Genomic DNA, 71,442 nt, shown 5'->3' with positions numbered 1-71,442 from the left:
GAGAATTACCTCCTAGGAATAAAACCCACCTATGCCAATACATGAAATGACCAGAGAAGGCAACAGTGCTCCTAGGAGTGACACAAGTGCAGAGGACAGAAAGCCACGCTCACGGGGTGCCAGAAGCTGCAGGGTGGGACTGCCCTGGAAGTGAGCATCGGCAAGGGATTTCCCATTAACTCAGACACATCAGCGCCCCGCCAGGGACTAGTCACCTCGAATTCTCTCTCAGTGCTGTGATAACAGCACCAGATAAATGTTCGTGGTGTTGCACAACTTCTCCCAAGACAAAGTGCATAGCTGGGGAATTACCATGCAGGCAGAGCTGTGAGACAGCATCCTTGCTGCCGGTGGGTGCAAGGAGGCATTGCAGCTCCCACGCTTCCCCTGCTCGCATTTTGTGCACCACCAGAATTGCCTTGGGGGCTGCCTGATGCCAAATATCGGGCTATTAGGGGAATACACAAGGGAAAGTTTGAAAAGCAGAAACATATTTCATATATTATTTTTTTAATGTGCTTTTCAAGTGCAAGATGTGCCAAAATGTCTCCACTGGAAACTTTATATAAAATGATTAATGTAAAGGGGTTCTGCAATTCTGGCATCTCTCTCCCCTCTCCAGAGAGCCGTCATGGCTCATGCGTGGCAGCTCTGTTCTGTGTACTGGAAGCATTGGCAGCTGGAAATTATCATTTACTGATCTTCATCTTTCTGTAGCTCATTTGAGAGACCCTACCAGTACTGAGAGATCTCTCCTTTCTACCTGCAGGATGGGCTGGAATTCCTCTGGTAGAGCTAGAAATCAGTCCAACTATGAATTTATAACAAGCAGAAAAAAAAATAAGCATTGTGTATGGTATTCAGGCCAACCCTGGGCATTCCTCAAATTTCTTCAAAGGGCAACCAAAGGGACAGACATGTCATAGCCCTGGGCTCTTTTCCCCACTGCTCTGCTATTGCATGACGCCCTTCTTAAAACCTCCTCCTTGCTTTTTGTCTCTTTTTTTTTGCCTTTATGAAGACTTTAGCTGAGAGTTTTCAGGCTATCTGCTGCCGTTTCCAAGAGGTGGCCTCCTGCTTCGGTGGCCCTGGTGGGACACGTGGAGGAGGGCAGCTTCCTCCAGGGGTGGGGAGATTGGGCATCTGCCATTTCGGACACGTGGTGTCCCCTGGGGATCCTGGTAGTGTGGGTTCTGGGATATTTATTGTGCTTACTCCTTACTGCAGCATCAAGATGTACTGGAAGGATGGTTTTCCCTTAGCTATTTGCCTTCCCAGAAAGGGGAGAAGAGTGCAATTGTTCTGCTTGCCTGGCTCACGTGAACTATTTCCATGAAAATGTTGACGTGCATCCACACATAGTAACCAGAAAGACTGCAGCGATGGTGTCAGCCCCAGTCTGCCAGGTTTCTCTGTATGTCAGAGGACTTCTCGGAATCAAGAGTGTGAAAGAGAAAAGAGCTGTCAGCTCTGGCAGTGACAGACAGGAAGGCAGCCTGTCCTGCCCTGTGCTCCCTGGAGCATCGTGTTGGCTCCCCTCCTGATGGCCATGATGCAGCCATGTAGCCCATCCCGTTGTCCTCATCGCCAGGTGTTCAGACCCAGGTCCTAGCGTGGCTCGTGCCCGTTTGTACCCACATCCCCTTCCAGAGAAGCCTTGTCCTGACCTTCGTGCCTCGTCCTCACCATCTGCAGGGCCATGGCACCACCACCGTGGCCAAGGGCCCCCAGCCAAGCACCCCCTGCTCCATCTGTCTGCTTAAGGAGCAAATGAATCTGCCACAAGAATCTCCTGCACAGGGATTACATGTGCTATTAATAAAAACTGCCTTCAACTTCTAAATTGAGGCGCTTAAAAGCCGCAATGAATGCATTTTTTATTAATGAAAAAAACCACGATCTTTGCTGTTGAAATTTAAATAGACCCATGAACTTTTTTATCATGTGTGCTATTTTAAAACTGTAAATCTATTCGGCTTTTTCCATTGTGGTTATTTTCATATTTCATTATGTTCTCACACAGGCGAGCCTTTGGTCTTTAAACATAAAGGATTCTGCATTTCCAGGCACAGGTTTTCATGCCCAACTCAACAGGCTTGGTAAGAAACTAGTTTTCAGACACTTTTTATGGTGCAAGGTTAAAGAAAGGAATTAAAGGAAGTGTTAAGGCACCAAGGCAGCAAGAAATTAATGCTAACTTCTGGAATTTTAGCCTAAGATGTTCTAAGCATTTTTTAAAAATGCAAAAATGAGGAAACTTAAATATGGGGAAGTTAATTATGTTCTCTGATTTCTGTTTTGGGGAAACCAAGTGGGACTCAGACTAAGTGACTGTCTTAGGCCAAATGGTCTAGATCATGAGCATGGCCTCAGACAGGATGGTAACTCTATGGGCAGCACAAAGCCATGCAAAAAGCTGTGGGGCTATGTAGCAAGGAAATACACTCGACCATGTTCCAAATAAAATCCTGTTCTTTTCTGCAGTAATGAAGGAGAATTGGAAGCCGTTTCCACTCCTCCATACTCTTTCCTGTGCTGCCCCTTGGGCCTAGAAGATCCCAAAGGACCCCAGAGCTATTTCCTTCTCCGTTAAATTCTGCATAAAGGTCTTATTTGCTTATTCTGCAAATGCTTTGATGTCTGTTGTGATGCTGACTTGCCCTGGCCAATGCCTGTCCTGTCAAGCAGGGCTCTTTGTTTCCTTCCATTTTCCATGTCTTGAGTTTAATAACAAGGCTGACAGCTGCCTGGCACGAGGGCAATATTTTTGATGTACGTTAGTATAATGCTTGGCATGGTGGAGCCTTGTCTCTGACTGTGTATGTCAAATAATAATGATGTTGCTCCCAGTTCTTTCAATCTCCAACTTGGTAAGCACTTCAGAACTTCTCTTTTAAATAGTTAGAAACAAATTGGTATTTCTGGATATTTTCCACATCACTTATGATTTCTTCTAACTGTCTCAGTGCTTTTTCTGACATTCCTCACAAGAACTGTGTTATGCACATATCATTTTACGGATGTAAAGCCTAAGACCTGAGGACACTGGAGATCTGCTTTGGATGTCTAAACAAAACCTGCGCAGCATGACCTCCAAAAAACAGGTGCCAGTGATGTGGGGAGGCAGGAGGAGGAGCACAGCACGTGCCTGGCATGTGCCCTCAGTGTCAGCAATAATTTAATCTTTCGTGTTATTCCCATGGAGTGTTTACTCATCTCAGAATACCTAAGGGATGCCCTTGTCCCAGCATAGGAAATGACATAAACTTCACGGGCATCAGGCTGCTGTCATCGATAAGCATCCATCCCTATTTAGCAAAACCCACTACTCACAGGTTCGTCATTGTGTCTGGGCCCTGCTATTACCATCAAGTTAATCTCTTTCTATTTCCTAAGTGGTCTATCGGGATCTACTTCTGTGTTAAGCTGGTCTCTAATCCTTGTACCCAGCTAAACATAACCACAGCCTATTTATATATTGGGCTATCCCTAATTAAACTAAAAAATACTATAACCTACTTCAGCAATTGGGTAACACTAAGTATTAATGGTGCCTATTTATATCGTTAAGATGTTCAGACCTGCTGTGTTAAATAAAAGCTTTGGCTAAGCTTTTTAATGCTTGCTGTCACTTACGGCCACGCGGGCTTGAGTATGTAACAATACCTTGACCCCAAATTTCCACGTCTGGGGTGGTGGCTCAAGTCACTGGCATTCCCGAGCCCTGCAGGACCCAGCTTTTGTGGCGGCTGTGAATGTGTCAGTGCAGCGTGGATCGTGGCAGCTCCTTCTCTCCGCTGCTCTTGGCACAGAAACAGCAAGCAGGAGGTTTCTGTTACTCCATGGATGTTGGTGGTTAATAAATCTGTTTTCCCCCAGATGCAGGAGGCAGTGTTTGTGCATTTGAGCAGGTGGGTTTCAGGAACTGGCACTCTGTTTGCAAGGAAGTACACGCTCCACAAGTGCATCATGGAAAGACAATAACTAAAACAGTGACGCAGACTTCACAGCGTGCCCCTGCAAGAGCTATAAACAAAAAGGTTACTACCAGGTGATTTGTGCAGCTCTAATGAAATTAACCGTTAATACTAGAGACAGTGTGTTGCTTTTGACTCTGCAAGATACTATATCTCACCTGCTCACATCCGAACTTGGCATTATTCTGCCTTTTCCTTTGACACAGAGCACAGAGAGCTGCTGAGGCTGCCAGGCTTTGTCCATAGCCGTGTTTGCTACTGTTATGTTTGTTTGTTTGTTTAAGGTTAAATACATGTGTTTGCTACTTCCATTGCTTCTAGACCAAGGCAGGGCCAGGCAGCTGAGTTTCTCCCAGTGCTGTGTGCTAAGCTGGTGAAGGCAGAGCAGCATCAGCATCAGGGAACAGTGCTGCAGGCAGCCACCAGGGAGAAACCACTGGCATGGTCTGAAGGTAAAATTAGAATTGTGGGGCCAACAGCAGGGTGCCACCAAGTATGTTGCAGGTGTGGAACAACACCATGAAGTTGGTCACTAACCACATATCATGACTTCAAAATTTAAGTCACTTTCATGAATTTTTATTGCATTTTCCTAAAATTTAGGAACTTTCCCCCTCACTGTGAAGTCTTTCCTGGTTAGAAATGGAAGATAAAATGATCTGAAAACCAGCTGCTTGCAAGCCACGTATGTCCTCCAGAGAAAGTCACATTTCATGTCTGATCCCTCTGGAACTCGGAGAAACCCGTTTCCTCACAAAGCTGGAGAAAGGCTGCCCCTGCCTGCATGTTAACTAAAAATCCATGGTGAGCACCGTAATGTTAGTGATGGTTGAGGAGCACTTGGAAAGCCAAAGTGGTGGAGCTCTCAGGTGGTAGGGACGGTCCTAGGCATTTGGGGCTGAAGAGGCCTAGCTCCTCAATGTAGCCACGTTGCTGCAAGCAATATGAGACTGAGATGCTGGCAGCTGGAAGTCTAAGGGTTTCCACAGAGAGCACTTTCCTGGGATGCCAGCAATAGAATAACTGGGAATTACACTCCACAGGTGATGCAGCATCCCAAACAAGGGATGGTGCTTGAATCGGCACGATCTCCATAAGGCTGCTCTGAGGGCAGGGCCTCTCTCCTCTCCCTCTTGACCTTGCTTCCTTTCCTTCTCACTTTTTCTCTGCTTTCCTTTTTATTCAGCTAGAAGGTTAACACGTTGCATATAAGCAACATATAGAGACAATATTAACCATGTGCTTAATCAGAAGACAACCCAAAGGTGCAGTTGAAGGTCTCCTGCAATGTGAGGGCTGACAGCAAGGGACTTCATCCCTTGTGCAGGCAGGACATGGGGTAGCTGAGGCAGTGGAGATGGTGTGTCCTTTGTGTGAAGTGTGAGAAGCATCCAGGCACAGGTTTTGTACAGGTTTTTCTGGACTAGATATGTGCAGTGTATGGGGTACAAGGTGTTCATCCTCCACAGAACGCATGGACCTTCCCTGCTGTTTTCCCTTCAGGTACTTTGGACATGTTTTTTAACCTCAATTATGTTTGGTTTTAGTTTATTTTAACGGTGACTTTGATATATACCAGTGTACAAGGAGAAGGAGGTATTTCAAAAGTGCAGATATTTGAAAGTATTTAGGTAAGCTGTCAGGTTTTGCCACGTGATCCTATAATTAAAGAATATTTTTCAATTTATGGTGCTGCTCGTTTTAGCTTCATCTTTTGCTAAAGCTGCAAACGAGGAAGAGAACGGCAGGCAGCGCAGCCCAGAAGCCTGTCCTGGCTGCTCTGCCCTTGCTGCTGGAGGGCCCATTTCCCTGCCCTGACTCACCCAGCCAAAGCTGCCCCTCTGAGCACCCTGCTGATGAGGCAAAGAGCTCTTGGCAGCAGCGTTATGCTGCCCAGCTGCGGGGATGTAATTGCTGGCAGCGTAGTCTTAGGTCAGAAGTCAAAGAGAAGTGGGCTGGTAACTAGGAGATCAAAATATTTTCTCTGCCTTTAGTAATGGGATGTGTCCGTATTGTTCCCCCGCATGTCTCTGTTTGCTGTGATATGTTTTATCATCTTCATTCATGTTTGTGGTATGTTGGGTCTTACTTTACAACATGACAGAATTGTTTAAAATTCATCAAAGCACAGTTCAAAAGCATGCAGGGCAATAAGGGGGAGGAGGATGTGATTCAAGGGGTCAGACCCACTGCTCAAATGACCAAATTGTGGGCTACACGTGGGAGATTTGTAAAACACCAAAAATCAGACCTAGTTTATGAGTCACGACAGAATCACACTCCTTGAGCTTGTGACTTTGAATTATCTATTTTTCTCTTAGCTTCTAAATCTGCCTGCCTGGCCACTGATTAAACTTCCAGCAGCACAGAGGATTTATGAAAACTGTGACTGTAGCTACTTCCTCAGGCTCAAGGAGTCCCAGCTTTTTGTCTCATTTTCTGATTTCTCTGATTTTCTGATTCACAGGAACAATGCACATCAGGTACCCCCCTTCAGAGCAGCTCACCTGACAAATATGCTGCTAGACCAATGGGTAGATATTGCCTTTTCATCTGCCTGGACTTGTGCAAAGCACTTGACACTGTCCCCCATGATATCCTTGTCTCTACATTGAAGAGATGGATGGACCGCTTGGTGGTAAGGAACTGGCTGGACGGTTGCACTCAGAGCTGTGGTCAATGGCTCAGTGTCCAGGTGGAGATCAGTAATGAGTGGTGTTCTTCAGGGGTTCGTACTGGGACTGGCACTATCTAACATTTTTGTTGGTGACATGAACAGTGAAATTGAGTGCACCCTCCGAAAGTTTCCTGATGACACCAAGATGACACCAAGCTGTGTGGCGCAGTCGACATGCAGGAGGGAAGAGATGCCATCCAGAGGGGCCTGGACAGGCCTGAGATGTGGGCCTGTGCAAACCTCATGAGGTTCAACAAGGCCAAGTATGAGGTCCTGCATCTGGGTTGGGGCAATCCTAAGCACAAATACAGGCTGGGTGGAGAATGGGTTGAGAGCAGCCCTGAGGAGAAGCACCTGGGGGTGGTGGTTGATGAGAAACTCGACATGAGATGGCAACTTGTGCTTGCAGCCCATAAAGCCAACCGTATCGTGGGCTGCACCAAAAGCAGCATGGCCAGCAGGGCAGGGGAGGAAATTCTTCACTCAGAGGGTGGTGAGGCCCTGGCACAGGCTGCCCAGAGAAGCTGTGGTTGCCCCATCCCTGGAGGTGCTCAAGGCCAGGCTGGATGGGGCTTTGGGCAACCTAGTGTGGTAGGAGGTGTCCCTGCCCATGGCAGGGGGTTGGAATTACGTGGTCTTCAATGTCCTTTCCAACACAAACCTTCTGTGGTTCTGTGATTCTAGATACCCACACCTTAGAGTTAGTAATACTACTGGCTTAGCATTGGCTTCATGAGAACAGAACCTCCCCTAGTACTATGAAACTTTAGTACCTTTCATTCTAGAAAATGCTAAAAAGACATTAAAGGATGTGATAATTACCATAAAGAAGGAAAAATGTGTGTGACAGACTGCAGTTCACCTCTTCTAAAAGGTGGCGTTGTCCCACACCTTATCACACAGAGGCACATTTTACAAATGCAAGGAATGCACTGGAGGAAAATGCAGTGAAAGTATTAAAAGTTCTGCTACCCATCAAAACAATTTTTTTATTAATTAATGTTGTTTTTTTTTTTTTTTTTTTTAATTATGCCCAGCTCCTGCATTTACTGCCTGCTATCAAAATGAATATATTTTGTGAAAACAACAGAGAAGGCAAAAGAAAAGCAATAGGCAGCTGTAGGAGGGCTCCCAGCAGCCTGGGCATGGCCAAGCGTGTGTATCCCAGCTAGGGGACTTGAGAAGATCCTGCTGCAGCTGCACCATCCCTTTCTGGCTCCTGCAGGAACGCAAGAGCCTTCAGTGCCAAGGAACTGGTGTTGGTAAGCAGTATTGAAGGTGACAGCCCTGTAACTGCTGGTATTGTACTGAGCACGTTCCCTGCAAAACGCGCTGGCTGGGATCCTCCTTTCCTCCAGGGACAGGGATTTACGCCAGGTACTCTGTGCACAGCTCTTGTTCTCATATTTCAGCTTGGGCTTCTTGCGGTGCTTCATCTGCTGAGTGCCTTCTGTTGCTGCTGGGCACCAGCAAGGGCTTGGTGCGGTGGGATGTGGTGGCACACAGTGACAGCACGTGCTGGCCTGCAGAAGCAGGGCAGAAAGCTCGCAGACACCGAGCCGTGCTGCCGTATGTCAGAGGGTGTAAAGAACATCAGCTAGTGATCATGCCATGTGGGTGGCATCAGAAGTGATGCAGAAGCATCCCAGTGGCTACTGGGACAGGACCCCTGTTGCCATCCATGCTGACCATGACACACGTAGCAGTTTCCCCAGCTTTGTGGCCAGGTTGCTTGTGCATATATACTTTGGTGCAGATACTTTTATTGAGTGTTGCATATGGAATGATTGTATCGTAAGTCCTGTCTCACCTACTGCATATCTGAAAAGGCAACAATCAGCCTGCAAGCTGTTAGATATTGGTTTGTTTCACTTGACTTTTGGATCTCCTGGCAGGGAAGGTCAAGGCTGGTGTTCATGCAGGGAGACTCATCTCCCCAGTGATCATCTCATCGGGGACAGACGCATCTCCAGGGGTGATTCATGCCGCCTCTGAGGGATGGCCACCCTGGAGGTGCCTGTCTGACCTCGCTCGGTTCTCTTTGGGGACCAAGGCAACTAGTGTAAAGGAGGTGAAATGGATACTGCCCAAGGGCCCGGCACTCGGTTGTCCTGGCATGATAACGGTGTAACAGAGACAATGAATTCAATCTTCAAAGAGAAAACAACAGACATGTTTTCACTTCTGTGATCATTTTAATTTCTTTCCTTTTGCACAAATGCAAAGTGCATGCTGAAAAACAGCAGAGTAAAGCCGTGTAAATAAAAGATTTGCTGTCATTCAATTAAGCAGATATTAATGACGCCTGACCATATACAGCATCTTCCTAAAAGGCATTCTGCACGGCTCCAACCCGCTTACATTCTGACGCTGGGGAGCGTGTGTGTTTTGCTGCTCAGCACAAGCCCGGGAGCCAGAAAATCCAAACAAGGCGGTGAATCACCGAGCCATCACACGGAGCATCGCTTCGCTAGGTGCTGGTGCAGCCAGCAGTGAGAGCCCGGCTGCGCTGAACCGGTGGCACTGGTGAGACGATACTGTAAACGGGGAGAGAAGAGAGCCACGCATCCCTCACAGCAGACCATATTTAGCTGTGGTTTGGTTGCTGCTGATCTTCTGTACAGTAAAAAGAGTACAGGGGAGGGGTAAGATAGCCAGACACTGTATTACAGCTACGGCTTGATCTTGCTTTGCGTGATGAGGATAGCTGGTTTAGCCATCACGATCCAACACGTGTTGAGCATTTTTACACATCACCTTCCTCTTGGTGCAGATATCAATAACAGTCTAGGAATGATTTTGATTGAAACAGAATCCCAGAGTGGCTGAGGCTGGCAGGGACCTCAGGATACCACCTGGTCCCACCCCAAATCTAGGCAGCTTCTGAAGGGCTCCAAGGAGGAGACCCCACAGCCTCTGGGCAGCCTGTGCCAGGGCTCCGTCACCTGCACAGCAGAGAAGTGCTCCTGGTGCTCAGGGGGAGCCTCCTGGGGGCCAGGTTGTGCCCTGTGTCTCTCATCCAGACAGGCTGACTTCAGCTGTGCCTCAGCTAAACCCGAACCAAGGGCCACCACCTTTCCTCAAGTCAAAACTCCTGTGAGTGCAGGATGGACCCAAGCCCATAGGCAGCATCTTAGGATGCCATGGGCTTGCAGTGGCAGAGGATGTGACCCAGCCTCCCTCTTGCTGACTGCTGAAAATATATCTCCTATGCAAAAACTACAGAGGATTTCATCAAGTGTGTGTCAGACCCTGATGGTACTACAGCCTTGCCCGTCCCTTCCCACCCCCAGGTCCAGGACCCCCTTGCAGCCCCCTGGGACCACCAGTGACCCTGCCCAGGCATTATCACGCCATCCGCCTGCTCCCAGCCCACATGGCAGGGACTCCTCCATGCAGATAAGAGGCCCCAGCTGATGTGAAACCAGGAGGAGTTTCACAATCCGATGTTTACGTGGGCTGCAGAGCGAAGCGGCGTGCACGGGAAATGAGGCGCTCTCTTCCCACCCTCAACAGGTTTATCACAGAGATAAACGCAATCAAACTGGTGGGTGCTAGTTGGCGAATGTGTGTCCATGCATGGAGAACTGGAGAAAATGGCAATAAAAACTGACAGGCAGTGATGATAGCTGGAGCAAACCTCCCTGGAGACTGTGGGATGATTTGCCGGGAAGCCTCTCATGATATATCTCTGCTTTCTCTCAAATGTTGGGAAGTTTTTGAAGGATAGGCAGGTTTTTGTGACCCAGCCCCCCCAAATCCTGGCAGTGATTGTTGGTTGCCCTTTTTGTGACAGCTTTGGGTATCACAGGGAGGAAGGAGAATTTGTAGCTGGATCAAAAGACCTTTTTCTGGATTTCTCTTTAGTACTTCTGAAGATCAGAGACGCAGGATATTCTGCTGAAGTTCCCAACCTATGTTTTGCTGATGCAGAGGTTGCTTATCATTAAATACCACCACGGCTTTCTACTATAAAAGCAAGTGGGATTTGTTTTGGAAAGTCACGACCCCAAGTTGAAAAGGAGACTGTGACTCACGAGCCAGACTCCACCGAGGACTGTGACGTGCTGCAAAGATCCCAGCTGCAGAAAATGGTCTACGCTGCTACCATTTCTCTAAAGGCTTTTTTAGCTCTGTATTCAAAGAACACTTGTGGCTAACTCACATCCTACTATTATTAGAATATTTTGATATTTTTTTTTTAAAAAAAAAATAATACATTGATTCTACTTGAAAAGTACATTTATTTATGTCATGCATGACTTAATCCTGTTCTCTGTGCAACTATCAGTGGAATTCTTTAATGTTATTCAATGCAAGGGTGGGAAATAGGCCCTCCTTTTTCTAACTCTTACTGAAATAATTCAATTCTGCCATTTGCTTTTTGTTATTGTTACCTTTTTCCCACATCTGATAGCTGTTTTATTTTTTTTTCAAGTTACATAAACTAAAAAGTAACTTGTAATTTTGTAATTTATTATGAACCTGACTGCATTGCTTCCTTTGGCTGCTCATTTTTCACCCTCTACTTAATATTCGTTTTTGACACCTTACTGTATTAATGGGGAAAATACTTTTTGGGCACTCATCACAATTACAAAAGCTCTGCAAAGCTCAAATGTGGAGCACACCTTCCTTTTGGTACATCAGAATCCAGATTATCTGCCAGTAATAGACTAATGAGGGGTTCCCTAATGAGGCAGCTGATTAAAGGCAATCCTATTCCCTCAGAGCTCTAATGCCAGCTTTTCCTGCTGTCTTGCACAGAGGAAGACCAGATCAATGCTTCTCCCCTGTCCTTGTGCTCCACCACCAGAAGATCATGTTCTGCTTTTACTGTTCAAGTCAAAAATTGTAAAATGCTGCTGTGGTGTGGCAGAAAAGGAGGTGGTGGAACAATGTCAGTACCTTTGCAAGCAATTGCTGGGAGCAGAGGCAACCAAATCTGCCCCTCTGAGGGAAGCACTGGCTCATTTATTAAACATTTTTAGATAGGAAAGCAATTTCAGGAGCATTTTTTGACTCTTTTCCCAGTAAAATAGATCAAAATTTCATTATTCCCTAGTTTCTGTGTCTCCTTCTCTCCCTACCCCCACTTAAGGCCCTCAGTAGTTCTCCCCAGGCACATGATCCTTCATTTACCTGCCCCGTACCAGTGGGTCTGCACTGTCCTGTCCAGCATCATGCCTGTCCCCCAGACACATTTCTGTTCATTGGCAATCTGATTATCTGATGCTACAGGGGCACTGAGAGTTTCCACGCGGCCATCCAACGGTGGTGGATGTGGGAAGTGGAGAAAAACATAAAATGCTGGTATGGCGTGGAGGGAAGAAGGGTGGTGGACTGGATTCACTGCCTTTGCAGGCAACCAACTATAGGGAACGCGGTCTGCTAAAGTAGGTCATTTACAGGGAAAACCAAAGATATACTCTTCTGCTGAGTGTACAGGGAGTAAGTGTACTTTCAGACAGCATTCAATTTTGAGGAAAATAAATCTGAGTTTTACTCTCCTTGGTTTTATCGTTGTTGTTGTTGTTGTTTTTCCCTTGAATTTCCCTCCCCCTCCAAGCTGATTCAGACTCTCTTGCATGACCTTCGTGCTAGACGGCGATTTGAGGAACTACTTTTGCCTTCATGTACATAAATACAAAACAGCTAATAAAGTGCCAGCCTAAAACGCACTCCTGTTTTATATCCAATGGAAAATTTCTACCTAATTGCTCTGGGCATCACCTGGTGTAACTGTAACTGGCCAGAGAGGGATTGCAGAGCTGTTGCTCTGCAGTGTTTATTTCATCCTGGCTGCAGGGAACATTCCTCTAAGATGCGATTATTGAAGCACACAATGGATAAGATGGGCAAAAAGCAATCACTCTAAGTTTAGTATTGCACCAGCCAGCAGCATCCAAGCCCTTGCGTATTTTACGACAGCACTTGGCCTTATGTTTTTTCTCTTCTTGTACCTTTGTTTCAGGCAGTTTTTGTTCCAGAAGTGCTGACCAGCAATGAGTGTGAGAGGACAGAGCAGTCCAGGACCACAGAACCACCCATCAGTCTACGGAGCTGTATTTGGAAGTCCCAGCCGATAGCCAGCCCCCTTGGGAAAGGCTCAGTTCATGATTCATTAATCAATCTGCTCTTATCCCTCATAAGCAAGTAGCAGAAGGCTGAAAATGTTGCAATTCTCCTTCTTCTTCTTCTGTTTTTTTTTTTTTTTTTTTTATTTTTTTTTTTTTTTAAAAAAAAAATGGGGGGGGGGGCGGGGGGGACAGAATGTTTTCCCCGCAGTTATAATGATGGATTCATGAGCTCTGATGGCATTACCTGAGGAACAAGAGCTCCCTGTCACGTGCAGACCCTATCCGGAATGGGGGCTGCAGAGTTAATTGTCAAGTTGGCAAAGCCAGAATAGACTCAGAAGGGAAAGTGCAAAGGCGAATGTGTGTGCAGGTTTCCCCAGTATGAGTGCTCTGTGCCACAGCCGGGACAGTCCAAACGGACAGCTTTATCACAGAGGTACATTGAGGGATCACTGGAGAGCTGTGTTTTCTGCGTCTGCCTTGCATTCCTTGAGGACAGTACACAAGATGATGTCCAGTGATTCCTGATCTAACACTAACCATGGTTAAACACGAAGGCTTTTCTGACTGTGCTTTATATCCACTGCCTGCGCTTTCTGCTATGATATAAGTTAAACATTTGGACGAGATGCTAGAGCCCACAGTTCTGCTGGCATCGATCTGGCCATAAATATCTCCAGCCCTGTGGCGGACAGGTTTTGCTTTTGTCACATGTGGTGACAAATGAAGGCAACTTAAAGAGAGCTCAGTCAACCCTGGGTGCAGCACACACTTCTCCAGCCACCTGCTTACCTACATCACTTCCAATGTTTCATTAAAAAAAAAAAAAAAAAAAAAAAAAAAAAGAGCAACTGCAGAGCTGAATGTACCAGCAGCACAAGAGCAAAGTGCTCCGTGTTGAATTCCACTGGCCATGCCACAATCTTTCCCCAGTGGAGGTTTTGCTGTGTTTTCCATGCTGCACAGTGAGCACAAACAGCAAAGGGATGCACCTCTCCACATGGGGATGCAGGACCTGGGGCTGGGGCAGCTGCTGGCGAGCAGGGTGATGCAAAATCAGGGCTTGTTTGCATTCAAGTCTCCCCTCAGTACCTCTGAGCAATTTCCACGTGCATCGATGAATGTGTGTGACTTTGGGAAATGTTCTTGGCTCTTTGAGGGTGGGCTCAGGAGGTCCCTGAAAATCCTCATGAAAGATGCAAGAGGACAACAAAGCCAAAGGGGGAAGAGGAGGGAAAAAAGGAGGGGGCAGTAGAATAGGAATTTGTTAAAATAAGGGAAAAATGTTTTCCATAATTTTCTGTGTAACCAGTGCTATGCCTACTAAGTAGTTTGTGGATGTTTATTATTCTTTCTCTCTTAATCAAGAAGTAATTTCCACATTTGTTAGAAGTGTCACCCAGGGGCATACATTATGGCTTTGGATTTACTCTTTTTTTCTTCTGCCAAGGAGTTATGAGATGATAAAAATTTAAGGAGCAGGCACTTGTTTTATGGCACATATGCTGTATACTCATCTCTCCTAATAAACTATGGGCAGAATCAGCACTACGCTGCCCAGACTTTGTGCCCGCTAGTGCTCATACATCTTTTCCAGTGCCAGCATCCTGCTGCAGCAACACTCCGTGTGTGGCCAGGTGTTCTGTCAAGCCCTTGCTAGTGAAGGGGTACAGTTCAGAAAACTGAGTGCAGTGATTTGGAAGTCGACAGAGAAAAATAAGATTGTGTATATTAGATTTAAAAAACAACAACAGGGAAATGTTCTTACTTGTGATGCAATTGTAAAATAGCATTCAGATATCTTATTCCAAAGAATCGTTTTGTCCAGCAGGGAGTCAGCTGCATTTTGCAGACAGAGACCATCATACATTTACAGCATTTTATGCATTAATGAGACGTGTCATTTTCTAAAACATCATAAATTCTAATAGCATTTGCTTGAAAAACTGAGGTGGAAGGGCACGTATTATTGTGTGTTTTTCCACTTTCCTGTTTTCATCGTGCAAGACCCGAATGTGTTTGTTTTACTGGCAGTGCTAAGCCAATCATATGATTTCAAGTAAGTCTTTTGAGCCTGTTTGTAAGTTTTTGCTCTTCTGCATGTCTGCTTCCTCCCAGCTGGGGGCTGGCTGTTGTATGGCAAGGCCGACCACGTCACGGAAAAGCCCTGTCTCTGATCAGATGGGCTTAATATAAACCAGGTTTGCCGAGAGGGAATTAAAGAGGCAGCCCGTAAGCGGGAGAGGATTTACTTGGGCAGAGCAGCGCGCTGTAGCACGGTCTACTGGGAGAGGAGGGCAGCGCGAGCCGCGGACCCGACTGCGAGCAGGAGCCGGGCACAAGTAAGACACTGCTGGACGAGGTGCCCTGGGTCGCGTGCAGTGTGTCGTGGCTGCTTTGCTAGACCCCAACAGCTACATGCAGCCTGTGGCACCACAACCAGCCTGCACTCGGACCGCGATGTGCAGCCGTGCCTTATAAGCCTTGGTCTCGCTAGGATTTGCTTAGCAAGGGATGATAGTTTGCTGGAGAAGAAATCATTAGATGTTCGTGAGTGAGGCTGTTCGGGGATTGTTTATTGAAGGTTATCTTTAGGCGCTGTTTGAATTGGAGCTGGCTTTTCTCATCTGGTCTTTTACATGGGGAAACTCCAAGAAAAAAAAATATTAAAATTAAATTGTGGTTAATATTTAACTTCATTTGTGAAGCAGTCTTTGCTTGCTGCCTGGTCTCCAGTTAGATCTAATTTTGCCTCTAAGCACTGTGCACCGCAGAGAAATATTGCATGTGTTGTAATAAGTTCAGACGGTGTGCTTTCTGTTGGTTTGTTCTCTGACCTGCCGTGTTTTTTCTAAGAAGTTTTCAGATAGCGTTGTGTGAAGTGGACTAGCGACTTGTACATGTCATTTTGATGTGTTGCTGTACTTTTTTGTTTTCATTCACCATTAATTATGCAAGTGCGAAAGTGATCCAGCGAATTTTACGGGCAGTTATCCTGTCTGCTAATATGGAGAAGAGAGATGAGAAACTTCAGATATATAAAAAATAAAAATAAGAAATAAAAAAAAAAATAGCAAAATGTCTAAATAACTGTCACTTTGGGAACTGGGATGCATCAAAGTAACTTTCCTAAAAATGGTAGCTGTTGGCCAGTGAGAATGACATCACCGTCCTCTGACTCCAACCAAGGCAAAATAGAGTTTGCTAAATAAAATGTAATTAAGAGCCATGCTTAGACAGGAAGAGCTAACCTATTTAGCCAATTGTGCAGTAAATGAAGTTGTTGATTTAATATCTTTAAATTTATGAGCTTTTTCTCCCAGTGCTACCTCCTGTAGTAGCTCAAACCTGTACTTCCTTGAAAAGCCATTGGGCTTGGCTGTGTCCCTCCTTTTAGCAACCAGAAAGCCACCACCTGAAGCAGTCCTTGTCCTGCCATAGGGGAGACCCAAATACACCCCATCACAGCAAGGCTTGCTTGCTTGGTTTTCTTCTCTTATGAGGGTTTTCTAAGTTTGTGGGCTGGAGGCAGCTGGGACCGGTCCCTCTGTTTGCCCCCAGGCAACCACGAGGGGTAGGGACCAGTGCCTGCAGTGCTGTCCTGGTAGGGATACAGCAGTGTGTGTGCTCTGGCCCTCCCCATGCCTCCCCCAGGCTGGGCTGCACCTAGCACTGCAGTGAGCTCGTAAAGGATAGGATTTAGCATGTGAAGGTGGCATCATCCCTAGGAAAAAGCCTCTGACTCACTAACTAGAAATATTTCTTTGCGTACTAGCAGCTACGAAAGTGCAAAGCCTCATTTTTATTCTGTTGTATACTGGATACAAGAGCAAGACGCGCTGCCTTGGGATATCACGAGGGTGTTAGCCCATTTGCAACTGTTTTGTGGGTAACAAGAGTGATTTCCATATTTCTCACCAGGGGTAAAAAATGACCCTCAACAACGTTACCATGCGTCGCACCCACACCAGCAGCCTGCAGCAGCAGCAGCAGCGGTGGAGCATCCCCGCTGACGGCAAGAACCTGCTGGTCCAGAAGGACTCCAACGAGTACAACGCACAGAAGCGATACACCATCAGCCCCGACGAGTACTACAGAAGGAGCTGGTCCTCGGAGTCGTCCGACTCCGTCATCTCCTCTGAGTCCGGCAGCAATTGCTACCGTGTGGTGCTGATCGGGGAGCATGGCGTAGGCAAGTCGTCGCTGGCCAACATCTTCGCGGGGGTACACGACAGCATCGACAGCGACTGCGAGGTGCTGGGAGGTAGGTCATTGTGTTCTGGGGTGTTTGGGTTTGCTTGCAATTGGCCCTGTCAGCAGAAATTGGCACAGAAAATGAGAGAGGCTGTTCAAACTAAAATTGATGCAGCAAATGTTTGAATCTTATTGTCAAAATGAGATCAAGCTACATAGAGTAACATGCTCTCCAACAACAATCTAAAGCTTCTGAAGGAGAACAATACAGATTCTCATGCTATTTCATTTCAAAATGCTTTCTATAAGGTAGGGAAAACCATTGGAAGTCCTCACGGTCTATGAGTGCAGTGCTTAGAAATAAAATATAATGAAAAATAAAAATACAAAACCTGCCCAGTCTTTCAATTACCTTGAAAACATTTGCCATAGAAGTCATCTCAGTCTTATGTATAAATGCGTTGCCTCAGTGTAGTTTGTATGGAGTTTGAGTAAATATGCCTACCCCTCCTTCATTCTCCTTGCCCAGGTTGGGTTCCCCCAGGAAAAAAAAAAAAAAAAAAAAAAAAAAGATGCTTCAGAACTGTAGGGAAATTCCTGTTGCCCAAACTGGGGGAAAAGTCAGAAGCTGTCTTTAATGCGTTCCCCTTGCTATTTTCGTCTCCATTGGTGAGGATTGTGAAACCTTCCTTAGTCCCAAGAGCAGAAAGAGGTCATGGCACCCAGCTGTAAGGCATACCGTGCAGGGGATGTGGTGGGAGAAGGGTTGTGCCATGACAGAAGTCTGCTGTGGCCCAAAGGACACAGGTGCTGTCTCCTTGTCTCCTTGGGAGGACAGGCAAGTTGCTGGATGGTTTTGCTAGTCAACACATAGGAGTTTTCTCTTCTCTCCCATATCCCTTCCTGGTGTGTCAGTGCCTGTGCTAGCACAGAGGCCTTCTGGACTTCTCTTCCAGTCTTCAGCTGAGCAAAAACAGATAGCTTTTTTTTTGGTCTTTATGCCAGGACTTAACAGAGTTGGGATTTAATATAGCCTGGGGCTAGGATGGTAGGAGCCACCTTCTTGCTTGTTCCCACAGACTGGAGGTACAGATCTTTGTGCCTTTGGGGAATCTGAAGTTCCCCACAGTACAGTGACCCTGGGTCAGTAATTCAGGCAGGCTTTGCCTTCACCTTTCAGTGGCTTTTCCTGAAACTCCATCAGCTTCTCCACCTGGAATATCTCTAATAAAACTTTTCCTTTTAGGAAAATCTTTTCACTGCTCCAGTGGCCTGGTTAGGACCCTTGGGCAATCATTCAGAAAATACAGCTGATTTATTTTGCACACGTCAGATGGTTTTCTTCTCCTCCATGCAAAACAGTGTGGTTTCCTCCTTCACTTGCACTCCCAGAACTATTGCTTGGAGTGTAGCCATGACAGATTGTCAAGGTCAGCTTGTTGGAGGTATCAGAAAATTGGTGTCGTATTTCTCTTCTTCTTCTTTTTTTTTTTTTTTTTTTTTTTGTGTGTGTGTGTGTGTATCAGCTTCAAAATAAGCAGGAGATGAAGTAATTGATCACTTTCAGTGTGTTTTATACCCCATAGAAGTTCGTTAGGATTGTCCGAGGTGCAAATCATTGCTGAGTATGACCATTTGGGACACAACATTTTCAAGGAGTGTGGTTATGTATTTGTAGCCCCTTCCTGTGTCACAGAGAAGAACAAAGTATTCCTCTAAATGTTGTCCTCCAGTGCATATGGAGCTTGTTCCCATGCAGATGCTTGATCAGTTGAAGAAACTCCAAACTTTAGCTTGCAAAGTGGAAATATTATTTCAAGAGTTGATGGTTTCAGGACAGCCGATTCACAGAGGGAATACAGCTGCTTTTGTGGATTCGTTTTGCTACTGGCAGCAAGATTAATCAAACTCACAAACAGAAATGTCATGCTCTTGGGCCTACAATGGAAAGGGTTCCTCTTGATTAGCTTTGTATTTTGAACCCCTTCACTTTAAGCTATGCCAAACCTGTGCTCTTGTTTACAAAGTTTGATTTTATTTTAAATGTGGAATATTTTTGGCTGATTATTCTGCATGGATGTAGATTCCTGGCTTTGAGGAAAGCCTGTGATTATAATTTAGGGGAAAGTTCACTCCGCTAATACCCAGCAGAAGTTTTATGAGGCAAGAGTTAAGACATGGTTCTATCTACAAGCGTGGTTGGGACAGATCCCTGACACAGTGCCATGAAAGGTGTGGTATGCTCAGAAACCTAAGCCCAACATTTTTCACTGATCAGCAACACAGGACTCAGGAGAGGTCCAAACCCCATGCTTTCATTGAAATGTTCCTGGATTTGGGGGAGAAGAAGGAAGATTAGTATTTGAAGCGGAAGCTAGACTGAGATTTATTGATTTATTGATGGATTGATTGTGATTGAGTGGGAACAGCCACACACACAAACACTGATCTAAGCAGAACTTAGTCATGTAGTGTTTATAATCTAGATATGAGGTTTTGTGGTTTCGGCACAAAATAATTATCTTCTGTGGTTTGTTGACTCCTTTGCTTTTTGACATGTAAGGTAATGTGGGAAACTGTGAAATGGGAAAGAAATGGGACGCAGCAGTCATTTCAGTCTCCCTAAAATTCAACAGCTCCTGTCTCACAACCCCCTGTCCTCTTTGCTTGGTAGGCTGTTAACTGTATTGCTCTCAGCAGCAGTGACTGTTCACCCGTAAACTGTCCCTGCTAAAGAGAAAGCAAATATTTTCCATTACTCAGCCTCGCTGGACTCCGCTGCTCCCATGGGGCAAATGTTCAGCCTTTGGTTATTTCTTCCACTGGTTCTATTTTCTCTCTCCCACATAAGATAAAGAGAATATCGACCTAAATAATGAACATTTCGTTTCCTGATCTTTCTGTCTCCTTCATATATCATGGAAAGTTAGACAACCAGTAATGAGCAGAGGGCAGGTTTAGTGCTGATGGAAATGAGGAAAGAACTGAATGTGAGCCAGCACAAAACTTGGCTCAATAACTTGAACTGTGAACAAATTATACATAGTCAACTATTTGTTTTTTATAATGTACATGATGCCACAAAATAATGTATTACCAACATTTCTGATTTTCTTTCCAGAAGACACGTATGAAAGAACCCTGATGGTGGATGGGGAGAGCGCGACCATTATACTGCTGGACATGTGGGATAATAAGGTACTTTTATTTACATACACCAATCACATGCCAAAAGAAAAGTGCATATGAACGAGTGTAAATAGAAAATGTAGCTATCTTTTCATAAAGAAAGTAGGTGTTTTCCATAATTCAGCATCAGGGAAAATACAGGATCAATCCCCTCCCTGAACCAAGCCAAGCATGCCTAATAGCTCTGTAGTGTGAGCCTGAGAAGAGCAAATCTTTATTTTTTTAATGATAAAACAAAACATTCAAGCCATTTTCCAGACCATGTTCATTCCAGCCTAAATCCAGCACAATGAATTATCCGGGGCAATTTTTACCCTCCTTTGTGATGAAGTATTCATATGGTCACCACTTTGGAATGGCTTTTAGTACAACTGTGATTCAAACCATACCCAGTGCAGCTACAGCAGGAATGTGTTTGGATTTGCTAATGTTATATTTTCTGAGTAAGACCTGTTTGGGGCATAACATTGTCTGATCATTTCGTTTGAACAGCGTGAAGGAGAATGGATTCGAGACCACTGCATGAAAGTGGGAGATGCATACTTGATTGTCTACTCCATCACAGACCGAGCAAGCTTTGAGAAGGCCTCTGAACTCAGAATAGAGCTCCGCAGAGCTCGCCAGAAAGAAGATATTCCCATCATTTTGGTTGGCAACAAAAGCGACCTTGTCAGGTGCCGCGAAGTTTCAGTGGCAGGTAAGGAGAACGATGAGGATAAAAACTACATAAAATTTAAGAGTCGTATAATGGCTTTTGAACAACATAGGGAGCTCTGGCTGAGTACACTGTGATCAGGACCAGGCAGTAAGAGAGCAATAAAACAACAGAAGGCTGGAACAGTGGACAGAAGACTGGGAAGGGTCTACCATTTTTTTAAGCCTCCATTCGTCAATGGTGTTATATGTCAGATAATCCATTTCCTAAATTTAGGTTCCATCATAAAAGCAACTGAATTTTTTTCCCTTCCAGCTCCTAGCATTAGACCACTGCAAAATGAGATTGCTCTGGAAGCTGGGAACCCTTTGGGTTTCCAATACATTTATGGAAAACCCCTTTTTTTCTGATGCAAAAGATTCTCTCTTTGTTAAATGAGTTCCTTCTCCTCTCAGACATTTTACTACTTGATGAGTTAAAATTCCCTCTCACTTTTCATTTCACTAACCTGGGCAGGTATTGCACAACCTTCCAGGAGAGCTCCTCTTGGTGCCTTGCTCTGGGATGCTACAGCAGCCCTCCCTCTGCTGCAGGTAGAGGGATAAATAAACAGCCTGTGCCCTGTACCCAAAGCATGGGGAGTCCTAAGCCCATAAAAAGGAACAGAGAGACCACCTGGAAAGCTGCTGCCAACCCTCAAGCTCTTCAGTCAGTAAAATCTCTTCTTAGGCAGTCCTCCCTGAGGTTTAGGTGGCTTAACACAACACACAGCAGTGCATTAGATAATCTCATCTTGGCCAGAGCCGACAAGAAACATGGGTTCCTCAGCTCAGCATTCTTCTCTCTGCAGCTGTTCCTATTTTTTATTTCCCAGTTGAACTAGGCTTTTGTTTCACTGGGGATATGCACGGTACCTCTAGCCCCTGTCACAATCGCTCTAAGTGAAGAATTTGAACTGAAGTAGGTCTTTGGGAGACCAGAGATGACTATTTTCTTTCTCATGCCTCTCTGGCCCACTTGAAAAATCCTTTGAAAAATGGCAGATGGATTCATGTCGTTTTAGTCATCCTGGTGATGAGCTCACAGCAAGTCAGATGACAGTGTAAATTGGCTTGCGTGTGAAAGACAGCTGCTAGGGTTAGCTTATTTTCAGGTATTTAAGGATAAGGACTGTGATTTCATATGTACCTCTGAATTTATGGGCATAGTTCTGCCTTTATTTAAGGACTTTTGTACATGCTCACACCAAAACTGATACCTTCTGAAGACCCTGGTTTATACACACAAGCTGTGGAGGGGATAGGGTCCTGCCTCCTGTGGTAACAAGAGATGCGCTATACACACGAACAGCACTGCCACCGTCCTTTAAGGTGACTTGGGGAGTCTGCACACGAGGTGACCAGGTGATTTTGAGTCATGGCTGAGCTCCCTCCCTTCACAGCCGATGACAAAGACCGGGCTTCTCCAGGGGGAGACTGACCCCCTCGCTGCAAAGGGAGTGTGACACAGACCAGATGAATCATGACCTACCAGGCAGCATTAGATGATTAAAGACTTATCCCCGGCTATATTAGGCTCGAGGAATTCCCCCAGTGGTGCTGGTTTCCCGCACGTGGCAGCCCGCAGCTGTGCTGTCTCCCTCCCAGGCTCGTGACATCTCATGACATGTCCCCGTTGCGATTTTGCAGAGGGCCGAGCATGCGCCGTTGTGTTTGACTGCAAGTTCATCGAGACCTCAGCGGCTGTGCAGCACAACGTGAAGGAGCTCTTTGAAGGCATCGTGAGGCAAGTCCGGCTCCGGAGGGACAGCAAGGAAAAGAACGAGAAGCGGCTGGCTTACCAGAAGCGGAGGGAGAGCATCCCGAAGAAAGCCAGGCGTTTCTGGGGCAAAATAGTTGCCAAGAACAACAAGAATATGGCCTTCAAACTCAAGTCCAAGTCTTGCCATGACCTATCGGTACTTTAAGAATGTTGGACTCTGCCAGAGCTTGTGGCATTTTGTGGACATTACCTAACAATGTTGTGGGAAATAATCAATCTATATTAGATTGGACTATGAAAATGACTTAGATTCACAGTTGTGATTGTGATGATACGTGCTGGCATAAGAACAGCACAGTGCATGGAAATATCTCTTTCTTTTTATGTTGGTAGTTTTAAAAGCATAGACCAGAACAACCCAAAGTTATGCTGGGAAGTGTTCTGGAATATACCTATTGCTTCTCCTCTCAGCTTTGGATAATAGCTTAAGAACCTCAAAACATCATCACTTGGGAAGTCAATACTGCTTTCTTTACTCTTTCTCACTGTCATAATTTTCTTTCTCTCTCTCTCTCTTTTTTCTCTCTCTTTTTTTTTTTTTTTTTTAATTGTGTAAAGAGTTGAGGAACTGACCAGGGATTGGTCCTCTGCCAACTGGCTGGTCAGGTTTGAGCACCCACAGCTAAAAAAATTGCATTTCTGTAGAGTAGCCACCAAGACACTTCTTTTGTTATTTCAAGGATTGGTTTCAATGAGTTTACACCTCTTTTACTTTGAAAATATTTAAAGGCAAAATCCTGTAACCAAACAAATTTTCCTCTCATATTTCCATATTATGGGACTGTTTAAAAATCACAGTAAAGATAAAATTAAAGCACAAGTTGTATCTAAGTACATCAAGTGCAAGATGCCAAACCTTTATAAATCACCTGAGCTTTTTTTAAGAAACCACATGGATTTCTCGTATCTAGTCTTGGCTTTTCTCTATGCTAGAGCTCTGCTGTATTTATTGTCGTGCAAAATAACAAGCATTTTAATGTTGAGGGGAAATGTATTTATTACCAAGTTTCTTAAAACTATAATGTTAATTTTATTACTGTTTTCTATCTGATATCTTTTTTTTTTCAGATATGCAAGTTTTTACTTACATGCCTTGTAATAAAATAAATAAAATATATGACTGCCTTTGAGCCTCAGCAGGAAATCCCTAAGAATTTTTTCAACTTGAGAAAATATTTTGGATGCTTGTGAAGACTGCTGCACCACAACTACCGGGATGACTCTTTGTGTCTCTGAACACAGAGGCTACTTAGTAACCTAAATCACAAAGCAAGAATCACCCACAGCCTGAAAGCTATTTGTGTACGGTGTCCCTTATGAGCAAATGGAGTTGTGATGTCAGAGATAAAAATAAGTCATTCTTAAAAAAGGTATCTGGCCCTGAGTCTGAAAACACATCAGAAATGTAGATAAGTACCATTGCCCCAATTTTGGAGACAAAATTAAGAGAAATGCTACTTTCAAGGACAGAAATCAGTCAGCTGGCATGGCATGCCTTAATCCTCAATTTATGTTGGAAATAATGATGTTAGCATAGATTTTCCTGCTGACTATACTGGTTTATGTGGGCACATCTCAGAGTTCCAGGTAGATGTGGAGTCATTTCATTTTGCCAACAGATAGCTCAGATAAAGCAAACCTCCAGCCTGGCAGCTTGTCTTCCTTGCTGATGAATGTGAGAACAGGAGACACTTGAAGATGAGAACTGTCTTCCACATCTCTCACTGTGCAGCTTTTATCCACCAATCATTCTGGAAAGGAATGAGCTTGTTGAGTGTCTGCCGAGGGGATGATTAAAGGGGCAGGAAAAGAGTTTTAGGGGTAGAAAAAGAGTTTTAGGGGTTCTTCAGGGGTAACATATGACATTGCAGGGTGGCTCTATGCATGCGCAGTATTCAGATCTCTCTGGAAGGGAAATCCTGATCTAGAATAAATAACAGAAAATAATATTTTGAATACTGCATAGACAAGTTTCCTGTTATTGGATGTTGACTGAGCATTTCTGAGTTGTCAGCATGCAACTCCAGGTCAATCCAGAGCAATCTAGAGATTACAGGGGTCTCCAGTACAAGATTTCAGAACTTTTTAGCTATCAGAACTTGTTACCTCTTCATGAACAGAAATAAAATGGCACAAATTAAACAGAGGTTTATTTTCAAGAACTGAAAGTGTAGCTGAACACAAGGAAGGCAATTCCTTAACCTGTTGGGTATCCATCAACCTATGGACCCTACCATTCTAAACCAAGCAGGTTTTGAAGAAATATAAAGTGTCCACGTTGATCATATAGCCATTCATGTTCACAGCATTGCTCCATGCATAGCAGGTATCCATAAAATTTGGAGTTACCTAGTAAGGTTTCATGGCCTTTACTTGTCTCTGACCCAGAATAACGAAATTTCTTTTTAAAACCTGTAGGCTCCTGGCTTGTCCTAAATTTTCAGGAAGAGTTTCTGAGCATGGGGGAAGCTGTGGGGTGAAGAACCACCCGCAGCAGCATTCCCTCCAGGGAGCTCTTGCTTCAGCTTGGTCAGGAACCATCAAGGTGTGTTAGTGCCTGACCTTGGGATGTGGAGTGAGAGGGATGGTGCTGAGCATCCACACTCTGCGCACTTCAGAGCTTTTCTTTTTCTAGGATCAGGCCTAGTCTGGTCCTCTGGACCAAATGCCCACCTGGGACTGCGATGCCTTGGTTGCACTCCTGAAAGGCACCGTGTGTTTCACCTGAAAGGGACCCCAGTCACCTGTGAGCTAGGCATGGGGGAAGGGTCAGGGCTTTCTTTTGCAGCATAGGGGAAGAATTTGATTTACAGTTTTAGCTGATAATCACCAGATTATCGCATACAGAAATACTCACTGTATATAATAGCCAGTGTATGTGGAATGGCTAATTAATACTAATTTAATCTGTAATGCTGCCATTTCAAACCCTAAATATCCACAGACCACCTGTTCATCTCAGATGTGAGTGTCCAAAACTATGGAATGGATCAATCAGTGATTCTAATCACTGCTCTATTTATTGAGTCGGAGCTGCAATGACAGGTCCTAACGCGATAATTACGTCGGCCTCAGAGATCTGGCAGTAGCTGTGGAATACGTGAGTCACAGCAGTGAGTGCACCAAGGCCAAAATGGCAAAACTCAGAGAGTCCAAACAGCATAAAACAAATAGAGAGGAAAAAAAAATGTCTAAGAACACACGAAATACCAATTATAGAGTAATAGCTCTAATAAAAAGCTCTTTTTAGGAAGACAGACCTGACCAGCAAGAGGAAGCAAAGTGCATGTCCAGCTTTAATTAATTTAATCATGACAGATTTACTGCAAGAAGAAAGGTTTGCTTGTGCTTTGGTACAAAACTACACTAAGGAACTATTACTATTATTACAACCCTATATGTATTTGCAGGGTGCTATGTGCATTCAGATTTGGGAGAATTATTGACAAAATTTAGTCAAGTAAAAGAATGATATTTTCAATAAAATCAACAGATACAGTGTGAATTTAATCTTCACATATACAAATTTCTCAGCATTGGTTCCTTGGAGAGCATTAACCAGAGTTAGCCCACTTGGGCTGCTTTGGTGCCTAAATATAATTTGGAGAAAGGGCTCCTGACAGCAGCAGTCCTGGTGATGATGATGGGATCTACAGAGGGCTGCAGCAAAGGAAGGAAGAGGGTTATTTCTATGCACCATTGCCTCTAGGATCAGCTACAGCCCTTCTTTCTCTCTGGAAGGACTTATTGGAGAAAGCACCCAGGGTGAAATGGTAAGGAGGGCAAGTGATGGGTGCTGCGCTTGGGCCATGACAGCCCCATGCAGTGGTGTAGGCTTGGGGAAGTGTCTGGAAATTGCCTGGCAGAAAAGGACCTGGGAGTGCTGGTTGATGGCCAGCTGGACATGAACCAGCAGCATGCCCAGATGGCCAAGGAGGCCAACAGCTTCCTGGCTTATATCAGAAAGAGTATGGCCAGCAGGACCAGGGAAGGGGTTGTCACTTTTTGTGTGGCACTGGTGAGACTGTACCTTGAGCACTGTGTTCAGTTTTGGGTCCCTCGCTACAAAAAAAAAAAAAAAAAAAGGATATTGAATTGCTTGAGCGTGTCCAGAGGGGAGCAACAAAGCTGGGGAAGGAACTAGAAACAAGACATATGAGGAGTGGCTGAGGGAACTGGAACTGTTCACTTTGGAGAAGAGGAGCCTGAGGGGAGACCTCATTGCTCTCTGCAACCACCTGAGCTGTGAGGAAGCTGTCAGTCTCTTTTCTCAGGTGACAATTGGTAGGATATGAGGAAAAGGTATCAAGGTTTCAAGTTGTGCCAGGGGAGGTTTATATTGGATATCACGAATAATTTATTTACAGAGAGGGTGGTCAAGCACTGAAATGGGCTGCCCAGGGAAGTGGTGGAGTCCCCATCCCTGGAGATAATTTAAGAAACATGTGGATGTGGTACTGAGGGACATGGTTTAGTGATGGGACTCAGGTTGGTGATTGGCCTCTTCCAACATAAATGATTCTGTGATTCTGTGAGAACTAATATTGTTTTAATGGCAAAATCCCCAGACTAATAAATTCTTGGATCTCCAAAAGTGCACCCTGCACTCATTCCTTGCAACATCTCTGAAGACTGCATAGCTGAACATATGACATAAACTATTCCCACATCTGACCCACAAATGTTTTCACTTACACAGGAGATAAGAGTCAGTGAGAGCTGCACAGCTGCTCCTCCTCTGGCTCTCTTTTCTGGACTCACCAGAGATCATTGCTCAGTTAGGAGCTGCAGGTTGGGTGGTGTTCAGCACACTGCTGGAGCTCAACAGGTAGGCCTTCCACATGCACAAAATAATGTTTAATAAGACTAGTCCACCTTGCCTGCAGTCCCCCTCTGCTCTAGTTCAGTGGGATAGCACATGACAGGTCATAACATGGTTTCTTTGGTGGTTGTCTACTCATTGGACCCATGCAGTACTAAGTGTGTGGTAGCACCTAAGGTACATGTGGCATCCTGTTGTCAACGTTATGCTAAATATCACAGTGCTGGCCATAGTGCAGTAGCACTTTTAAATGTGGCAGACTCTGTGGGATATTTATACACTGACCCACAGGCAGTTAATGTGGCCTCCTCCAGCTAAACCAGGCTACACAGCCATATTATGTTCTTCACTATGTTCCAGAAAGGCTGTGGGGAAGCCTTGCTCCTGTTGTTGCTTTGAGAAAGGACAACAGGCTGGTGACTTGCAGCTGTAGGGAGCCAATGTTGGGGGGCTGCAAGAGATAGTTTGAGTCCCAGTGCCTACCACAAACAGTGAATACGTGATGTGTTAGTGCACAGCCTGACAGGAAACCCTCCCACGTGCCCGTCCTCCTGTTGCTCACTCCAGAAATCTCCTACAGACATCAAGGCTGACAGGACCTCCTCTATCAGTGACCACCCCACCTAGGGGCTGCAAATATCTCTGCATTTATCCTCTGTGATTATTAAGATTATTAAGGTTACCGAAACAATGGGTTTCTTGCCTAGAGAATTTGAAATTCAGTGTATTAATTGTGATTTTGGCTGTCAGACAGCTGAAGGAAAATGCACCCACATGACAGCACGCCAGTCCTGTGTAGCTTGCTGTGCTGTGCCAGCACTGTCTCGTCACCTGGTTAATAATTTGCTGAGAAAATGGTTAGTGTAGCACACTTCCTCTAAGTTTTGAAAATTATGCCTGAGTAATTTTACAATCAAATGATTTTCTCATTTCTGCTATGCTCCAATGCAGGGTGAGGGGAGCTCAGCGGCTGCAGCTGAGTAGGACCTCCAGCTACACTGAGCTTTGCACTCGTTCCCCTCTGACACCGTATGATTTTTGCTGAATTACTTAAAAGTTTAACTTCCACTGAAGTCATAAATGACCTCCCAATAGTTTTCACATGGCCAGGATGACATTTCTGTGTCTAAATTCTTCATGTCCGATGTGACTTTCAAGGTAGTGTGCGCATTTGTCTGATGCACAGTTTTTCTCTGAAGGTGCTCAGGATATATTCCACCTCTAAACACTATTGCATCACTGAGTGATGCCTAGTTGGATGTTTGCAAGCCTTGCCACCATAATATAATTTTAGCCACTTTTTAGTTATATTTTTGGTCTTCTGTGCTATCAGATTTTCTTCCTCCCCTTGATGCGATCTTGTAGCATGAATAACTCCGTCTGCTTCTTCCCACTTCCTCCATTCAGAAGTGAGCTACTGGGGTTGGGATGCTTCCTTAGCACTCATGGCCGCATTTTTGCCACCACTGGTGCTAGTGTCCCAAACTTTTAATGTCTTCCTTAGGGCAGCTGCTCCAACTCCTTAACCATGTTTGTTACCTTTCTCTGGCCTTTCTCTGTTCCTTCTTTAACAGTATCCCACCTTAGAGGCAAAGACCAAAGCAGTATGTACTACTCAAGATGCTAGGTTTTAGATAGTGACAAAACATCTTTTTATTTCCTGCTTTCAGTACCCTTTCTGATTAGATCCCAAGGTGGTTTTTTGTTTGTTTGTTTGTTTGTTTGTTTTTTGTTTTTTTGTTTGTTTTGTTTTTGTTTTGTTTGTTTGTTTGTTTGTTTGTCATTTTTGGCTGTCATTTTATACAGAGACAATTATTTCAGTCAATGATGATGTGTCACCTAACATCTTTTTGCCCACTCACTTAGATTTTACAAAATCCTTCATCACCAAAAATAGTTTAAATGTAAATTATACTCTATTTAAATGTACTATGCAGTTCTTTCATGCATTACTTTGAAAACAACTAGGCAATTTTTACTGTACTGTTCTTGTCTTAAATAGAGGCTTAAATATATATGTTTGGTTGCAGGATACAACTCCTATATTCTAGGTAAAATAAAACTTGTGTTCATAAGGATTATTGGATCAAATCCTTCTTGCAGATAAAATATTGTATGGAAACATGAAAAGAAGTGTCAAGTTGGTAAAAGGCAGGTCTTTCAATCCTACTAGTGTCCAGCATTATGTCATACACAGAGCATAAAGAGGGATGCCTGCAGCTAGTGTTTGCAATGTTTGCTTAAGCAAGTAGTCCAGCTGATGTAAGTCACACTAGAGGTATCCAGAGAACTAGACTGTGTCCTTTCAGGGACAGGATCTGTTGTTTCACATGTGTGAGTGAAACGTTATGTCATTCTCCCACAGGAATAGGAAATATGTCATGGTTTCTCATGGTTCATCAGATACTTTAATTACATGTGCTCTTATCTCTGTTGGGTGGGACCTGGAAATGCTCTGCACTTTGGCGCACACTGAAACATGATATTGCATTGAAATGAAATACAGACTTCTCTCTAAATGGCTCATAGCTGGAAACATGTTGGATGGGGAAAAAATTACATGTGCGAGTATAATTTTCCACTCAGATTGTATGGGCAATGTCTTCCATAGCTTGCTGTCCAGATTACCAAAAGCTATTTAAAATGCCTAGAAGCCATGAAATATCATGCAGATACACTAGTTGACCCACATTTACTTTGGAAGAGTAATTTCAGGCACAGAGCTGCGTTGTAAAGAGGCCTCTCTGAGGCTACAGTGACCTCAGGGTTAATGATGACATCTTAATTTTATTCCTGATTTTATTTCCTTCAGATCCAATTATAGCCAGGCCACAGAAACATGTATTTAAGTTTGCTCTCTGCATCCTCAGAGAAGTATTGCTTCAATTTCTAACCTATATGGTTGAAAGATGTCATTTTGAATGTCTTTGCAGGACTCAGTGCTATCTGCTACCTTTTGGTAGAAGCAGTACGTGGCCTCCGGCCCTGCCAGCCCCCCTATGCAGCACAGTACACTTGCTCCCCAGGAACTGAAGGATGATAAAAAACATGGTTTCTGCAACAGGGAGGCTGAGGACTTCTGTGTCTGCCAGGTGGGAGAGATCCAAGCAAAGCTTGCCCGTGGTCCAGCTCCACATCCGAAGGGCACTACTTTAATAGTTCCTACCTGCAGTATTTCATCAGCATGGTGATTGAGCACTTCTATTTAAGTAGAAGAGAAAAATGACCAGAGTGCTTCAGATGCATAAAGGGATTCTTGCTGGGTTTAAACACTTGGCTCTGAAAGGTGGGATTTTCTGGGAGTGCAATACAGACTGTGTGGAACATCTGTATCCCTGGTAGATGGCACCTGCTGCAGGACTGCTAAGGTACAAGCTACTAATGACATGGTTTTGGTTTCTAGAGTGGTAACCTGAGAGTAAAGATGCAAGTTCCAAGCCCTGCTGTGGGAATCAGAAGATTTTTGTTACTGCAGTCTGGAAACACTTTGGCAGAACAGCAGTATCAGATACAGTTCAGGCTCCATCATTGTGCATTTACCAGTGATTTTGGCTATGTTTGGCAAACTCTTTGCCAAAGTTTACTGAAATACAAGTAAACTAACAAACAATCTCTTCCTTCTTTAATTAAAAAAAAGTTTGCATGACTGCAGGCCATTGTATTTAAGATACATACATATATAGAATTGAGAATTTTGACCCCTGAAATTGCATGTCTACAGAAGCCACATCATTAACTGCATGCAATGTGTATTTAAAGCAGTTACAAAAATATTAACCACATTTACAGAAGTAGAATACTATAGTCAGCTATTGACGCATGAGCTAATGTCAATCATAAAAAACAGTTCATCTATAGAAAGTGAAACAACTTCATATCTAAATAAGAAAAAGATACAGTGTTTTAACAGGACTGTTCATAGATCTGCAAGGATTTCAACATAGCAGCAAGCAGCAGAAGCACAGCACCTTTGACAACCCCTGAGGACACAACCCACAGCCACCACCCAGCTCTGCCTGCTGAGCTCTTGCCACCCTGAGGTGTGTAAGTAACACAAATGCCTCTCCCTTCCTATTGCTTCTTCCTCCGTTGTGGTCTTTGCTATTTTGCAACAGGACTTTGTATCAAGTTATCAGCAGAGAACATTCAGCCAAAGGTGATGGAAGATGATCCCTGCTGGTCCCTGCCTGCTCAGTGAGCAGGGCATATAAGTAAATGACTACAGGCTCATTGTCAAACTGGAAAGCAAGCAAGGATCTTGAGAGCATACAAGAAGTACTGCTGTGTTTGGAAAGAAAAATAAAGGAGTGAGCCAGCGACCTATTGGCTTTGAATTCTCCCAAGCCAGTATAATTAAAGCCCTTGAGAACATTGTATTTTCTTTTCTTTCTTTTGTTTTTGCCTTTTCTTGCCTTCCTCTTGTGAGTCTTCCCTTTCTGAGTGCATGTAAATGAGAATTAGATGTGTCGTGGAACCCTAACGTAGCCGGTCAGAAATTTTCCTTTATGCCTATAACAATAGTAACACAATGATAGAAGTGATATAAATTATTTGAACTAGTAGCAACACACGGGGACAACATCTGGCTCAGAAATGATGTGGCAGCAACAGCAGATGAAGGGGACAGCCGACTTGCTCCATGCCAGAAACCCGCTTAGTTCAGCCATTCTGGGTGACAGCAGTGCCCAGGATGTCACCCGTATGGCTGGTCCTCATGTTCCTCCTCAAAGCTCTCTTGTCCTCAAAGGTAAATTCTCTTTCTCATAAAATAATGTATCAGTCATGTATACAGAAAGTTTGTTCCTCCTCTTAGATGCCTCTATTATTCAAAAAAAACTGACTTGTTTTTGATTGTACCAACCAAGAGAACATCCCCAGTGATCTACTAAATTCCAGCTTTCAACAATCAGAAGAAACCACCATGGGTCTTGATAGCAGTTGTAATCTGCTTGGGTAGAATGGTAAATCATGCTTTTGCGTAGATCCTCACATAATAGTCACTGTTGTCTAAATACATAAGCAAAAGTCAGATGAAATTCCCAATGCCATGAAATTATATTTCTGAGGGACTTATGATAAAAGCTTTGCTGTGCTCTTTCTTAGATTGGGTAAAAATTAACAACAAAAATTTAGAACATTACTCTACATGTATTGAATTTTGCTAAAGATAAGAAGTGTTGATATTAGCCATATGGAGAACTAACACTTACAAATATATGAAGATCCCTTGCACTTACACATTATACAAAGACCTTGAATATTTATAACAAAGACAATAAAGGTATGCTATTTAAATAGAAGTTATTTAACATTTCTCTAGCACTCCCTCTCATGTGTCAGTCACAGCATTTCTATTATGTCAAATAGTTGTGATTGCTCAACAAACTCCTTTCTATTCTGCAAATAACCTGGAGAATGTCTGCATAAAAATATACACACATAACTTCCATAGTAGATAAATATTAAAAGCAAAGAAAAACAAACCTAAAAGCATCAATGTTGACCTTCATTCTTGAAGTACGGCAGAAAGTCTGCAAATGTGGCATATTTCAAATTGGATTACATTATCAGCCAAAAAAATAAAGAACAAAAACCAAGTAAGGAAAATAAATTTGCTTGTCTCATCCTCATTAAATTTAATTTAGTAAAAAAATGCAGTGACATGAGGTAAGAATAAATAGTACTTTGCAGGAATTAACTACAAAAATTCAGTTATAGTCAAACTCATATATATAACTCACAAGTCTAGCTTTTATATTCACCTAAAATTCTATGGCATTGTCAAAAAATGCTTCTTCTGGTATGCCTGTTTTCAATACATAGCCAGAATATAAAATACTATAAATGTCTCATGTTTTCATATTGTTTTTCAAGTTGTTTCTGGAAGCAAAAGGGCTCTTACTTAATGGGGATTTTAAATAATATAATTTGCATTTTTAAAGTAAAGGTAATTCCATTCTTATTTATAAAATAAAAAAATGAAGTTATAAACCTAGGTAGAATTAATAAAAGTGTCAGCATCTGACAAAGGTGGTCTAGCAGTTGACGCTGTTGCTGTTTCAGAAAGAATTCCTCCTCAACTGCCCACTCCACTGGTAATTGCTGTCTTCACAGCAGAGTACAGGGAACATGTCCAAATGTTTCAGACTGGCACAAAATGCTGCATAGTGCTGTAAATGAAGTTGACATGAACATAAAATGACAGTGTTTGCCCTTAAAGCAGCTGAGGCTTAAAGGGAACACCCTGCCTTCAGCACAGATAGCTGAGATGAGGGTGCACACCAACACTCACCTGGGAGTGTCACCCTAAAACACTACCCAGACGTGATGGGGCATTCCTCCTAGTCAGCTTTTCTCAATTTCTAAATATGGGAAGTAAAATATTCGTTAGACACATTTGCACAAGTAATGAACAAACAAATAAAATGTTTCCAAAATAAATAGAAATATAGTTAAACATAGTTTGGGCAACAAAGAACAACCACTCCCAACTTTTTTGGGAAAAAAAGAAAAAGAAACAACCAGCTACCAAAAAGAGGAATGTCTTGTACTCCTTCCACCTCTCCTCTCTGTGATCTTGTCACAGTAGATTGCACAAGCATCAGAGCTGGATGTGCATTGCTTCTCTTTCTACATAAGAAGTTCACTCTGCTCTTTAATTTAGCAGCAAAAGCGATTCATAAAAATTTACTACCAGTACTACTGTTTCATGAATGCAACTCAAAGTCCTCAAACTGATAACAATTTTTTTATCCTTTAGGTTAGCTAAAGATAGCAGCTAAATATCTCTGTAGTTCCAAACAACACGTTAATTCTTTTGAAGAATACATAGACAGTTCAGACAAAGCTGTATTTCTTTCTTTCAGCACATTGTGTTGAAACAATCTTACTTTTTGTTTTATAGCTCCTACAATTCTATGAATATGTGAAGTTTCCTTTTGTTCAGAAAAGGTTAAACTTCAAAACTATGACACCTTATGAGTCACACAGCAAAAGGAGAATACAAAGACACTAATTCGTAATGTTCTTATTAAGACCTTTTTCAACCTATCATTGTATTTTGGACCTGAATTATGTTTTTTGAATTCATGGAATTTATGAAAGGGAGATAACTTTTCTTAAAGATGGATTAATCCAAGTCTGCAACATGCTTGGAACTCCTAAAATGCATAATCAAAATGTGAATGTACTACTAACCATTAACTGATATTATTTCACCAATTATCCAAGAACTGTTGCATCCACTCAGCATTTACAGGAGATATGTAGAAAAGAAGAAGTTCAAAGTGGCAAACTATTCCTCTCAGGCAAACTATTCCTCAGCAAGTTTTTTGTTTTATCTAAGTGCTGCTGAAGTGTACTGTTCTCCCTTTGGACTGGGAGGAGTCTACATGCCACGGCAGTGAGCTTGCTAGGCGCCGGGCACTTGTTTATTCAGCCCTGCCCTTCTGTACCTGTACTGTGGGAAGTAGCTGTATAGAAAGGAAATGCAAATCTGAAGCAGAGAAGAGATGATGCTGTGACCTGAGCTGATTGCAACACTTTTCTGGAGCCTTTGGGTTAAAGGAAACAGCTTTGCACTTTTGTTTCTTCATTAAAACCTTTAACCCTGTGGTTGGGCTCCTTTGAAAGAAGTCTGAGTTGCCTTTATGTTCTCTTTGACCACAGAATTAACCCCTGAATGCAGAACATTTCATTCTTTGCAGCTTTGGTGGTCCTGTATTGCTGTGGTCTGGGTTTTATGTTGACATTGGCAACCTAGGCCAGCACCATTTCAACTCTGCTCACAGGCATTGCAATGTTAAAAGTATGGTTTATCCTGTGGCTATGCCAAGCTTGAGATGCAGTAAAACCAGATATAGCTCTAAACTCATGGATTTATCCTACTGACTGCCCTTTTAACTTGAAAGTTAATGAGATGTGCAAGTTTGAGACCAGGCAAGAGCATTAAGTCCTACTATTTCCTAGAAGAATCAAGCAAGCAGAGGTGTATGTTCAGGGAGGAATTTCCTTATAAGTCACAAATGAGGTAGGGAAAGAGCTGAAATGGTTGCACTGCAATCTTCAAAATTATGGAAGGACTGAACATGAAGTACATAAACTGATAGCCCAATACCACAGCTATTTAGTCACAGAAGTAGTCCCCTGGGGTACTGTGTATGTTGTGCCAAGGAAAGCTGGTTATTCACTGTTGGCAGTAAACTTATGTGGTATTTATGGCATTTCTATTCTAAGCAGAGGAATTAGTACTTTAAATAATGCTCATCGTAGGTGGCTGCAACACAAAATGTGCACGGTCGTCTCTTGCGGAGTAGGCCTTATCTTCTGGTGGCTCATCCATGTGACTAGGCCTTGACCACAAAAGCAGGCAACTGAAGTAAATGAGATTATGTATGTTTGGCTTGTCCTCTAATGCATGTAAAATTTCTTCCAATGGATACAAGTGAGTTTCAGCATTGGTTCAGGTTGGTGATCTATGCCTTGTATTTTGACTCTTAAATGAAATTTTCAGATCCCTAAAAAGGCTCAAGTCTCCTTCTAGCACCTCTTTAGGAGTTCATAATACTTTCAGTGGAAGGCACTGATGCAACTAGACCTTGTGGTCCTCCTAAAATGAAAGTAATAGAACTTATCTGTGGCAATTTTTCCAGCAGGAATTACATGTATGCCCATCTGGCAGTTCTTACTGAGAGGTGTGCACTAAAATGAACCTTGAATTTAGACATAACATAACTTCACTGCTAGTCAAAATCAATGCAAATACTCAGCCCCTAGTTACAAACTCCTGCCCTTTTCAAAGTCTTTATGGAAGCCAATTTAGCATTAGAAATGCTGATATTATTTAGGGAAACATACTCTGGGAACTCAACATCACTATGAGCTCAACTCTCGATGAGCTTCAGTTTGCTGCTTTTCCCCCTGTTACAGTTGTTGGTACTAATATGTACGAGAGATACCATACTCAAGGTACCAATTAGTATCTTATCAGGCTGTAAAAGTCCCACCCAGTAATGTAAAGCAGTGTCATTCTGAATACTGTGTACATAGAGGAAAGAAGGGCTAAAAACAAGGGAAAATGAGCCAGGATTACCTGATCCCTGCTTAGGGAAAGGGTGTGACTTTTTTTAACCCATCCTAGCAGAACAAAGCTGGTTATAAAAAAGCAGAAGCAGTTTTGTCTTCACTGGTCAAACAACCAGTTTCTTACATTTGTATTAGCGTGGCAACAATAAAACCCACCAGTCAGATAACCCATTAAACTTGAGGCGAGGGTGTTGGACTGATCCCCTTCCTGCTAATACAGCCTGGGCAAGGTAAGAATCTGTGAAGTCTGAGAGGCAGAAACTCATTTTATATTCAAGGGTGTGCAGGTAGGGGAGAGAGAGACAAATGACATCAGCTCCCAGCTGCAGAACCAGGGCCCAGTTGCTTGTGCTGGTGTTTGAAAGATGTTTTCATTCAAAGGACAGGTTTTCAGGCTTCCAGCTGAGCTGTGGAACATGTGGCTGTCTGGCCACTGCAGACGTGTGTGTGTAGTGCAGTGTATTTCGGTTTGGTTTAGCTTTGTACATCAGTCAGCACAGGATATGGTGATAGTGGTTTTTCATAAAGAGGTTGAGAACCAGACATAACATTTCTGAGGACCTGAGAAGGGAGCTGAAGAGCACCTAGGTCCTGCTTCAGTTTGCAGAGCGGAGTCCTGGCATTTGGGCTGTGCTCCCGGATTTATTTCTGGTTTTTATGAAGTGGTTGCTATCTGTAACATCCAGACAGCAGTGTATGTGATCACAGTGATAAACACAGCCCTAGAGAGTAGATTGTTTTATCATGCTCATTTCAATGTCCTAGAGGTGGGCACATTCATCCAGGTGATTGAGTGCTCTTAGACCATCTGCTTCATGGGTCCTAAGGCCACCTGCATTCATATTTGTGTTTGAATAAGCAAAAAATTGTGTCAGCCTGCCAGATTATTGGTTGTTTCTTGTCATAATATTGTCTTGCTGTTTTCTAAACAGAGTATAGCTGAGAAAGGACTCTGGTTTCCTAGTTTGCTTTGACACAATGTTATGCTTTGTATTACATTTTGAGCCTTGCAAATTGTGGATGTGTCTTTGTATGTATTGAGTAATGACCACATGATTTTTTAAAAAAATATATCTTCAACATTTATAGCAAAAAAATCTAATTTGGAAAAATGCAGATCATAACTTCTAACACATATGCCACTCCAAGTCCTCTTGAAAGAGGACACCATAATTCTGAAAAAAAAAGTGTGAATTTCCCTGTGCTTCAATATGGAGTGCAAGTTTTAAACTCCTTTGGAGGTCTTGCAATAAGTAGTGTAAACACAAGTAATCTCTAGAATATGCATTGTTTATTCCAGAAGAGCTATTTGGTTCCATTATGTCATTGCTTGCATGAAGAAAAAGGGAAACTAAAATCTATCATCTTGACCTGGGCAAGTTTAATAGCCCAGGAGTTTAACAGCATTAGCTCAGCAACTAACAGGGGCCAGGGTCTGACAGCAACAAACAGAATTTCACAATGGGCCTCCTGTTAGAGATGAAGAAGGCAAGTTCATGTGCACACTCTGTGTGCCGAGGGAGAGGTCGGACATCTGTGCCTGGTGAGGTGGGGATGTAGCTGGGAGCACATGTCTGGAGCAACAGCTGCAGAGCTTGGGCTGACTGATACCTTCAAGGAGACACTCCAGGAACAAAGGTGGGGATGTGCTGCCTCATCAGAGACAGGCACGCTGCTGATTTGGCTTCCACCTACTTTATTGGTGGCCACATGTACTTACAAATGAAACCAGCTTCAGATATCTCCACCCACGTCGAGGCTGGGATTTACTCAATTGCAATATATCATCAGTATCAGTGTGAGCTGGGAACAAGACACTGCATGGGTGAAGGGCTGCGGGAGGAGGTGGTTAGGCTGAGATGCAATGGTGGCCAGGAGAATTTAATAAAAGTAGCAGCCATGGAGTCCTCCAAGGATAGGCAAATGAAGGTGCTGAAGATATACAGCAGCATCAGCAGGGACAGAACAGGCCCCTCAGTGTGGTAGAAACAGGCTGCCAGCTCCCTGATGAAGGAAGGACAAAGCCGATGTTTCTCAGCAGATGGGCAATTCACAAAGACAACTCCAAAGAAGAAGGAAAGCAGAAGACATCTCTGTTTCTGAGATGGGGGGGCTAGGAGGGGTGGGCACATTACCCTTTTAGGTACCTTACCTGAGCTCCAGGTGGTCTGTTACCAGCTGCCCCAAACAGGCAGTAAGGGTCTGACCAAGAGCTAAGAAGAGCAGTTCAGAACTGACTACTGAGTTCAGGGAATAGGGATGATTCATGTAAGGTTTTCATCATCTGAGGCAAAGGCATTCAAGGGCTAGTCAGAAGGATATATCTACAAGGCCTGTCATTCTGGTTCTTTTCATTCATTTCAGTGAAAAGTGGTTACAACACACTCTCTGAAATTATAAATTGAAAAAGTTTATGAAAAGCATCCTCAACTGATGAGAATATTGCAGGATTTTTTTTTTATGTTTATTCAGTAATTTGCAGTTTACTGAAAGGCATTCTTTATCACTTAAGTCAGCAGTCTCTTCCTCAGTTATCAAGTACTTTGTAACTGTGAATCTCATGTGACATTTTTCATAGTGTATACTGACCCTTTTACTAGTACATTAGATCAAGTTACTCATAAACTGCAGTTGAAAGTCTCGATAAATACATATTTTTGTGTTTTTGCTGGCTAAGCTGGCAAGAAGAGTTTAAACTAGGATGAAAGGGAGGTGATGGTGAAACCTCGCAGTACAAAAATTACACTGAAAACCTGCTGAACAATCAGTGCTATCCTTTGTTCCTATCCCAGCAAGTGCCTACATAGTTAGCCCCCCTTAACTCTTTTACCATTTTGCCTCTTGTTAGGGATTAAACATTAGAAAGAAGTCCCATTCAGAAGGTGGTGAAGCAGTGGCACAGACTGCCCAGAGAAGCTGTGGATGCCCCAACCCTGGAGGTGCTCAAGGCCAGGCTGGATGGGGCTGTGGGCGACCTGGTCTGATGGGAGGTGTCCCTGCCCATGGCAGGGGGATGGAATTAGGTGGTCTTCAATGTCCTTTCCAACTGAAATTATTCTGTGTTGGTGTGTGATTTCTGTGGATGACTTAGCTCATTGCTTACAATACTATGTCCATCTAATCTTCCCAGTTAGTGATTTTATCCAAGTTCCCTTTCCCCAACATTATATCTTGGACCATTTTATAAACATAAATTATCACAATGTGGACAGGGATCTAAACAGTAGAAAGGGCAAGGCTATGCAAACAGAGTGAGAGATGTGAAAGGAAGGCCTGAAGAACATCTTAAATACAAGTAATGCGCAGCCCCGGAACTCCTGGTATGTTCTGAGGATTATGAGAAACATGGAGACTTGGCTAAGTAATATGAGACTGGACTGTTTTATAGACGGGTAAAGTGCTTCAGAAAGAATTGTTAGGAAAAGAAGTGAAATGTTGATGGAGATTAATATATTTATTTTGAAGTCCAGAGTACAGAAGATAGGGGTGATGTAAGTGTCTGGTAATTATAACATGATGAGAGTCCACAATCCTTGTAAGCAGAGAGAGGGAACTAGAAAAAATAACAATTAACTTGAAAAAATAAGATTTCTATAGAATAATATTATTGATAAGAAGGATTTCATAGGAAACAAGACAATGAATAGCATTGTAGAGCATTAGTAGTAATGGCCATGTCTCCACATAAATTAAATGAAGGGCATAATACGTTCCAAAGAAGAAGCAGTATTAGGAAGGGAAGTAATAACATACTCGGTTAAACCAGAGATCTTCAGTGACCTCAAGCTCACAAAGGAAACACAAAGACAGTCATAAGAAGGTTACACTACTAAAAGTGAGCAGATAGCACAAGCAAATGCAGGCAAAATTGGAATTACTCAGGTGCAACTACGAGTGCAGTGAAGATACCATTAAAAGTGTTATAAGCAAAGCAGTGAGAGTTGTACTGCTTAGGGAATATTGTTTGTAGAAGTCTGTCTTCAACAGCATCGGGAAGTCTTGCCTGGAGAATCTGGGGAACAGCTCATCAGGAAAGGTGGAGAGGACCGAGCAGAGGACAATGATATGCATGAGTAGATATCTGGAAGTGCTACAGTGGATTACCTATAGAGACAAGGCGTGGCCATTATTTGCATTTTTTACAATCAGGGAGATTCTGGGTGTAGCCGGTTCTGCTTCTGGAGAAGCAAAGGAACTAGATGACTAGAAACTTGAGATCCTTTCAAGCATTATTTTTCTACACTTCTTTTTCCTACACTAGTGCATTTTGACACATATTGATTATGTGAAATTATAATACCCTAAAAGATTAATAAAAAACCCACACATTTTCTAAACAAGAAGGAAGGGAAAGCAGCTGAGGTCAGGGAGTTCTCGTTAGTTTTGGAAATTGAAGTACATGGAGAGACATGAGGTGAATCAAAACAAAGAGTAAATGTAAAAAGACAAGAAGGCAAAACAAAAAAGGAAAGAGGGAGGGATGTCAACACTGATAAATGGGAAGAGTAAAAAGGATGTGACTAATGAAATGGGAAGAGTTGTTTCTGGAAAAACTGACTCGTTGAACAATGATTCACACAATAAACACCTGGACACTTGCCTTCTTTTCATCAGATTTACTCAGAGAAGCAGCTGGCTCAAGGAACCAATCTCAGTGCTCAGTTTCTTCTTGTGATTTTATCTGTGGCACCATGTTATGACTGTTGTAAAGCCTTAAGTGCTTCTGGACTTTGTAATGCTTTTGACATAGGAGATTTTTCTTTTCTGTGTGGCTACAACCTGTAAGCAGTTGCTCTGCAGCGGGGAAATTATTTCACCCAGAGAAAGGTGCTCAGGGAGAGTAGGCTCACTTCTTCCAGGAGCTTTAAAAAATGTATGCATTCAATTAAGTATATTAGGTATCTTAAATCTGTATTTAAAGTACCTCACTGTACTTCTCAATAACAGCACATCCAAGTAGACTCTAACATTTTAAAGACAAACGTTAAAATTGTTTATGTGACTCTGACTTAATATATGAGACTTGATTTATTCAGCATTTTTTAATTAAAAAGAGGGCTAAAAATGATGTTCAGAACCTGTTTATGTGATTTTTTTTACTTTAGGCTTAATTTTGAAATGATCGGTCATTCATGTTCAAATAATATACAATTAATCTGCATGTAAGTCACTTAAAGTCAACATATTTCCAAGAAAGTCCAATTCCCTCCCACTTATTATATTTGCTTTGAAATCATTAACAATGAGTTCTAATGCTTTAATGGAAACTGTTGTTTTTGAGCTGTGCTCCAAAGATAACTTACTGCTTGCAGGCAGCTTTTGAGAATGTCTGAATCACTCTGAGTACGTGAGCAAATGGAGAACAGTTGTGTTTGAAAGCATGCTGAAAGCACCGTCTAGATGTTTTTTTTTCCTACAGAAACAAATGCTGTTTTCAAGAGAAAAGTGTGATCTGCAGTAGAAACAGAAAGCTCACCCTTCCCAGAATTTACACCTTCCAGCTGTAATTGACTTTAACCGCTTCTTTCTTTGGATGCATAATCCAGAAAACGCTTAATGCACTGCACAGATAATTAAACAATGTTCAAGAGTAATTTAACATATTTAGGAAATTGAAGCCAGAAGTTAGAACCTGGATAAAAATTAACATTTCATATTCAAAACATATGAAATAAGCATGATATTACAACGTGAGTTAGCTGAAAGCAAAGCATCATAAGGATTACTATTTTTAAAAAACTTCTATTTCCAATTTTTATTTTATTTTATTTTATTTTATTTTACTTATTTTATTTTTACCATAGCCCTTTATAACCCAATTGATTTCAGTTGCCCCTACTATAGGCACTGTAATGCACAGAGTAGCAGGCATTAGTTGCCCTGACGGCCTGAAAACCTAAACAGACATGAAAGATGACACACGAGGGAAAGGTATTATTACATCCGCAATGAAAGGAGCATCTGGAAATGGGCAAATAGAGTGATTTGCCTGAAGTTACCCAAAGCAAATTTGCTGCAGAGCTTAGGCAGAATTTGAGCTCTCTGAGACTATGAGTGAAGAATTATTCTTACAAACGGGCCGAGTCCTCCTGACGCACAGGTCTGCTGTGAAAACAAGTCATATTTATGTCCAAAACCTTGTCTTCCACATGCAAACTCTCCCTGTGGCTGGCAAGCAGCAGACATCTCCACCTGAGGCCCATGCTGTCTCCTTCCAACCTCCTGTCCAAAAGGACAACTTTCGCCCTGCGGCTCCAACCTGCACCCTGCGTGTTCATTCCTTGCAACCCCACTGAAAAACTGGATTCAGAGAGAAAACCTCAAAAGACATAAAAAATACTGAAGGCTGTAAATTATCTCAGAGCTACACTGCTTCCTTCCGTGGCTGCCATTTCATACCACACCTAGTCATTAAGAATCAATAATTCTCCATGCTGTTAATGTTTGAGCCACTGAACCTCTAGGGCGAGTCTCAGAAACTATAAACTGTGTGAAGCACAGACAGACACTGCCAACCTGCACAAAGGTGAACCCCACAGATGAAAGAAAGAAGTATTTTTTAGTCCAAAACAAGCTTTTCGTGTTACAGGTAAGGGATGATCTAGCTGTCATATCACTGCAAAATTGTAAAAGCTGAAGCAAGGGGTTTGCTGAAGGCTTTGCTGGCAATATTAGAAACTCAGCTGTCCTTGTAAAATGGATGACTGCTGTGCTAAGGCTTAGTCTGGTTTGTATTTCATTTGGATCAATTTCCTCTGTTTTTGCTTTACTGAATTTTAACATCTGAAATCAATCATTTAAAGAAAATCAACTTTTTTTTTTCCTTTTTTTTTTTTTTTTCCCATGGAACCAAATACTTTTGATTGTTCCTGATCTTTAACCTCTGGGAATATTCTTTGTTCTCTGAAAGTTTATTATTATTGAAAGTCGCTGGGATATGTGTATGCTGGCTATGCTGGGGATTTCTGTTCAGGCAGAGGAATCAGAAGGGATTATTAGGGATAGAGCAGTGAAATGAAACAGAGAGATGAAGGGGAAAATATCGGTCCCATCCTCAGCCAGATCTCAGGCTGCTTTTAGTTAAGTTGATCCTATTCTAATCCTGAAACTGTCTATTGTTGAAAACTTTTGTATGAGTTTATATATATTGAAACTCTATTCTGAGTGACAGAGGAGCATGCAGTTTGGGGCTTTGGTCCTTGGCAGTGCCATGATTCAGTAGAAGCTTCCAGCCGTACAACAGTGGGCACCAAAAACACCCCAGACTTTTGGGTTTCGATTCAAGGGCTGATGAAGCCACTCATCATGGCCATACAACGGGCACTGTAAAGGACAAAACATTAGGGTATGATATTTATGTTCAAAGTGGAATAGTAAAGGCACTTTACCCATAGCCCAAGAAATGGCTGTATGTCCGCTGCTGAGCTTTGTAGTCAGTTTTGGGCAGAGACGCCTGGCCAAGAAACAGCACAGATGGACAGCCACATGAAGGAGTGCATTTTCCAACATTTTCTGTCCCCTATATTAAGGTCGGACATGTACCATCCATAAATGTTCTCTTCACCACAGTAGGTCTTGCTGTCTCTCTTTTCCCTAAATCTGGACTATGGTATCCCCAGACCCCCCCCATACCCTTTTTGCTAACCTCTTGCCCTCCTTCCCCCAGTACTCTCAATTGCCATGTGTCCCACCACTGCCAGCTGGCTGAGGGGCACATACTGTCATGTATCTTCCAGAGGGTCGGATGAAACTACTCAGCTAACCTCTAGGTGCATACTGCAGCCTTACCCAGGGAGGGCATGACTTTGGGTCTTCTGTCCCACCTGCCACACCAGATCAACAAAGAATTAGTTTTTCAAGGTTTCTGCCTGCTATCAAATGCAGTTGAAACTGGCCAATGTATTCAGAAGGTGCCAGGAGGAGAGGAGAGGCTGTGAGACAGACAGGAACAGAACCAATCTTCATACACTATCTAACTGCAATATCAGCAACGGTTCAAAGTATCATCTCGGGTGGTTCAAAATGTCTTCTCTAACTCTCAGTCCTGTTTCTGCCAGATGCCAGTTCCTCTGGCTGCAGGCAGGGCGGTGAGGGACCTGATCAACAGCAGCAGTGCCAGGAAAATGCAAGGGTTTCCCCCTCAGCCCTACTGTCCAGACAAATATAATGATCTTCCTCATCACCACTGATTTCAAAGGAGTGTCATTTTATTTTCTTCCGATACCCACTCAGGTAGCTGCTGCCCATGGGAAAAAAACAGTAATTTCAAAGGGCTTAGTTGCCCTTGATGAAGCCCAGCTCAGAATGGGATTTGCAAGACAAAGTCCCATGCCACATATTAAAATGAGTGCTAGAGAAAACAGCAATGTGGGCAACATTATCTATATTTGCAGGTCCTATTTTTGGCCAGCTATTGAGGAGAGAAAAATTAAAAAGAAAAGATATGATGGAAAGCCCAAGCAGGAGGGCATCTCGAGGGAGCTGTGCCTCCATATTGTTTTGTTTTGTTTTGGTCTGTTTTTTTTTTTTTTTTTTTTTTTTTTCTGTGAGGGCTTCCATGGGCTCCACAGGCTGTGGTGGCTGAAGGATACCTGTAGGTGTGAGCCAGCTAGCACGGAGCACCATGGAAGACATCAACATTGTACACCAACCTCACCTCTCTCCAGAACCCGCCTCAACCTTTTTGTTAAAATCTAGAAGTGATAAGAAAGCAAGACTTAATTTCTGAGGAACCCATTTCGTTTGCAGGAGGATGCAATACCAGTCACTGCACCGTGTCCCCAGCCTTTTTTTTTTTTTTTTTGGAAATTAGATTGCCTTGAGGTAGGCAGTGCCCCCTTGGACTTGGAAACTTCATTTCCAATAGCTGGGTTGTTGTAAGGGGTGCAGAGGCCTAATCCCTCTGCCTCTGCAGGCCTCACTGAAGGGATATTTTTCATAATCAGAAGATGGGGGCCTCAGGATGGCTTCCACAAGACCTTCAGCTTCCTGTGGTTATAATGTTCCCTGTGAAAGTGTCATTGCTTTCAGTAAAGCAGAAATGAAATCAAGGCTTTTGTGACACTGGTCAGCTAAGCCGCGAGGCCGCATGACTTGAAGTTTCGTGCTGGCTTTAACTTCTTTTTGACAGCAGCTGAGGCTCTCACGGAACCTCTGGCAGCCCAGGGGACAGGCTTGATGGGCACAGCCACCCAGGACATCAGCTCTGTGCCCACTCCTGCTGCCGTAGCAAAGGGCAGCCAGTTCTCCAGTTTTGGGAAAATTTAGCTGTAACCTCTATGCACAGAGTTGGCCAACTCTATAAGGTTTAACTTGACTTTCACATCTTCTTTGCAGGTGCTAAAGCAAAGCATATTCAGTATGTTTAAGCTGAGTGGACTTCAGTTTCTGCTTGTCATTCAGTGGGTGAGTTGCAGTTTTTCCTTCATTTATCTGGGAGCAAACAGCAAAGGTTGCCCAGGAGCCTCTGAGCTCCAACCTTGAAGGTGCCCGGCAAAGCGGCTGTAACCCTGGGTGTGGGAGGACATCTCAGCCGTGTGCGTGGTCCCATGGCCAAAAGTTAGGCAGCTGTGTCAATCATTAGGAAGAAAAAAAAAAATTAGAAGAAACCAATTGATCTATTTTGGCTCTTGTAGTCCCTCCTTAGATACTACTTTTTTTCAACAGATATGTCTCACACTAATTACAATTTTAAAATACTGCAAAAAATCACCAAAAAAATGAGGACATCTGCATCATCCTAGTGCATTGTTCTGCTTTATGATCCATACACCTGCTGCCATATTAAATACATTCTAGAACATATAATGGCATATGGCTTAAACCGTGCCTATTAATTATTTAACCTCATTATTCCATGTATGTGAATCCCTTCTCAGAGGATTTTCTGGAACTGACATGTATTAATTATGCTATTTATGGACCTCATCTATTAAATTCAGTAGATTTACAGATGTTTGTAAAGGCTTCAGTGACAGCTCCTGCTTTATAATTGAAATCAACAGCACAGATAAAAAAAAATGAGTCAAATTCAGTTCTATGAAAAGAGTGCCTTAAAATATGGATGCCCTGGGACTGGGGCTGATGTGCAGCAGTGAGCACCTCTGTGCCTGGCAGTGCCAGTCCCCGTGAAGCCACACCACAGCCATTACAGCTGTCTTCAACTGAACTGTCAGCCAGATACAGGCCAAGGAGTAAACCTTAACTCCCCTTCAGGCCCCTGAGGAGTGATTCATGCTGTACACATACGTTTGGAAATATTTATGGTCCACATAAAGTAATTTTAATTGACAGGAAGAGATATCTTTTACTTGCTTCAGAGCCTGCACTTTGAACCTGGTTTTATGGTGTCAGCCTTTGTTCCTCCATGGCAGGCCAAGTCCCCCTGTCAAACATGACCAAGAAAAACCTCTCTGCAAAATGGCCCTGGGAAAAACTTCCAGGAGATTTGTCCTCCTCCAGGAGCCAGGCTGTGCCCACCAGGTCAGATCCGGGGTCCTTCTAACCTCGTATCTTGACCCTGGCAAAGATGAGCTGTCAACATTTAGCGAAAAAGCAAAGGGTAGCCATAAAGTACACTTTCCTGGTATGCATAGCTATTACAGGGCTTTTGGAGGTATGCTTCTACTGCCATTAGCATTCACCAGCATCCTTCCCCCGCCCCTCGCAGCTCTTTCCCCAGTTCTCACAATGTTCTAGTTTTCTCGTTTGCAGAAAGAGTCACAAACCCTTGCAGGCGAAGAGGGCAAAATCTCTGGCTATTAATAAGCAAAAATCTGGCGTTATTCAAACGCAGCTTGTGACACACACACAGAGCAGTGCTTTAGGGTAAATTGTGCTGAACTTAGCTATGTTTTTGTCATAGCTGGAATTCAGTTTTCCCTTGGTGATATGTAAGCCGTGCTTTTCTGCGAGAGGCCAAATAACTGTCCCAGCAGCAGCAGGACCAAATCCAGGGGAAAAGTCATGCAGCACAGAACAGGCATGTCCAGAGCCTGACTCCATAGAGTAGTGGACAGTGTGACAATGGCTCTCGGGTCCATACAGCAGAATAAACTCATTTTTCCTCTGGAAGAAAGGGAGGAAAACTCTGGAAGACTCTCAACAGGGAGTTTTATCTCTGCTGCCTAATGACGGAGCCCTAAGTCTGGCAGGTGGCTCCTCAGCATTGCCAAGACCTCAGAGACCAGGATAGAACAGTAGATGTTTAAGAGATTTTGGTTTTGCTGTTTCAGAAGCAGGAAGATGATTTTAACTGTAGGCTGAATTGTCTTGTATGCAAGAGCTGCTCTAAGAAACTTACTTTTGCTTTGCTTTTTTTCAGTTGGAAGCAAGAACTGCCCTGAAACACCAGGGCTTTTAAGAGTGTGTCTGGAGGTCTTTGGGCACTAGGGAGGGGTTGGCTATAAAACGCATGAAAAATTTGCCAGAAAAAAACAGTCTGTGAAGGCATGGCCAACTGGGGATCAGTAGGACAGTAGTAGAAATTACAAGGGGTGCATCTGCAAGTCCCGCCCTTCTCCAGGTGGGGTGTGGGTGTCCCAACACACTGGTGGCCACAGGATTGCACAGCTCCTGGAGGGGACATGGGAGTGGTCCAGAAATGCTTCTGTGAATTTCGTCTTGCTCTTAGTCTACCTTCAGCTCTTCGGTGTGTCTGTCTGCTCTTGAAAGTAGATCAAATCTCATTTTGTTATGTAGTGGCTAGAAAAGGGTAGGACACAAATGTTTCTTTTTAAATTAACCTAACAATAACACTGCCTTTAAAAACGGACGCATGTTAAAGAACCATGAGATGTTCAGTGCAAGTGCCTCTACCATTACACCGGAACAAAATAACTTGCAAGAGGCTCAATGATGGAGAGTTGCTGTGTGTGTGTGATGACAACAGACATTCTCCAGCTGCTCTCCTCCACCATTCTCTCTCTTTCTCTCTCACAGGCTATGTGCCAGAATCTCGGGGACCTGAATTTAGCTGGGCCTCTGAAAGACATGAATTTCTCCATTCCAGAAGGTGCAGGAGTACGCCCAATTTACCAGGTAATCAGCTTCTCTTGGTATCCACTCCATTCAAATTGAAGTCTCTACATGCGAAAAACAGGAGACAAGCCCTTCTCTCAAACACAGTTTAAGGGGAAATTGTAAAACAGAGATTAATAAAATCAGCATTCCTTGAGAATGGGTTTCCATGCAACTTGTGTCATCATTTTCCTTGGTCTCTGAGGTTTTCTTCCCAAAATCTTAACCACAGAAGGACAGATCCAGCTGCTAGGCAAATGGAGGATGTGTGTCATTTTTTTTCCATTCCCATGCTCAGACAAAGTCCTGTCCTAAGCAGACGTTTTCTTTGGAAAGAAACCACAGTTGGGATTTCCTGCAGCATTCAGGAAATAATGTGAAAAGTTCTCTGTTGCAGATCAGAAGACAGCAGAATTGTTTCAGCAGGCTCTTGCAGTATCATTCCTCCAGCCAAATGCACTGTTGGCAACAGGTTTTAAAAGACACAAAAGCAAATATTATTTAAATTATGGTGATAATGCTGTAAATAATAATAATAATAATAATGTTTTTTTCCCTCTGATTTTTCCCTGTACTAGTTCATATCTGAGTCACCTGTGATTTTCAGAGCGACTGGTGAAAAAGATGGAATCATTGACATTGTGCCAAAGACAGGAATGCTGTATCTCAATGGGTCTCTGGACTGGGAGACTAAAGCCGTGCACAGGCTGCAGGTAAAAACTCAATGAACAAATATAAATGAAAGGTTTTTCATATTCATCTTGCTAGTTATTCCTGAAGACTGGTAGGGTGAATTCCATGGCTAGAATGTGAAAATAAACTATTGTCATCTATTTAGAAAGGTTATAATCTATTTAGTGACAAATGATGTAACTAGATGACATTTCGATACAGAAGCACAGACCTAACCTCTGTCAGATAGCAGCAAAAAACTGTTTGGAGATATCAGGGACTATGTGCTTGTCCTGTTGTTATATTCTTTCCATGAATATCTTAGCATGAACACTGCTGGGAGTGGGACAGCAGGTATGCAGTCTTTTTGCCTCAGTACAGCTTTGTGTTCTTCTTCGATGTCAAGAATGGCATTGCCTTTTTTTTTGAGGCACTAGCAACTGAGAAGGAAATGATCACGAGAGGATCAATGCCTGAACAGACAACGGACACAATGCTTTAGCCTTAATTATCTTTCTAAAGAACAAGATGTCTAGCACTTCATGTTTAATAGTTTCATGTTCTCAGCTCTAAAGCACACTTGGATTGGTGAAGTATTAGAGAGGATAATTTCCTAGCCCCAGAAGTTAACTCTAAACTTGTGAGTCCTTTACAGACAAGAAGAAACAATGACAGAACTGAAAAAAGATCCTTTTGATCCTTTGGTTAGGCATAAATAATCATGATTTGATCTACTATGTGCAAACAAAATAAAGTTTGACAGACATAGTATATACTTGATACTTTAAAGTCAAAAAACTGAAAAATGAGAAGTCACATTGTTCAGAACAAAAATGTCATCAGAACTAAGGATTAAGTTTTATTAACAAACCTTTGGATCAGTCTGCTCTTCTGGTTGATGTTAATAACAGTACGCTTGAGTCCTCTATATCATGTTGGGTTTTCTCCTTTTTCTTTAGAAAGTATCTATTTCTATTTAAAGGAGATCTTGAGGTCTAAGCTAGGCAAGAGTACAGGTAGTCTGCTGAGGCTGGAAGTTAGAAATTGCCCTCTGAAAAATGTCAGTAAATGCAGGAGTAGGTTATTCTGTTTTGTTGATGTTACATACTATGGTGAATCATCATCAGTGAGCTACTGTGGTAAATTTGTTCTTGTAGATGGAGCCTCCCAGTGATGGCTCTCACCAGATTTGCATGACAGTAGAAATGACTTTGCATTTGACTATCATTTGATTGTCATTTTCACTTATGTCTTTACATCTCAAATTTATCTATGTGAAAATAATTATTTGTTGTTCCTTCTTTTTTCAAATCAAGGTGGAATGTCTGGATGAAAATGGAGATGTAGTGCAAGGTCCATATACTGTGACAATATATGTTGAGGATATCAATGACAACCCACCAAAATTTGACCAGCCAACGTACACTGGAGTGGTGAGGCAAAACTCCCGTGCAGGTAATCATCGCAATAATTAAATACTTCAGTTAATTGGAAGTTAGATAGGTTAGTTAAACAGTAAGATAAATTGGATGTTATACTTCAACAAGCTGAAAAAAGAACAGTTTTCCCTCTCACAGGATTGTTCTAAATAAAGGTACAAACATGTACAACAGAAATGAAAGTGCAAACAGGTGACCACTATGTGGTGTAAAGGGATGACTATATTTCGAAATATTTCATAGTACTTCTTGCTTTGGAAGTACTGCTTAATAGAGAAATATAGCTGCCCTCTCCATTGTGCAGAAAACAACAAACAAACAAAAAACATGCTTGAAGAAGTTTAAAATTTAAAGGTTGCCAAAGATTATACAGACAGACAATGTCAAGAACATGTAAGTCCTTGCACATCAGTGAAATAAGAAGCCAGTGCATAAGTAGGGTGTTTATGACCCATGGTTCTCAGAACCTGGGGTAAACAGGTTCAGAGAGGCCTGGGTTATGGATTGCAGTAATCCATTCCAGACATAAGGAAGTATCAAAGAGCAGTTTGAGACCTACATCTTGGAAGTGAAATGAAGGACTCAGCCAGATGTTATCACTGTGACCATGGAATCAAGAAGAAACTTTCACTAAAGAATGTGCATAAGTCTCCATGAGGCCAGAAAATCATTCTGCAATATTTTAGTGTGTTCTTCAACTGCATCCAAGTTGAAAAGATTTTGAATGTTGCATGGGTGCTCAAAAGGCAAAAATGTGGTTACTTTACCATGCATCTCTGTTTATTTTTCTCACCGTGTGATTGTACTTTATTTACAAGTGTGCCACAGCTGTGCATTTTTCTCAAGGTGCTCTGTGTTGAACTGCCTTGTATAAAGACTGCAAAGTGTCTTTAAAGTAATAAGAAATACCAGGTGTGGGCACTCTGGCTAGTAGATAGCTGCTCTCTGAGTTAGCTCTGCCACTTCTACATCTACTGGTCTTCACCCCTACTGTGATCCTGTTAAGCAGAGAAAGTGGACCCATGGGATGGCACAAAGGCTACGTAACCCCCATGCACAAGTATGTCTTACCACAAGAGCTGTGTTATGAAACAACAGCAGCTCACTGTAAGCTGATTTCCCTGCTTGTGAACTCTGCTCAAATGGGCTATGTGTTGAGGTTTCAGTCATCTCTTACAACTGTTTCTTCTCTAATCCAAACAGGCAAACCCTTCATGTATGTCCACGCCACTGACCTAGATGATCCTGCAACCCCCCACGGACAGCTGATATACAGCATTCTCCACCATTTTCCCAACCCTTATCCAGAAATGCTTTTCCAGATTGATAGTGTAACTGGAGCAATCTCACCAAGTAGGACAGGTAAGTCAAATTACTCATCTGCCAAAAAACAAGCATGAGTTCAAGGGTATACATGGAAATGAAACGACAGCTCTGATGTTAAATTCTAAATAAACGCAGTCAGTGGGACATACTCCATGGAGACCCTGGTTTTGGTGGTTTCTTTATGTCTCCCACCAAATTCAAGAACAGTTAGAAGAAATGGAGACCAGGATCTGAAAATATGTTGAGAAGACAGATAGATGCTTTGACCCTCTGGACTACACAGAGTTAGATCCTGGGGTTAGTTCTCTTCCTTGAAATCTAGAAAACCAGAAGCATTAACATGAAAAATGTAGAGAAGGGTCAGCCAGCTACTTAATCCCACATAAACTGCAATATATTTTTATTTTTTTTTTAATATATATATATGTCTTCTGCTAGGCCTACTATGTTGTGCTGCATTGTTCAGAGAAGCCAGACGAAGCAGATTGTTGAGATTTGGTGCAGAGGTCTAAGGAATGATCCCAGAGCAGATGTAGAAGCAAGATACATGTAGGAGGCAATGGGCAGGTGAAACATCTCTCCAGCCTCTGCTTCATTTTCTGACAGCTCTTTGCTCTGTCTCTAGGCTCCTATTATTTAGATCCCCAAAAGCAGGACACCTTCACACTTGTTGTCACCGTGAAGGATATGGCAGGGATGACAACAAATGCTTTCACCAGCAGCGCCGATGTGATCATCAATGTGAAGGAGAGCCTGTGGAAGGCTCCCCCCACCATCTACATTTGGGAAAACTCTACCGAAACCCACCCTGTGAACATCAGCCAGGTAGGGCCCTTGGCCACAGTCCCTGCAATGCTCCTCAGTGCCACAGTTATTTTCTCTTATCTCACAACATTCAGCAATGGATTCTCCAGAAGGACTTTGGCACCTCCCAGTTATTTTCCATATGGCATCCTTAGGAAATGGTCTTTAGGACAGATCTCATTAACATATTTTTAGGATGAAATTAAAGGTTTGACAGGGATTGAGAAAGAGTCAATACAAGCATTTGAGTGACTAGACTTTGCCTTTCAGTTTGGAGAGGCTGGTGGCATCACCTGTGTGCAATAATATTCCATGGACAAAGAAAATTTTGGAAAAGGTCATTTTGAGGTTAGCTTCTTCTGTCTACAGAAGAGCTTGTCAGGGGTCCAGCTCCACTGCAACCCTGTTGTGAGTAGTTCCTCTTACTCAGAGACATCTTCTGTGGCCAGTTTTGTGTGACACAGTGAACCTGCCATGTCAAAAGTACCTAGGAAAAATTTAAATAGCCTCCTGCAGCTTCCTGCATTCCCATGGTATTTCTCTTCCTCTGATATTTCACTAGGCAAACATGAAACATTTTGCCTGTAACTGCAAAGTGGGAGTGGTGTATGTACCAGTAAATATTAACCAACAGGCCAACAGCCTTTCAGAAATGTTTGACTTTGTAAACCACCTTGGCACTGGCACCCCCAGTGCTGTGATCCCCTGGGCATGGTGGGATTCCTTCACTAATTTGGCAGTCTTTGCTACATTTGATTTTGTATCTCAAGTATCCCAATAAAGATTCCCTGTCATGGACTTTGAGGCATGTAAAGAGCTTGCACACATATATGTGCACATGGGTTCTGGATATTTGTTTCGCTGTTCCACAGAGAGAAATAGGCAGTGTAAGGAGATGGAATAAATTAGTGTCAGGACATTCAAATAGTAATTCCTTCCCCTTTACCACCATTTACCTTCACAAAACCCTTCCACATAAAGGCATAATAGCCCATCCTTGACAGCTGGAGAAACTGAGATAAAATGGCTTCACCACAAGAGTTCATAGAGCAGGGATGGATTATTGGTCTGGTTTTCTGAGGTTTATCCCAAGAGCCTGCCAAACTGTTAATTTTCTGGTTTATGAAGCTAACAGGAATGCAGTCTTTTCTGTTTGTGGCCCAAAAATGATCCCTGTTAAATCTCAGTCCACACTCGTGACTTCCTATCCTGACTTATTTTTGTGTTTTTTAGGTGCACTCAAATGAGGCAGATGTAATTTATGAGCTTTTTGAAAAAGAAAAGCTGGCCAGATTCCCATTTTCCATTGATCAGAATGGGGTTATTTATGTGACTGAGCCATTGGACAGGGAAGAAAAGGATACTGTAAGTAAACATGCACAACCTAACTGATGGGGGGGAGCAGCCAGCTGATTACTGCTGTGGGAGTAAACACAAGAAAGCTGTAGAGGATGGGGGGGGGGGGGGGAGGGAAGAAAAGTTTTGTTTCTTAGTAGATATGAAAGTACATTCATAAATGTAAACAGTTTTCAGTTTGCTACCCTAAGATATTTCTCCATGGGTCTGGTGTAGCGATCACCACCCATAATGTTATGCATAACGTGCAACACAGAACACGCCATGCCGGGGTTGTAGGTGCATAAGCAGAGGGCAGGAACTTTACACATTTTAAATCTAGTCCAGATCCCAGGGACCACAGCAGAGGAGGAGTTCGAGTTGCAGCTGGAATTTTTAAGTTACCCTGAAGCTCCCCATCTTGGGGGCTTCTATGCAGAAAACCCTCTGTCATTTTTTTCTTGGAGAAAATTTGGGGACAAGAAGGCCAAGGATCAGCTATGCTGGAGGAATCACATCTTCGTATATGACAGATTCATTTGTAAAGTGACAAAAATTAGATGTTCCTGCTTTTCATGATTTTTTTTTTTTTGAGAGTAAGTTCATAGGACAGAGAATTTTTCAGGACTCTTCAGTTCTTGTGAGAACTCAGACCTTGGGCACAAAGGCATCATGGAAGAACTCTGACATAAACAGAGGGAAAATACTGAGCAGACAAATGAGAATATTTCATTTGCATGGAAGGCTCCCATGGTTATCCATTTAAATGCAAAAGTGTCACTGTGGACATTCAACACATCTAATCCTGCTACCCTCTTTGCAGTATTTGTTCTATGCGGTCACAAAAGATACCGTGGGAGACCTGGTGGACAAGCCTCTGCAAATTCAAGTTATTGTGAAAGACATTAATGACAATCCCCCTGTGTGTGAGAATGCCCTTACGATATTTGAAGTTCAAGAAAATGAAGGTGGAGGTAAGAAAACATCTTCTACTTGTTTATACACATCATTCTAGTCCACTTACTGTTTCCAGCTGGGTGCAAACAGCTAGAACTTCTTATCCCAAAGAGTAAAATACAGCTATCCTGGAGCCAAGAGCCCCGTTGTTTTTGTTTTGAGAATTCATGTGGCAATGATATCAGTAAACTGAGGAGGACAGACCCAAACCAGTATTATAAAAACAGTGTTCAATTTAAAACATAAATTTGCATTTTCCCATAATTGGACTAATGCTTACAATGTAAACAAAACAACAAACAAACAAAAACTTTTATTACCATTTCAATTGCTATAATTTCAAGAAATACCATTCTAAAAGTGGCTTGAGCCCTTTTCCACCTGTGCTCCTCCAGCATACCACCTCTGACGTCAGTGGGCCATTACTGAAACCTATCCCTAAGTCTTTACATCAGTTATTTGGTTCCAAAGATGAAGTGCCTTCTTCAATAGCACAGTCCTCTTGGACTGCCCCAAGCCCAAACCAGCTGTTAGGGATGTTAAAGGAAAACACTCTAAGAAGCCAAATGATTGTCTCCGTCACAGTGTTTTCCACACAGCTGTGTTCTTATCAACACCCTACTTGCATTGGTGTCACTGTCATCACTGTGCACCTCTGTGGAGAAATAAATGGGAACCCTGCATTATCCAACTGACCCTGATTTCTCCTCTGCCACAGGAAGTACTATTGGCACCCTGCATGCTACAGACATGGATGAGAAGGACACCCTTAATTCTCGCCTGAAGTTCAATATTGAGAGTCAGGTTCCTGCTGTTCCTGCAAGTAATATGTTCATCATTCAGCAAGACACCGGGACTTTGCAGTTAATTGGCTATTCGTTAAACAAGCGAATTGCAGCCAACTATTCCTTGAAGGTGATGGTGTCAGATGCAGGTATGTAGTGCCTGAAGTTATATGTTGAAGTAGTTTTGTTCATGCTGACTTCTCCAACGCTCAGTGTCCAAGGGATAAGAGGAGCCCTAGGGAATTCTAATATCTTCTCTGGAGATATTCAAGGCCCGTCTGGACACCTACCTGGGCAACCTGCTCTAGGGAACCTGCTTTGGCAGGGGGTTGGACCCGATGATCTATGTAGGTCCCTTCCAACCCCTACAGTTCTGTGATTCTGTGAATTCACTGGAAGCAGCACAGGGACTGGCTGGTTCTGGAATTGCCCTTCCTTGTTCTCAAGGTGCAGAGATGTTAATTGTGATTCATAATACAAGTGTGGAAGGAAACCAGCTCTAGGGCAGTGCATGGTTCAACTGGGCTTGTTCGTTAACAAGCAAATCTCTCTGGTAAGATATTTCCTTGCACAGGGGAAAAAAAATAAAGAGATCATATGATTGATTGTTTAGATATTGCATTTTCCCCACTAAATTCTCTCAAAGAGACTCACTGAAGAAACTGCAGTTATTAAGTGCAGCTGCCCAGAGAGTCTAGATTGTGTATTTTAAAAGATTAAGAGCTGAACTTTATCTTCAAAAAAACAGTCTTGTCCATTAGGCAAGTTCCCAGGAGTCCTTTGTGGTTCACTGAATGGAAAGGAAATCAAACTCCATATTAAAGCTTAAAGTTTTGTTCTGGAGTCCTCACAGTCAGGCAAAATTTGTGCTTGGAGGAACTTGTTAGTACATAAAGCAGTGTGACGTATCCCTTAATGAAACAGCATCACTCAGATATGAAAACCTTGCTGCGGGAGAAGCCAGTGAATTGTTTGGGATGCTTGTTTGAATTCCATCCAAACGTTTTTAAATTTCAGCTTATGGAGCAGACATGGAAAACACTAAAATCCAGCTACATTGGAATATCACACAGACAGAGAGAGTATGGTTTTAAAATCACAAATCCCTTGCTATGGTGCCCCTGCTCAGTGAGTGCATAGATTTATGCAAATCTCAGTTTTAAGTTTGGCTATAATGAAAATTAAGATGCTGTCTGATGGCTCACCAAGAGGACACGGTAGAATAATATCCTGAGTACTAGTTCTTATACGTAAAAGTGATGTTGAGAAGGATAACACAGTTCATAGCCAGGACATGGTTAAAAAAAGTGAGGGAAATGAAACAAAAGAGGATGGGCCAATGTTCAGAAAACTGGGAAAGTAAGACAGAGAGTGAGGTTTTCACTGATTACAAGATACTGGAAATTGAGCCATTTTTACAGTAGCAGGGCTCGGCTTGATTCAAGCAATTTGACAGTGCTCACTTTTGCACATAGTGAACCCTTCTGAAGCAAAGTTATTTTTGGCAGAAGAGCTGCTGTGACATTGCTTGTTCTTTTACCATGCAGATTTCCAGACAATCTGTGAAGTGCAAGTACACGTCATCGACATCAACGACCAGATTCCCATCTTTGAAAAATCAGATGTGAGTATTTTTAACACCATCTTTGATGTTCCTAGCAAACTTTTGACGAATGTTTGAGCATGCACTCAATGTCTACAGAAGTCAATGGAAGACTAACCATTTAGAGAACAGGTAACAGAGCAAACCACGAGTGAAACTAAAGGCAAGGTATTGCTGGAAAGCCTGCTTATGAGGTCTGCCTAGACAATAAAGAGTGTGACTGATTCATAATTAATTCTGAAATGCAAGATAATTTGCTGTGCAAAAAACTACGTGTATAGAAAGAAATTTTTCTCTTAAAACTGTTTATTACAGAAATGTACGTTCTGGAGGGAAAAGGAAGAAGAAGAAGCTTTAAAATTTATTAAAATAGCTAAACAGGCAAAAGTTAACATCTCCCAAGTTCACTCCCAGTTATAGTACTAATGCATCCAGAAAACCCCAAAGATGAAATGTACTTTTAGCTTAATGGGAATATAACACTATTTTCTGTAACCAGAAACAGTTGTCCAGCCATCCATGCCCAAAAGCAGACCTGCTGGCCCTTGGTTCAAGAGCAGGTGTTGGGCTGTTGCCTCTTGCTCTGGTGGAGGTGCTGAAGCCTGGCAGAGATCTGCAGACCCTTCCTGACTTCTGTCAAATGGCCTACGTCTTGCTGCAGGCTCTACAGTGGCTGTCATGCCTACATTAGGTGCCTAAGCTCTCCCACTGAGCTCAGAAAAGCTGTCCAGCCTGTCAGGTGTAGGTGGCCTCTTGGGGAAGCTGTATTGGTTTTGGAGCTGTTGACTTTCTCATTAGAAGGTCTCAAAATGAGATTGAGACCTGGTCTCAAAATGAGATTGCTGGGTTAAAGCATGCATCAAATAGAGTAAATTAGGGCTGCTAATGTGGCAATATCACACAGTGCATGGAGCAATTAGATATTTAAGAGCCTCAGTGGCTGGGGTGCTCGGTGGGGACAGAGGTGACCTCTGTGCTGTCCCTGCTGCTGTGAGCATTGCACGTACATGGAGTGGCTCCACCAGAGGAGGTAAAAGCTGCTCCAAATGGTCTGTGACTGCTGCTATACTAGTAGCTTACCCGCTGACAGAGATCCTGTCACCCTCACTAAATGTACAGCTAATAAAGGAGATATAGTCTTGCTCTAGTGCCCTTCTTGCAGCTCTGGGTTCCCCTGTGCAGCAAGGTGGCTCATCGCTACTTCTGAGCTTGTAGCACTCAGCTTTTTATCTGCAGATGGTGCTAGGTGTGTTATGTTTCAATGATCTCTCTCTCCTCAGTATCACAATGTGACTGTTGCAGAAAGTATCCCAGTAGGAACAGTGATATTAGAAATTCAAGCTACTGATATGGACGAGCCTGCCACAGGGAGCTCCTACATCATTTACCAAGTGGAAGAAGGAGATCCAGACAACAAGTTCATCATAGAGACAGATCCTGAAACAAACCAAGGGTTTGTCAAGATTAACAAGGTGAGTAGATGGGTTTATTCTCTTCTCTCTCTCTCTCTACATGTACTTAATTTGTCATATACAGTACTTCACTGGTGCAGTGCTCAGGCACACCTATCCTCCTGCCTTTGTTGTCCCCCACCTACCCCTTGCTGCTGGCCTCTGCTCTGGGCTCTGGATGATGAAGGAGCTCTTTCTGCACCATGGGGAAACATGGCATTCCTTGAGTGACGCAGATTTTCCTTCCTGCTGGTGATCTGGGCCATTACTGGTTTTTGCCACCAAGTGCAAGTGAAACTGACTTGTCTCAGTGCCAATATAGCTAGGCACTTTGTTCCTGCTGAGGCAGACGTTGACTGTGACCAAGCCAAGGTCAATGTGTGCTGAGGTGGGTGATAAATCCCACATGCAGAGTGTTGGAATCAGAAACGCAAGGAACATTTTCCATTGCATCCATGAGTTTCGGTATCAAAAGGGTTCTCCCTTTGAAATTAGCCTTCTTGGAGGCACGTGAACTATGGGTCTGGAAAAATGATCACTCATTTTCCAAGCAGTTACACAGAGTTTGCATCAAGTTCACGTACCTCTGGCCATGGGCAGTGATCAGTGGATTGTCTTTGGGCTCAACCTCAGCATCATTTTTTTCTGAAGATGCAATTGTGAGAAACTTTGTGGTGTAACAACCCTTGCAAGCAGTTCTGTCAGCCAGAGGTCATCCAAGGCCTTCTAGTAAAGAACTATAAATACTATTGCTGTAAACAGGACATAGTTATTAAACTTAGGCAGGCAGGTGGCAACATTATTAGGAAATGCAGTTGCTGAGGAAGCCTCCAAATGGGCATATGGTTTCACTTAAATTGTTCACTGTTTTCAGTGTCATTTTACTCTTAACAGCTCTCCCCTAGTTCCCCTATATCTTCCTTGGGAAGAAGAGGATTTTGCCATTTCTCATGGCCAGAAAGGAAGGGATGCTCTCCTCTGCCATCCGGCAGGGGCACTGGGGTCTCTGCCTGTGGGTTGGTGCCACATCGCGGGTCAGGCACAGTCAGGTGGGCTACAGATGGGAAATGAGAACACCCTCACATCTGCCTGGTGCTTGCTGAAGCAGACAGTGGTGCTATTGCTTAAAACACTTTTTTTTTTTTTTTTTTTTTTTTTTCCTTTTCTGATTTACCCAGCCACTTGATTTTGAAACAGATGAAGTACATAACCTGGTGATCAACGCCACAAACCCCGAACCTCTGGTGTCAGGAGTGCAGTACAATGCCAGCTCCCGCACCCTCTTCAAAGTTTTTGTAACCAACGTGGGTGAGCCACCTGTCTTTCAAAAGCAAGTTTACACAGCAAACGTATCTGAAGACGTTCCTGTAAACACTCTGGTCATGAGAGTGGAGGCCTATGATCCTGAGGGAAATACTGTAAGGTAAAAAAGAGTGACCAAGATTTATTTATTGTATTTAAGATTTAGATTTTTTTTCCTAATAGAGGTACAAGGAAAACACACACAATATTTGGCATTGAAGAAAAGGGTTTTTTTAGAAAAGCTTGCCTGTTCTCATCTTCTGGTGGAAAATCAGGTGTGGTTGGGTGGTGGCTGGTGACCTTCCCGCAGCAGACTGCTGGGCAGTGCTTTTCTAACCATCTTTCTGTCTGTGTTGTGACAAGCATCGCCAGTGGGGCCCTTGAACAAGGAAACTAAAAGTGAGGAAGGCCAATGTATGTCTCCAGGAAAAAGTCAGAGCCGGTTTGAGAATAACAAGGTTTCCAAATACATCTTACCAAATGCCTTTAAGAAATGAATGAATTATGTACTGAAATGATCTCAGGAACCGGTAGGACAGTAGCCAACTTTCACATCATTCAGGACACCACAAAGGGCTTTTATCCACCAAAACACACAACTAATAGCAAAGCTCAGGACTGATAATTCATTTTTCTTTTCTGACTGTCAAAGACTAAAGGTCTACCTCCACCATGGATGCAAAGCTCTTTGTAAGCCAACTCCTGTGCTTTTGAGTGGGATGCAAAACCTCAGACAGGTTCATTTGGAGGCCTGACACTTGTCATACAGTCACCACGAGCCTCTGCCAGAGCACAGATCCACACAGAAAGTTGTGCAGCATGGTATAAATGTATCTTTTCCAGTAGTGTCACACGGAACCGTCTGTGGTTCTTGCTGCACGATTCCCAGCTAGAATGCTGAATAGATCAACCCAAAACAAACAGTCCTTGAGATTTAACTAAAATTGAGCAAAACACCAAGTAGTTAATGGAGTTGCAGAATATGACCATTAGGCCTCCTGTGGATTTTTACTCCCAGAGGTTTCTCATCTGGCTTTCTACTTCCCCCTAACTTTTGGGAACTTAGCATGTTTGGCTTTCTGTCAAGCTGGTTAAACAGTGAGCCATACAGTCCAGAAGCTGTGGGAGATGATGACAGACACAGATGACAGAAATTCATGTTTACATAAACTACATCTATGCTAAAAAATAGGTTAAAAGTAGTATAACAGAAGTTATAAAAAGTAAAAATTTACAAGCATGTCAGCATGCTGTTTTAATGCAATGGGTACTGAAAGAGCAAAAGAATGAAAAAGGTCACATATAGTCAATAAATGGCTTTGTTTTAACTGGGTCATATGTTCATGGTTAAATTTGTATAAGTAAATACCCACAGACCATGTGCTTTTTCTGACTTTTTTTATTTTTATATACTTTTAAACAATAATATACAGGCAATTACGTGGTGATGTTTAAAACAATCCCAAGTTCCTATGGTAATCACAGGCTGCTCCAGACTGGCAGCAGGTGACCTCTGCAGTCTGTCTCAGGGTGCTTGGTCCCTCATTTATGCAAAAAAGGGTGCCTGGCTGCACAGCTCCTCCCACCCCACACACTTTGGCTTGTATCCCCATCAAAACTAAGGCAAGACAGACATGATGGGGAGAGAGAGACACGGGGTTAGGACACAGCATCCCTCTGGACCAACAGCTCAGGAATTCCACGGGTTTTGCAGTTACAAGGCAGGTAGAGTTGCAGCACATATAAGCTGGAGGAGCCGTGGCATTCCCATAGTTCTGCTCTCATTCTCTAGTGTCTGAATTTAATCCCCACCAGAAATCGATGGGTTTGGCCTCCCTTCTTCTGTATGTCCCTCCTGTATGGCTGTACTATTAGGACTCTTTCAAGAACCCTTTCTTCAAGTACAATAGCAATCTAGCTACTTGCATATAATCAATAAAGGATATGCTTTGTCAACATTTTTTCCTGGTTTGGAATAATGTATGTGATTTTTTCCTATTTCCTTCCAAAGTTACTCTTTAGAAGGTGATGTGAAGAAATGGCTGAAGATTGATTCAGCCACCGGGAATATATACACTGCTTCCGCTTTGGATCGAGAATACAAAGAAGTGTACAAAGTTGATATTGTTGCATCAGAAACAAGTAAGCTATGAAATGGCTACATACACACACAGAGGAATCCTCTGCCCTTACTGCTTTATGAGTAATTATTGTACTGCCCGTGACTTCAGGAGCACAGGGTAGCAAAAGTGAGTGCATGGAAAGTACAGGAATATGTGATGCATCTTTAGAAGATAAATTCCTTAATAATTTAACTTTTTTAAAAGACATTTTGGTCTGGCAGATAATGAAGATTAAAACAGCTTTCATGCAGTTATCTATCAAATGCCATTATATTTGCATGAACAACATGGCATACAGTGAAGACCATAATTTCTTCAGTGTTTTCAGCATCAACCTTTTTTTTTACCATTATTTTCCTCCACACATATAAAATGTAGTATACTATATACACATATAAAATATAAAATACTCTTTCTTGTAAGTGTATTTAGGCTTCCTGAAAATATAACTGGAGAGTAATTTGTAACCTTGCATAGAATTTCATTTTATTATAAATAAATCTAATACATTAGTTTGTCTGAAATACAGTAAGGCTCCTGGTTCCAGCCATTTGGATCTTTCAGATAGTCCAGCTGGGGAGATTTCATTGCGTATTTTACATAAAATAGGGATTAAAAAGTCTGGACTAATCTGACTGAATGAGGTGTGGTTTCCCTTACTAAACACAGATAAACAATATTGCTGGCCACTCTTCTGGGGGACCTGGGTAAAGATGCAGTTATTGTATGTCAGGAAGAAGGTGTGCTTCCTCAAACATTGAGCTGGCGAGGGACCAGTCCTGCAGGAATGGCCAGGAGAAATGACAGGGCTCTGAGAGCTTTTCTTGGGTCTCTTGTCATGGCCCTGGAGCAGAATATTGACTTGAATTTCCTATATACAGAAGAGAGATGGGAAACTTTTGGAGTTTCACACTTAAAGAAGTGTTCCAAAGAATGAATGCTCTGACCTTGGATATGACCACTTACCTGATACAGTGGTCTAGCTGCCTCCTTTTGCTTGGTACTGTTCTGTAGTTAGATGGGGGCAAACAAACCACACCTTTTTAGAAAGTGGTAGTAGCTAACAGGAGTCCCTCAGGACCTCCTGAGACCTTACTTCTGTGTTCTGCAGAAAAAATACCACCTCCCACCCCTGCCTGATGGTGTACCAGGTGATACGAGGGTGTATCGTACAGGTGATACATATACGATAGCTGCAAATGCCACAATCCAGCCTCTAAGTCCAACCTGTGACTTTTAACCTTGCACTCTGTTAAACTCTACAGATAATGCTGCTCAGAGATCCAAAATACCCTTCGTATTACACTTAAACGATGTGAATGACAACCCTCCGCAGTTAGTTATGGATTATCCTACCTTCTTTTGCCACCCGGTTCATGGAGGAGAGAAAGCACTAATTCAAGCTACTGATGTTGATGAACATGGATTTTTCCCCAGACTTACTTTTTCTCTCGGGGATGATACAGCTACAAGAACTAATTGGGAAATCTCAAAAGTCAATAGTAAGTTAATAAAGCTATTCTTGTAATGATATGGGATTCTCTAAGTAATCTGGGAAATGCATAGAAATGTTGAATTCCTTTCTATTCATACTTTTGCATATCTAATATTTCAGGTAGAAAAAAATGTAAGTTATTGAGAAATTCCATACATTTTGGCATGTATTTATTTGAACACCTAAGTCATTTTTTCTTCAAGAGATAACATTTAGTATGCTGCAAGCTAAAATTTTTCTAGTACTTAGGAGAGAAGAAAGATGTAAGAATAAAATGTACTGCATGCTTAAAAGAATACAAGATGCTGGCTTAACGGGACCTTTGGATTGACCCCACTGGATGTTATACTCTTACATTTCCAAGTTTTAAAGCATCTTAGATGTGATATAAGTGCACTAGAAAGGTGGTGGCTTCTACTAAATTGTCTTGGGAACAGTTTAAGTTGGTTGTGGCTTATAAAAGTATGTGATGATTCTCTTGGTTTAGATGTCATCATAGCACTGTAGTACTGCCCGAGATTAGATTTGGCCCACTCTAGAAATTAAACAGGAAATTCTCTGAGCGTATGACACAGAAGGCTAGACTAAGCATTCAGGCAGTCCGTTTTGACTTGAAGTCTGCAAACCAGTGAGATCTCAGAAGTCAAGGAGGGAAACAAGGAACTACCATCAAGAGGAAAGCAGCCTTAAGAAAGAACTCTTGCAGCTGTAATGAATGTTGACCTAAATTTTGTGCTTGAGCTGACACAAATATCCCATTTTTTAATTACAGATACGTATGCTCACCTCTCTCCAAAACATAATAACTTTGAAGAGAGAGTGTACATTGTTCCAGTGATAATTAATGACAATGGAAACCCACCTTTGGAAAACAAAGTGAATCTTGAAGGTATGCTATGCACAGCTACTATTTCAATATGCAAATATTATTTCAAGATAACAGTAATACATAAGAATAATCAAGCTGCACTACTAAACTTCTTGTTAACTTCATGGCATTTATTTTTGCAGTAAACGTCTGCCAGTGTTCAAGTGAAAAGTCATGTTTTATAAAACTACAGCATGAGAACTCCAAGCCAAGTGTTGGCCAGGCAATTGGGATTCTTCTTGGTGTCCTGCTAATTATTGGTAGGTGACTTCTTAGCTGGTATGAAGCCAGGTCTCTGAGATGGTGCTGCTGCACTTCTGACACTGATTCACTCCTTTGGTGAACAGATTTCATTAATATTGCAGAATGAGCAAAAAAGCAAAGATCTCATATCTGAGATCACGATCGGTGCAAACTTAAAAGGTTTTGGTCATAGGGCTACCTTTTTTTTTGGACTGTGCCTCTGCATGCACATACCATGTCACAGCAAGCAGTTATAACAAAAGAAAATGCTGCAGCGGTAGTACATTGTGACTTCACTGCTAACTACCACCTTTTTCCTGTCAGAGAATGGACTGGAACCCCATCTTGGGCTTTCAGATTAAAGTGAAAATAGCAAAGCATCCAAGAATGTCATGCTATTTACTGTCTGTAAATTTCCAGCCCATTGCTACCCATAGCTTATAATTACGATTTCTTTCACCTACTTCAGCTTTGCAGGTTTACATATACCAGTGGGAGAATTGCTTAGAGCTGTGGGAAACTGGCATTTACATTAGCAAAGTACGATTATATTGTTAAGTAGTACTAAACAGTATTGTGTTCTTATAGGCGTGACCTGATACAACTTAAAGGTTTAAAACCTTTTTCCAAAACAAGACAAAAACCTTTTTTGGTATTCTTTTTATGAACATATGTGCAAAAGTAGTGAGCACTGTTGATGGGATCCAGTTCCCTAGGAAATGAAAAGCAAAAAGAATTCAGTGCATTATGCCATGTGATTTTTGACTGTGAAGATCAGAAGCACTAGACTGGGAGACTGAGAATGAGCCATGGAGAAGGAAGGGATTGTGAAAGACCCATGGAGAAAATCAAAGCAATTAAACGCTTTACAGACCTCATATTCAAAAGAGTAGGGTGAAATTGGAGGATGAAGGGGAAAACGAAAATGAAATAGAAGAACAAACAAACAAACAAACAACAAAACAAAACAAAAAAAAAACAAAGAAAAAAAAAACAAGAACTTATGTAAGTAATAATTAATACAGTTTGAGAAGAAAAGAGAACGAGTCCCTGAGAACAAGTTCCTCTTCAACACCTAAAAAGACAAAGACAAACCTCTGTGCTAACTTTTCTTTTGTAATACACAAACCCCTAAAGCCAGGAAAGGAGAAAAGAATTGATTCAAAGAACCTAAAATGGAAGAAGCCATGCTCAGACCAAGCAATTGACAGAGAAAACCTTCAATATGCATCTTTATCATTTCTGTTCAAGCTTCTCAAATCACTTGTTTTCTCATGATGCCTTAGTCTGATCCTTTGCTTAGCATGGAGTCATATAATAGTGAAAATTATGTTGGGTAATTAACTAAAGTTATTTTCATTGCAAGAGAGCCAGCCAGCATTAAAGAGCATATTAAAAGTTTTTTTCTGCATTGTAACTTAAGAAAGAAATATTCAGTGAATGTAGCTTATAGAGGATTTTTTTAAGATTTCCTGAAATGAGTATATAGGGAATATAACATATTTTTTTCCACTTTAAAAGCAAAATCAGATGATAGCCTCTGAGGTGGACTTAACAAGGATCTGGGATCAGATATGGGCAAAGAGAAAAGAACGAAGGAGGTGTCTAAAAACTTTTTGAAACTTGGGGATATTACAAATGTTGAGTTTGACCATGAAGCTCCAAAGATATGAATGTAAAAACAACCGTATCTTGAAGGCCTGTCTGACACAAGAATGAATTCTTGCATGAGCTAAAGGCTGTCTCAGACCTCAGCACCTGTTGTGACATGCATAATGATCCTCCGTAGTTTTACTTTCTTTAAAAGAAACACAAAGCATAGACAGAGGAAACTAAGGTACAACAAAACAAAAAAAAATGAACCACAAACCCTCAGCCAATTCAGTCTGATGGGACTTTCATTAAAATAAAATTCCTCGTTCTTGGGAGGTGTTTCTCCCTTTGAGAAGATGGTGGGAGAATGACAGAATTACAGAATTGTTGAGGTTGGAAGGGACCTCGGGAGGTCATCTGGTCCCACCCCCTGCTCAAACAGAGACACCTACAGCTCAGGGTCCTGAGCCCAGGACCACATCCAACTTGGCAGATACTGGGTGTGCTCTTTGATTGACTGCTCAGGTACTACAAATACAAATACCAAATATGAACAACTACAGAAGAGATATTCAGAGCAATGAAGGGGGGAAGGGGAGCAGCAGGGCACTTCCATGTAATTCAGTACAGGACCAACGGGATGTTGAAAGTGAAAGATAATCTAACATCAATAAAGAGGAGATATATTTACATTCAGTGTAACAAGCTCATTTTGATTTTAAAAGGATCAAACATATATATATATATACATATTTATTTACATAATATGCATATTTTCTCTGCATATATATATAAATGATTAATGAAGACATTCACAGACACTTTAGATTGGATATGACAAATGATGATAAAGGGTATAAGCAATACTAATTCAGGGCAGAAGCAAATCCCACTCATTCTCAACCATAGGTGAACAGATCTCTGGGATCCATCAGTTATTCTTAAGAGATACAACGGAGTTCCATAAGGAAAGAAATTTCCCTGTCAGTAGTCTTAGCTCTGCTGTGACAGAATTGCCACTCCATTGGGGAAAACAAACAAACAAACAAACAAAAACAAATAAAAAAGGGACTATGATTCACGACAATTAATCACTGCTCAAAGGAAGGGGGGCTAAAAAAGATACTTTGTCACCTGGTCAGGTACCAGAGGAGAAGTTCTCCAGGGGAAGTCTCCTGAGTGTTGAGGCATCTCATTCTCCTCACCAGTGTCTCAGGTCCCTGAAAGTGCTGTTGACCCAACACTACATGGTCATTCCCCAGAGCCATTAGGTTCCATACAAGATGTAAAGCAGTTTGTATATTGCAGTATGAGCGTCAAACCCTTTGCTGATATACCTCCTCAGGATGTTTTCTGTTTGCTTTACTGATGAGTGCTCTCTTTTTTTCCAGGTGCCATTATAGGGGGTGTATTTTTCCACATGAAGTACAAACAGAAAAATGAAAAGAAGAGCCAACAGAAAGATGTAAAGGATCAGACCGAATGTGAAGAACTGAATAAATGACTGTAGATTTTATCAAGAGAAAAATGCCCTTTGGGTTGGGAAGAAGTGGCCTTTGTATCTCCCAGAGCCCTGAAGTGTATTATCATCAACTGAGGATACAAGCATGCAAAAGCAGGCTCCCAGGGTTTGGTTCTCACTTTCATAAGTAATACTATTCAGTCACATAACCAAAACCAAAGATACACTTCAGCAGCAGCCATTACTCACCAGCTTTGACAAGTGTTAACTCATGATACCTCCAAATGCTGAGCTCCTGCAAGGATCAAATGCATGGATCCAGTCATTGTTCGGCAGCTAAAGTAAACATGGGCTTTGCAGAGGACTACACTTTATCTGACTGCATATCTCTGGCTCAGTAAGTAACTGAATAGCAGAACACGGATTAAAGTCCTGTGCTACATTTGAAGATGTCCCATGAAGTAGCAGGAGTCTCTGACTGTCAGCAAAGTGGCTCCCAATCATTGCAGTCTGTAATCTGCCCTGGGTAACACCTGCTTACATTTTTCTGGTGACTTTTTGCTAGCAAGATTCACTGGCAATATGACATTTCAGTTATGATATCCAGGGTATAACCAGTTCATGAAGTGCCATGGCTTGTCATTACAGTTTTGAGGTTAAAAAAACACATGTTGAAACATGTGGGAATTGGGTGATGTGCTGTTTTATCATACTGCTGCCAATATTTTGCTTGCCCCCTAAATACTTGATAAGAATAAAAATCTTCATTAAAAGTTTTAGAGTCTATTTATTTTTAAGAAGAGACAGAGAGACCGTGCCTGAGAGAAAACCATGGCTGATTGATTATCTATTGTATTTAACCTTTACTTTCATATCGTACAGATGCAAAATGGCTCTCAGGTGGTATATGGCTGTCTGATTCCAAATGCAGTGATTGCTGGAGGCACGTGTATATTGGTTTCAGTAAATGTCTCTGGGCCCGGGATGACACTCAGGGAAGGAAAGCCTTCCTCCTGACAGCATGCCTATAGAAGGGCATTTCTGGTGACAATTTGACGGAGACTTTTCTTTTAAGCTATAAATAAAAGCTGACAAATATTGTGCTAAACTGAAAAAGACAATATACTTTTGAAAACATTGTAGAAAAGGTCATATGGAAAAGAGTATGCTTGTTTATGCACAGTTTTTCTTTTTTTTAATAACTTTTGCATGCAGCACAGAACTAGAAAGAAAAGAGCGCTTTTTTGGTAGCATTGCATTATAATAGGTTTTCCTAGAATGCTGCCAGCAAAAACTGTGCTTTTGGGCTTCAGCAACACAACCCAATTGTTGTATCTCTTACCCCAGCTTCCCCAGCTGTCAGAGCTCTGTTATTTGCTGTGGGGCTCGCTGCTGGAATGTATTTATTTTATGATGGGAATGCAATCCATTATATTTGGAAAGTATGACATTCAATTACGTCAGTGTGTCCAGGGACTGGGATTAGTATATTGTTTTATAAATAAAGGAGGCAAAGTTCAGGAACCATTGTACTTGTGTATATCAATATGGCTTTATCTGAAGATGGGGAAAATGTGCAGCTTTCCTCTTTGTTTTATCTCCCTGACCTGTCCTGTTTGCTTATTTTACCAAACAGAACCTCCTATTTTCATCAGTTTCTTTTCTAATAAATGGTCAGAAAAAATTCTTGCCTAATTTACCTGCACTCCTGTCACCGAAACACATCACTGTGGGATGGTGAAAGGAATGCAGGTAAAGTAGGCAAGAAATTTATTGCAGGACCTCATCCCTGCCCTCAGCCTATGGAGGCATTGCAGCAGTTTCTGTACCTCATGGGCTAAATCCCCACAGCCTTTTGCCCCAAGATCCATGGACAGCAGAGCTTCCAGGACAAATAAAACCATCCCCCTTTCTCAGGGTCTTGGCCACGTCTTCAGTCCTTGAAGGCTTTGGTCTCGGTGTACTTTTTTCTGCCTGCAGCAGAGCAGAGCTGGGTCCAACACCATCCTGGCCACCTCACCCCAGCACCAACCTGCACCTGAAGTCCCCTGCTGCCAAGGGATGTGTCACATCCATGCTTGCAGGGGCACTAGCTAAGTGCTGTGACAACTAGCTGGCCTGTAGCTGGAGCAGGGGGCACAGGGCACTTAGTGCTTCTTGTAGCACGTGTTAGTTAGCCCTACCCTCAAACAAACAAACACAACCAAAAGAAAAAAAATCCAACCCTGCCCAAGTATTCCCATTTCCTTCACCCTGCCTGCCTGCCAGGACTTCATTCCCAGTCCTCTGAGGGTTGATTTAACCCACTCCATTTTCCTCCATTTTCCTGTCTCTTTTGGGAGCCAGACAAAAGCTGTCACCCAGCCTTAACCTTGCCCTGCAGCAGGCTGCTGTCCCTGGCCTGCTTTCCAGAGGACAAATTCAGTTTTCTTTGGGTCTCTGGAGAGGGAGAGAAGCAATGTTTGTTATTGTTCCTTCCCACCATGCTTCTCCACCAACCCCGGCTGGTTCCCAGGTCCCCCAGGAGCAGCATATACGGGGGTGCTTTGCCCCTGTGGATTACAGTTTGCTCTGAACTCAAGCTTTAAGAGACAATAACTTCATTCTGAGCTCCTCAAGTTCCTGTCAATGTCTGTTGGTCACTGCATCCTCCAAAATATAGTTCCACTGAATCCTCTCAGTAAGGATTAACAACACATAAGCTGTACTTTACGTGTAAACGTGTAAAGATGCAGACAGCACAGAAAACAGAATTCAGGACAAATCTCTACATGATAGCTTTCTGAAGTTGACCACATTAATTTTTAAAAAAACAACTTTGAAATATTGGCCTACATTCATTTTTAATGCCTGAATAATACGCATGACATCCATGCATGACTTGCACCCATATAAGATCCACTACAAAGAAACTTGTAAATTCTGCAAGCATCAAAACTGGATCAGTTCTTTAAATGCCTGATACTTAAAAGAAAATAGTAGAGAATCTAAAGCTCTCCTACTTTATATCCACAAATTATTAGGACAACTTTATACATTGATAGCAGAAGAACACATTTTGATCACTTTGGACTTCAGATACAACCTTTCTGCCAAGAACAACACCACACAAGAAGTCCAGTGATGAAATCTGCTGAGAACATGTCTTCTGGCACTGTTCCTTCCCATGGCTCCTCCTTTAAGTATGCAACATCTCATTACAGGGTTCAAAGAGAGGAAGAGATGTTTCAATGCATTCTAATTCTTTTCTACAAGATTAGAGACTTATCAGGGCTTTAATTATCTCCAGGCTTAATGGCATACATTAATTAAACTGTCGTTAGGCCTATTTTTCAACCCTTTGGTAAACACAAACTTGAAAAGTACAAAGAGGAATTTTATCTGGATTTACAGAATGAATGCCACAGAGCAGCAGCTCTTGGGGAAAAAATCTATTAAAAAAATAAAAAGCTGGTTTAAATCCATGT

The 71,442-nt window shown here is 42.5% G+C and overlaps 2 protein-coding genes across 4 annotated transcripts; both read left to right on the top strand.

The window, feature by feature from the left end:
- The first annotated feature begins 14,916 nt into the window (after window positions 1-14,916).
- GEM (GTP binding protein overexpressed in skeletal muscle) lies at window positions 14,917-23,729 on the top strand. The gene is made up of 5 exons (XM_035318941.1): window positions 14,917-15,076; window positions 16,656-16,998; window positions 20,050-20,126; window positions 20,610-20,814; window positions 22,461-23,729. Exons 2-5 carry the CDS (start codon window positions 16,665-16,667, stop codon window positions 22,736-22,738), a joined length of 894 nt encoding a protein of 297 aa, XP_035174832.1. The 5' UTR covers window positions 14,917-15,076; window positions 16,656-16,664; the 3' UTR covers window positions 22,739-23,729.
- A 3,638-nt stretch (window positions 23,730-27,367) lies between these two features.
- Window positions 27,368-68,748, top strand: CDH17 (cadherin 17). Of its 3 annotated transcripts, none has more exons than XM_035318940.1 (18): window positions 27,368-27,421; window positions 45,836-45,904; window positions 48,440-48,538; window positions 49,096-49,230; window positions 50,506-50,644; window positions 51,832-51,990; window positions 52,580-52,779; window positions 53,992-54,123; window positions 54,917-55,067; window positions 55,769-55,984; window positions 57,383-57,459; window positions 58,719-58,910; window positions 60,068-60,312; window positions 62,203-62,333; window positions 63,580-63,816; window positions 64,582-64,698; window positions 64,821-64,937; window positions 67,905-68,748. In XM_035318940.1, exons 2-18 carry the CDS (start codon window positions 45,860-45,862, stop codon window positions 68,015-68,017), a joined length of 2,505 nt encoding a protein of 834 aa, XP_035174831.1. In that variant the 5' UTR covers window positions 27,368-27,421; window positions 45,836-45,859; the 3' UTR covers window positions 68,018-68,748. The 3 variants fall into 3 exon arrangements, 2 of the variants coding, with proteins under 2 accessions (XP_035174831.1, XP_035174830.1); XM_035318939.1 differs by lacking the exon at window positions 27,368-27,421 and adding an exon at window positions 42,971-43,088; XR_004748542.1 differs by lacking the exons at window positions 27,368-27,421; window positions 67,905-68,748 and adding an exon at window positions 42,971-43,088 and having other exon boundaries at window positions 63,580-63,820.
- Window positions 68,749-71,442: the final 2,694 nt, after the last annotated feature.

The sequence above is a fragment of the Oxyura jamaicensis genome, chromosome 2 (genome assembly GCF_011077185.1).
Source record: "Oxyura jamaicensis isolate SHBP4307 breed ruddy duck chromosome 2, BPBGC_Ojam_1.0, whole genome shotgun sequence".
NCBI classification, from domain to species: domain Eukaryota; kingdom Metazoa; phylum Chordata; class Aves; order Anseriformes; family Anatidae; genus Oxyura; species Oxyura jamaicensis.
This window is presented reverse-complemented; position numbering and strand designations above follow the sequence as displayed.

Excerpts from the sequence above, each read along its gene's own strand:
- GEM (XM_035318941.1), top strand. The coding sequence starts at position 16,665 with ATGACCCTCAACAACGTTACCATGCGTCGCACCCACACCAGCAGCCTG. Across the intron at positions 20,127-20,609 it reads TGGACATGTGGGATAATAAG|CGTGAAGGAGAATGGATTCG; the intron begins GTACTTTTATTT and ends TCGTTTGAACAG. Across the intron at positions 20,815-22,460 it reads CCGCGAAGTTTCAGTGGCAG|AGGGCCGAGCATGCGCCGTT; the intron begins GTAAGGAGAACG and ends GCGATTTTGCAG.
- CDH17 (XM_035318940.1), top strand. The coding sequence starts at position 45,860 with ATGTTTAAGCTGAGTGGACTTCAGTTTCTGCTTGTCATTCAGTGG. Across the intron at positions 60,313-62,202 it reads CCTGAGGGAAATACTGTAAG|TTACTCTTTAGAAGGTGATG; the intron begins GTAAAAAAGAGT and ends TTCCTTCCAAAG. Across the intron at positions 63,817-64,581 it reads GGAAATCTCAAAAGTCAATA|ATACGTATGCTCACCTCTCT; the intron begins GTAAGTTAATAA and ends TTTTAATTACAG.